Consider the following 72,089-nt stretch of genomic DNA (forward strand, 5'->3'; position numbering starts at 1 on the left):
ACCTCCTTTCATCATCAACACACTAACGGAGATCACCACAGAGTTGAATTAGGTTGAAGGAGAAACAAATACAGGAGCTGGGGTTAGGCTGGATGCCTTTCTCTTGTTGAAGAAGCGAGATAGGGTGAGGTAAAGTAAAGCCTCAGACCCCAAAACCAGAGACTGTGTGGGTGGAGGATCCTACTGGCCTCCCATTGTAATTGCCATTGTAGGATCTGTAGAAAAAGCATCGTCTGGTGAAGCACCTGAATCCACGCCCCTTTCCGCTCCGAAGAGGAAGGTTTGGATCTTGGAACAAAGCTGCAACAGCAAAGCTCTTTTGGTCCGAGGTATCCTCAAAAGCAGCAAGAAAGCATAATATTGTACATATCTAATAGATAGTACATAAGACAATAAGCTTCACGGCGAAATCATAGTGGATTGCTAAGCTTGAAAGGTTCAATAACGGGAAACTCTGGGTGAAACACTATACTGTTAACTACATGATAACCAATCTGAGAAACGGTAGCCAACTGGTGTGAGAACATATTTTTTCTGTTTCGTGCCATCAGCGTGTGGTACCCCAACTTAGCTCGCAGTTCCGGTGGGCCATCCATGATGGCATTCATCAGCACCGCACAATTTTTCTCAGGGCTGGTGTTTTTCTTGATAGGAGGAAAGTTAAAAACGTAGGTGCTACTCCCAACCAGATTTTCCATCTATAAATCATTTAAACATAAAGTAAACATGAAATTTAACAATGCTTGATGGTGTTACTACAAAAAATCTTACTAATAATAAAGTAAATAAGAGGAGATTAACATACCTTTACGACACTAATAAGCAATCCTTGATGGTGTTCCTTAAAACAAAAAGATAGTACCACATCTTCCCTTTTATAATATGGATAGTAGTAGTAGATTAATGCTCGTAGAGGAATCTCAGAGTCGTAGATTTAGAAGGGTACATGACAGTATTTGCAGGATTGCTGACAACACACTATTTGACAATGACCAATCGCTACAACTACAACTCCAAAATATGACAGCTAAAGCAGTGGAATCTGATCAGAAGGAAATGAAAATTGGACCATGACCATCATTTTTCAACTACCATATTATAAAACCGTACAATATTACAATCAGGTTTATCATCAGATTTACTAGTCCAACTACAAAACTAGTTCAACTAGTCCAATTACAAAACAAAACGTTAAAAATAACGAAATAAAGAACTAAGTGTACAATACCTTAAAAATAAAAGTAGTAACTCGTAAAATAAGTTGTTGTCATTAAGCGACATGAATAACCCCCATCCATTTATTAGTGGACACCTTAATAGACTTGGCTGAAACAATGTTAGACAATCCTATTACCGCAATCCCACCCGACAAACCTTGTGGTTCTGCAACCTTTGCAAATTTGGATGGTAATCCTTCATTATCCACTTACACATAGTTTTTTTTACTCTTGTTTCTCCGATAATTAGCAGGCCCGGTTCAACTGCGTTGATAAGTTGTTCATTCTTGTAGGAAAACATTCCAATGCCATTCCCTTACAATTCCAAATCAAAACATCGGTTGTCTGTTTTCTGAACTGTTCTGAAATCACATCCACATCAACCTCTAAGCGCCTCCCATCCCGAAGATCAGTGGTGATAGACTTGGACCTTGCCTTAATATGAATGTTGTGCAACTGCCTCAAATCAAACTTCATTGTTTTCAGATCATCCGATAAAGTAGACATTTCAAAATGGTATGAACCTTCGGATAGTATCATTGTCTCGTAGGTGAGCGGTAATTTTGGATAGCACATTGACATAATTGTATCAATTCTTGTTAATATGTCAATAGCCTTTGACTCTTTAATATACCAAGTGTATAAAATCTTCAAAGGGGTTGGAAATAATGCTAGATCGGGTAGATCCAGCAAATGGAATGGTTTAATAATCCCCGTGGTAGAAATCTGCAATACATTGGTGAATTGTGGGTCAATCTGAGATGGATATAATATGAAATCTACGCACTGTTTTTTTGTTAAGTAAGTGACTTTGAGGAGGTTTTTAGAAGAGCTTGGTTGACTAACAACAAATATTGATTTTGAATCATGGTTCGGGAAAAACTTGTCGTATTTAACTATTTTTTACTCGCTTAATTGCAATGTAAGAGTTGGTTTGAGTATAACATCTACATGCTCAACATTTTTTACTTTGTGGTTCTCCATTAATGAGCTCTGCATTATAATTACATCCATTACTATTTAGACATTCCAAAAACATGTGATGAATAAATATAACATGATGTGGTTTTGGTGGGAAATAAATTAGCATAAGTGGCGCCAAAAAATGTGATGTTTTGGATCATGCTGAAGGAAATAATGCCCTTGGTCCAAGTATGCATTCTATGTTAAGTCTAATAAATGCGGTTCAGTATTAATTAACAAGTTAATAATTCAGTGAGATCAAGTGAGCTGAATGCCTAGCTAGAGGCCGCTTCAGTTCAAGTGGAATTAATGATATTAATCCACAGCTTACTCTTGACTGAACCCGTAGGGTCACACAAATAGTACGTAAACGGATCAAGTATTTAATGGCATTAGATACTCCATCTATGGATATTCGGAATCGACGGATCTTGGTTTCAGTGGGAGCTGAGATCGTCACAGGCAAGAAATGAATGCTCCGGAAACGATGATATTGCCGGAAACGGAAATATGGATCGTATCGGAAATATAAATATTATCCAAGTCGTAGATGTTGCCGGAAACGGAAACATGGTACGTATCGGAAAATATTATCGGAAATGGAAATATTGCCAGAATCGGAAATATTGCCGGAAACGGAAATATTGTCAGAATCGGAAATATTATCGGAATCGGAAAATAATTCCGGAAACGGAAATATTAAATATTTGTTCGAAACGGAAATTAATTCCGGAATCAGAAATATTAAATATTTTTCGTATCGGAAATGAATTCCGGAATCGGGAATTTAATCGGAAGCGTATCGTACGAATTAGCATCGGACGAGGCCCGCTAGACGAAGGCCCAGCACGAAGCCAGGCCGTCGCCCAGCGAGCCAACGCACACCAGCGCACGCCAAGCCTCGACCAGGCCCAGCGCAAGGCCAGGCCCAGCCAAGGGGTGATTAATTGCATGAACATGGTTAAATATTACAAATTTGCAAGAATTAAAAGGGGTGATTAATTTTCGTAATTGTTAATTAATTGCAAATTGCGTTTATTTAATTATACGTACGCAGTTTTTCGGCAGTTTCTTCGTTACTCATCCAAATCGAGTGATTTTTGTGTCAATTCCGCATGTAAAAGGCATTCTAAAATTTTGACAAAAATAGTGTTTTTCTGCTAAACCCAGAATTCTCAAATTCGAAGCCTAACTATGACTTTTCGAAGGTTTTAGTTTTTCGAATGCAAAATTTCGTAAATTTAAGATGTTAAATTAAATATTTGCGATTCTTGTTGATAAATCTTGAATTTTTGATTGACCTACTGTATATGTTTAACAAGTTTGAATGCCTAGCCTTGTTAATTATGCAATCTAATTTGTAGTTATGATTAATTTGTTGAAAATTAGAATAATTTAGAATTAATTTGATTTTCATAATTAATTATAATTTAATTAGAAACCTATGATTAAAAACCACCATAAAAATTGTAAATTTATGTCAAATTTTAAATTTTTATGACCTAGGCTTGAATCCATAATAATCGGAAATCAATTGAATAATAAATTTTCGATTTTTCGCCCTAAAATTATGAAATTAATATTATTTATTAATTTGTCATTAATTTTAAATATAAATTTTAAATTTTTATGCGATTCGTTCATATAAATTGCACGCACAAAGCAATGGACGCTTCGTGTTACCCTTAACGGGTGTTGTATAGTGCGGGCATGCGACGACGAGCAAGGGAGCTCGTCGCCCGTGCGGCACGAATGCAATGAGCAGGGGCATGGTGCACGAGCACAAGGCAGCAGCCCTGCCTTGTGTCGTAGGCCACGAGCTATGGATGAATGGGCATGGGTGAAGGCAAGGCATGGCAGTCGCGTGTGGGCAGCAAGCGAGCTGCGCCACAACGCGCACTGCCTCGCGCAAGCGCGCGCAGCCTCTCGCGCAGCGAGCGCAAGCTCGCGTGCCACGAGCGCTGCGCCCAGCGTTGATCGCGCGCAATTGCTCGCGCACAGCGAGCGATGGCTCGCATGCATCAAGCGCTGGAGCGCGCGCAGCAAGCGCTGGCGAGCGCGCACAGCGAGCGATAGCTCGCGTGCGTCGAGCGCTGGCGCGCGCGCAGCGAGCACCACTTGTGCGATGGCTTGCGATGGGAAGATGCAGCAGCTATGCGACGAGCGCATGGGCTGCGCGCACATGGCCAGCGATGGCTGTGTGCGTGTGGCCCATGGGCGTGCGATACGTAGGGTGTTTGCGTTGCGATTAGATCGTTTTGAATGTTTAATTTGAAATTTTTCAGTTTGCGTAATTTTAATTAATTTTAAAATTAATAATTTAAATTATTTCTTGGATTTTAATTTTGAATATTGTAATTATAATAAATTTTATTTATTCTAATTATTTTACTAAAATTAAAATCATGAATTAATTTAAATACGACTGAAATTAAATTAAACTTTTTGGATTCAATTATAAATTCATATGAGCTTTAAATTTTAATTAAATTTGTATGTTTCCGGTTAGACTAGAAATACATTTTTATGTTTAAAATTAGTAAAGCATACGAATTTATTGGTTTAAGTGGGAGCCCTTTTAGTCATAAACTCTTGATTAGGTCTACAAATCCTTAAGGTTAAAACAACTTGATTAGAATTAATAAGGACTGAATAATTGGTAGATTATTGGTGCCCTTGATTAATTGCTGCAAATGTTTACGTGATGCATAATGTGTTTTACTAAACCAGCTATGTGGGCCATTCATGATAATGAATGGGTGAATGGTATATATTGTATATGTACTGTTTTGCAGGTTATGAAGTGACTAGTATGGCCCAAATAGGATAGAAAATATGGTCTGCGTACCATTAATTTGAATGTAATTGGTCTAAAGTACCAAAGTCGTTTTTCAATTCAAATATGGTCTGCGTACCATCAAATAGTTGTAATTAGTTTTAATTATAGCTTATCCTATTTGAAGAAAATGGTGCCTCCCACGGAGATTTTCAAGACGGACTTTGAAGTCAAAGCTTCAAGATGAAGTCGGGCCATACTAGATCACATTTATCTTATGCATGCTTTAAGTTATTTATTGCTTTAAATATGTCTTAATTATGCATAAGATTGTGGCTTGATTATGTTGCATGATTAAGGATTTTAGTTCACTTAAAATCTAACCAACATAGTAAGAGCCTTAAGTTCCAAACTTAAAAATTGAGTTATAAGGTGTCATGCCAAAATATACACTTGCTTGGATATCCTTTACATCAATCTAGTAATAGTTTTCGCTCAGCGAGGTGTTACTTATTGGTCCTAAAGGGGCAAGGTACACAAATAATTGTGAGTACATGTTAGTTTTGGTGAAACTCAACGATATAAGTAAGGAGTCCTTTTATGTCGTGGCAAAATCGATATGTTTACCTAATAAGTTCTTAGACGTATCTATCAACCAAGAATAGTTTCTAGACTATTAGCAAAAGGCTTTTGCTTACCTAAGATGTTTTAGGATTAAGTCGACAAACTGTGCTTAGTTCTTCAATGATTTTAGGATCTTGGAATCATTTTATTCACACCTGCCGGAACACATAATTCGAATAAAATGCTAATAACTTGTTGAAATTGCATGATTGCTTTAATTTTCAAGTTATTACTCATGATAAAGGTTTAGACTTTGCATGCTTCAATGTATGTTTTAATTATTGTTTATAATTAAATATCTTGCACTGCGGTAAATCCTTTTAGAAAGGTAACAGTAAATTTCCTCGATTGGTAGTGAATCCAAGAACGATTCACGGAAATGAGAGAAAATGAGCAATTTAAAATGTACGTTTCTATTAGCGACTTTTATGGTTGTTTTCGAGTATCAAAATCGAATGGAAAACCAATTGGTGCTTGTGAATTCAAAATACACTGTAGTTTTGAGATCATAAAGCATTGAGCTTAAACGCTCAGCTTTACCAATGGTTAACAACCTAAACATCTTTGTCCATTTAATTCTCGAATGAGTCTAGTCCCTAGACATTCGAATAGATCGATGCTTAGAGAACTTTAGAAGCTTCTGGTAAGATCATCTAGTTGAAACAGAATATTCAACATAAATTAAAATGGTAAAAACCTTGTTGGTGACTTTGGACATGTCTAACAAAGTATAAAAGTCAACAATAAAGAAATCAATTCTTAAAACTATAAGAAAAGGTACAAGAAATAGGAAAACGAGGAACAAATGAAAGGAATTTACGATTCCGTTTCTACCTATAAGTTTATGTTTAAAGAGAAGTGACCTAGCAATCAAACTTCCTTGGTATCATATACCGCTTGAGGTTCTTACTTCGGTAATAACTCAAACAATGGAAGCTAGGATACACTAATGACCTACAAGTGGGAAATGAAGCATGGCAATGCTACATTAGCTGTAGGGTCATCTAGTTTGTTTTAAGTCCTTTCAAAGGCTGGAACTTAATGGCTATTTTGTTCCATAATCAACATACCTAAATTTCTGTTTTCAAACACAGAAAGACTCACATTCAAGAAAAACAAAAACAATGTTTGTTTGTTTATTTGAATGAAATGGTCAATTACAGGTTCAGTCAATATGCTTGATTAAAACAAACAACTCTTTAAAGAACTTTACTAGGTACAAATCAACCCCTTGATTTGAGTTCCACTAATCTTTGGCATTGTTGCTTAGACCATATCAACAAATTAACATTCAAAAGCTCTATTTTGATGGACTTTTGAAAGTTCATTGATTTCTAGATCAATTTAAGACGACTAGTCTTACTTGTTGAAAGTAACAAAAGATATGAACTATTGTTAGAACGCCTAGACAATAGAGTTCAAAGCTAAAGAAAGATTTTATGACTTTATTATTTCACATGGATTTGAGTGAATATAGGTTTATTTACTCAAATGTGATATAAGTTGAAACTGTTTGGCTAGTTCAAAGATTCAGAAGTATAAAATCCACTTGGCAAGAAATCATAAAGATCTAGGTTAGATCATGTTGATGATTACTTGAGACCAAATATGATCATCAATGATTGTGTGTTGTAATTTCACAATCTAGGTCCATAAGATATGGCATATCTTAGTTGGAATAATCGAAGTCAATTAGTACTTGATTCGATTAAAGATGAATCATAAAGACTTTTCCTATAATTTCTAAAACAAAATGCTCAACTACCACCAAACTAAACTAAATTCGTCAAAGCTATAGAAAAGAAATTTCAGAATATCTTTTCGATAATATATATCTAGAGAGTTCCTAAACTCAGTGGGAGCTTAGTGTTTGTTATTCAACAAACTAAGGCCCAAGTATAGATATATGTTTCATTGTGATTTATTCAAATGAGACACAAGGGTATTGTTTCTACCACGAATTTTTGAGAACATAATGTTTGTTTGCTCGAAATGATGTCCTTTTGGAGATTCGTTTCCAAAATGACAAGTGGGAGAAAAATAGACCTCGAAAGTCTTCGAGGCGAACAACAAACATAAACGGACATTCCGGAGGCTTTTTCGAAGTGCTTCAGAAAAACCGAACTTATTCTTTAAGGACTTTAGAAGTGGCTTTAAAGAATAGATATCTCTTAGAAGACTTTACAAGTGCTTCAAAGAGAATAGAATATTCAAAGGACTCTCAAGTGCCTGTTGATATTCTATTGTTTGATGTTCTATACCCAAGTAGGCATAGAGTTCAAGTCACTGGAACTATGAGATTCTTCTATTAGATAGTAAAGAAACATAGAGTTCTGGTCAATGAAACTATGAGATTCTTCTATTAGATAGTGAAGAAACCTACAACTTGCAGTCAAACTATTATCATGTAGATTAATGAGTTTGTGACTTGTAAGAAAGCTATGACGAAACCTAGATTCCCTAAAATGGTTAGAGGCCATATATAGACTCAAATGTTTTAAATGGTTAGAGGCCATAAAACATACTCAATGTTTTGATGACAAAATTGAAATTTTGTTGATTTGCAAGAATAGGTTCACACCTATTGGTTGCAAGTTTGTTTTAAGGATAAAAACCATCAAACATGAAATTGTGTTCACACACAAAGCGAGATTAGTTGCTAAAGGTTACAAGCAAATTCATGGTGTGAATTGTGTTGAAACCTCATGCATAATCGTAATGCTCAAGTCTATATTCAAGCAATGATTGCATATTGGTACATATAGCAATTGGATGACAAAACGTATTCCTCAATCAAATGTTGGAATAAACTATGTACATGGTATGTCATAGGATTTGTGGATCCAAATAAATGCTTGAAAGAGAAAGCTAGCTTATAAAATCTAAGTACAGATTTAAGCAAGCAATTGGGGATTGGAATTATATTTTAATGAAGCTAATAAGTATTTTAGTTTCATAAAATATACATGATTCTTATAGATATATAAGAAGTTTAGTGGGAGTACGTAAAACTTAATTGGTCCTATGTGTATCACACACATATCTCTCTATTGTAAAATAACATTCAAATGCTAATGACTTAGATTTGAGATTATTCATCAATGATGGACCATGGCGAAACTTAGTACATACTGGGTATTAAGATCTATTTACAAAGATCTTATGATATTGTTTTGGATTAAGTAAATGGCATTTACTAAATCAAACACGAAAGTCTCCATTGGAGATATTCGACCCATGTGAATAAATCTAAGTAAAGGATGTTTGAACTATGTATAAGCATTTACTAAGTTAAACATCAAAGAGTCTAAATGAGATTCTTAACCTATATTATATGTCAAAGAATTTAGCTGAATTTAGTATCTACTGAAACTAGATAAGCTAAAGTTACATGAATAGAATTCAATTGGGAATTATTCTGCAAAAGAATTTATCATGTATGATATAATATGAGGATCGCCAAAAACGTATCGTATGACTTTAGGCATGACGAACATATACCAATCTCTATTGATCTAAGTAAAGATCAACTAGATTGAGATCAAGAAAAACTTATGGAACTTAAAAAGGTACATAGGAATAGTTCTTGATTCAAGGAAATAAAGATATGCTAAATATTGATGCTACACGCATAAACACTGGCAAAGGATCAAGCAAGATTCCCTTGGAGTTAACCATTGATAAGGACGAGCTATAGAGCATCGTGTTTTGAAATGGCAACATGGGTTGGAGACCATGAGTTGTTGCGTGGGAAATTAAAATATTAATTTCTATGTTCTAAGATACAGCTGGAAAGTCTTCCACATGTCTGTGAACTGCTTGGATAAGTAAATCCAAACAAAGCATCACTAGCAACCTAAACAGTTGAAGTAAAAGTACTTATTGCCTAAGAAGCAATAAAACAGAGTTGTTTATAATAATGAGTTCTTCATTGAACTTTGGTGGATCACATGTCTGCTAACTTGATGGCTCTTCATTGCAAAATGCGTAGAACCACTATCGAAGTAAGAAAGACTAGATCACATAATAAACAAACTCAAAAGATCTTATCATCCTATCTCGAATATCATTCGATGAAAAAGATATTAAGATTGGCAAAGCATGATAACTAAACCTATGCAACAAGTGAGAAAGCAACACTCACATTGTAGCACTGGAAATCAAGCATAGCTTTGAATTCCATGAAATGTTTTAAAGATGGGTTCGAGGCCCATGGTTATAAAACATTGGGGTTGAACATTTATCATATATGAAATGTGTTTTCATATTCCCATTTAATCTTGGTTTAGTATTAAATGATGAGTCCCTTCAATTTGACGATATATTCAAGATAGACTGTCAGGACCAGTCATGTGACTAAGAAATGTCTATCAAGTGAACTTGAATGTCAAAGGTTGAAAATGGTCCCTAGTCGGAGTTTTCTATAAAATTGGACGCATAGAAAATGTTAGACGACTAGAATGCAAGATGACTAGTAGTTCTGTTTCTTGAACTATGTGGACATGGCAATGTCATAATCATTTGCATAGATACTTACTTTGGGAAGACTAGTATCGGACAAGACCTATGAAACTTTACTATAAGAGATGAAAATCTGTCATAAGTAAATTTCATTAAAATTATTAGACACTAAATCCTCAATACCTGAGTGATTTGAGATTACTTGTTTGAGAACTGGTTGCTTTGACGTTGACCAGCCGTCGCACCGTAAAAGGAGGCTATAAAGGCAACGCTCAGGTAATCACCTATCAAACGAAGTCTAATCTCAAGATCGCAAGATTGGGATTGTCCTCCCATAAATCGGGATGAGATGCTTAAAAGTTGTACAAGGCCACTCGGAGAGCTAGAAACTGTGAAATGCATGGCCGTGCTCGGATGAATCATAGGCTATGATTATCTGTCTATTTGATCAGTTGAACTCTGAAACCGAGGAACACCTCTGGACATAATAAGGATGACAACTCTTACCTTATGTTCAAGAGCAAGCATCGAGCGACAAAGGAATTAGGAAATGCACACTTGTCCCTAAGGACAAGTGGGAGACTGAAGGAAATAATGCCCTTGGTCCAAGTATGCATTCTATGTTAAGTCTAATAAATGCGGTTCAGTATTAATTAATAAGTTAATAATTCAGTGAGATCAAGTGAGCTGAATGCCTAGCTAGAGGCCGCTTCAGTTCAAGTGGAATTAATGATATTAATCCACAGCTTACTCTTGACTGAACCCGTAGGGTCACACAAATAGTACGTAAACGGATCAAGTATTTAATGGCATTAGATACTCCATCTATGGATATTCGGAATCGACGGATCTTGGTTTCAGTGGGAGCTGAGATCGTCACAGGCAAGAAATGAATACTCCGTAAACGATGATATTGCCGGAAATGGAAATATGGATCGTATCGGAAATATAAATATTATCCAAGTCGTAGATGTTGCCGGAAACGGAAACATGGTACGTATCGGAAAATATTATCGGAAATGGAAATATTGCCAGAATCGGAAATATTGCCGGAAATGGAAATATTGTCAGAATCGGAAATATTATCGGAATCGGAAAATAATTCCGGAAACGGAAATATTAAATATTTGTTCGAAACGGAAATTAATTCCGGAATCGGAAATATTAAATATTGTTCGTATCGGAAATGAATTCCGGAATCGGGAATTTAATCGGAAGCGTATCGCACGAATTAGCATCGGACGAGGCCCGCTAGACGAAGGCCCAGCACGAAGCCAGGCCGTCGCCCAGCGAGCCAACGCACACCAGCGCACGCCAAGCCTCGACCAGGCCCAGCGCAAGGCCAGGCCCAGCCAAGGCCTTGGGCGCGCGCGCGGAGCACAGCAGTGGGCCGAGCGCTGTGCGCCTAGCGTGGGCCGCAAGGCTTGCGCGGGTGTACGATGCTCGTGCATTGCTTGTGCGGGAATCCTGAAGCAATCAGGATTCAAAGTGTGATTAAATCCTAAAACTATTAGATAATGATTATTTAATTAGAGTCCTAGTAGGGTTATAATTAAATAAATTAGTATCCTAATAGGATTCCAAAACCCTTTCCATAACTCTATAAATAAGTGCCTAGGGTCACATATTTTCAGAGATTATTCAAGTATTCAAAGTGAGTTTTTGAGAGAAAATTCAGACACATTCCTTGACTATAAGTGCCGAAAATCTTTATTACCTTAAGGGCGATTCTAGTTGGTCAATCTTAAGGCGGATCCGGACGTGCTGTGGACTATCTACGGAGGGACGACACTTGGAGTCCTAAAGACTTGTTCTTGTTCGGTTCGGGCGCAGCTAGGGAAGGCACGCAACAAAGAGTATGCATCTAAACTATGCTATATGATTATGTGTAAATAATATGTATTCCTGGCTAAATGGTTTTTCCGCATGATTTATGAATTGTCATATGTATCATAACCTAACACATGCTTGATGATGTGAAATTGTGATGAAACGCGTTACATTTGTGGGCCCAAAATATTATTCCCCTGAATTGACGACACTTACCACATAATCCAAACATATTATTCTTTGTCCTTTAAACTGGGTCATTGTACCTAAGAAATCTGTTAAAGCCTATCTATATACTGTCATATAATTTATGAGATATTCTTTCAAAGGAATCGAATGAAAATTTCTGAGATATTCTTTCCTAGATACAGCTTTATCTGAAGTTTTCCTTTCCAACACAAAGGAAAACTTCACTGACTTACATTTCTAAAGCAACGTCCGTAGTTGCACTGTTTCCGTTCAGTTACAAACGGATCGTGTCATTGGATTCGTTAACAAGTTTTAACCGTTCGATGTGTACTTATGAGAATATGTGAGTATACGCAGATCATGTGCAAATTATGTCCAGATCAAACTCATACATTTTGTCCAAATATTATGTCCACTCCAACTGAAAACCCTTAACCCTAAACCCTAAACCCTAAATATGTTGTTGGACTTCGTTTTCTATTTTATACAATGAATAATGATCATGCGGTGTATATATCCTGTCATCATAAAATATATATGTACTCATACTATAAATAGAATAGTATTACAAGTTGGTGGACATCACAGTACATTTAGAAACTCTTAGGTAAAAAACTACATATTGTTTTCCTTATTTTTGGCATAAATTTTAAATGTCTTCAAACTCTTCCTCCAACCATTATGCAAATGACTCAGACTCATCAGATGAGAGTTGTGTGATTCTTGGGAAATCACTAACCACGACCATTGGCGTTCTCGTCAAGGGTGGGCACGTGGATGACAAAGGAGCAAGGTACATAATGAACTTTGACGGGCCATTCAATAGTATTTACAAGGACTACGCTAGGAAAGTGGAAATAAGCATGAATGACCTGAGGTTATACCATAAGGGACAACTAACTACTCCGATCGATACCCCGATGAGGAGTGGTTTCCATGGCAATGAAATCTTATTAGCAATGCATAAGGTAATAAAATGTACATGAAATTATATACACTCCCTTTTGTTTAACTCAAAATTAATGTTTTGTTTCATTTACTTTAAATTACTGTTGCTGTTAATTTAAACAATCACTCCTATTGTTTCTGGTTTGGTAGAATGGTAGTGGACTACTAGTGGACGCAATTAGGTCATATAGTCCAGAGCATGTAATGTTCACTGTGTCAGATTGTCGCACCAATCCGATAACTGAGCAATATAGATTTAAAAAGGTGGACAGTACAGAAAAAAAATTCAAAAAGGTCGCGGCCGCCTTTCAAGTTGCAGAAAATAGGGTACGCCTTATTTTGGACAACAAGAATATTGACGACCGGCAAACGATTGAGGAGTCACCCATTTACGACGGGGCAACTGTTCAATTAGTTCAGGAAGGAATTTCCTATGATAGATCCAACCATTATCAGGATTAAATGGAGCTTGGAGAAGGTAAATTGGTCATGTTATCCATTATATCATTTGTTTGACAAATATATTATATGTTCATGGTTCTTTTATCCATTATATCATTTGTTATATACAAAAAAATTATAACAAATGTTATGTTTCATCTGCTTCAAATAGGCGAGAATCTTAGAAGACAAAACTGGACCTAGTAGACGTCTCTTTACATAGTGGATGGATGGAAAACACGACCCTATTTAAGGGTCAATTTATGTTACCGAAATGTAGTGTAACTATTCTTCCATGTAATCTAAGTACTTGTAGTTTGTTTGAATTACATGTTTGGTGTTATTTACGTTTAAGTGCCCGTGCGTAATTTGTAATAGTATAGTATATGTAACTTTCTAAGGAAATTTAAGTCTTAATTTAACCAATTTGATATGACAATTTAATTTACAAAAATCTTAATCTTAATGTAAGTTATTTAAGTATTAGTTAACAACAACTACAAAAACATAAAATTAAACTGATAAGAGGGTATACAAATAAATTATCACGCTCTTACAAATTTCGACGTGAATATTATTCCAATATTGAATTCCCTTAAAAAAATAGAAGCTAGACATGTGAAGAGTGACACGTTATACTTGAAATATAATACGGACATGTCACAAAAGTATACTATACTGTCAACTTGGAATCAAATATTGTCATCCATCATGGTCAGGAATACAAAACTTCATTGTGTGAGAGCTGATTTTGTTTTAAAAAGCTGCAAGTACTACCACTTGTAATATAAATAGACATCATAACTTGTAGGTACTCTTAAAGAAAAATACTATCTATGTTTTCATAACAAAAATCAAAACAGATAATCTAAAATGTCTACTGATTCATCCACTAATTCAATTCCTTCTTCTATTGCATCTTCGGATAACGAGTCTGTGGAAACCGTTGAGAGTTCAGTGATCCAAAGCTCACTAAAAACACGTATCCAATTTCTCGTGAAGGGTAGTAATGTCGACGATTTGGGAGAAAAATACACTATCGACATTGACGGTTCATTCAACCGTATTTATAAAGATTATGCAAGAAGGACATAAATGAGGCCAACTGACCTCAGGTTATTTTATCAGGCTGCACTTATAACACTCATTGAAACCCCATTTGGCCTTAGCTTTGTAGGAAATGACGTTGTCCTTGCACAAGATAAGGAAAGATTGTATTTACATGCACAATTTATTCATTTATTGATTATAAGTAAACTTTAAAAGTAAACTTTGACAGAAAAAGATTTAAATTGACACCATTTTACTTTTTTTCAACGTGAATTTGAACAGAATAGACGTGGAGAGCCGGTGAATCCAACTGGAGGAATGGGGGAATTCATCATTTTCACTATTGTGGAATGTACCACAATCCCTGCCACTTACCAATATCGTGTTAAAAAGGTTGACCCGACAAGAATTATATTCAATCGTGTTGCCAATATCCGTGAAGTTGCAAATAATAGAGTCTGACTTATCTCAGACGCTAATAACGTTGATGATCGTAAGACTTTTTAAGAGGCTCAATTTTATGATGGGGCGGTCCTACGCTTTGTTCTCGCGGGCATTTATTATGATCGACACCGACATTATGATGATTAAAGGGTAAAAAATTATTAATTCAGGCTACGTTACTATGCGCACTGGTGATCAACGGTTTGTACGGTTATAAAGTCGAGTTTTTGTCGTATTATTATTGATGTTTAAGGGGTTATTTAACCTCGGAATATATGTAATATTGCATTTTAAGGGATTGTCATAATTTTTGTTTTATAATATTCTTCTTCATAATTATCAGCTAAACTTGTTTTATTATGGTTCTTTTAAATCCAGTGTAGTTGAACAATAATAAAATGTTAGAGAAATTGTAGTCTTACCATAATACTGTCAAACCTTCCCTAGCTACTTGTCATAGAATATACTAATACTGTCATAAAGATAGATAACCCTTACAGAATATGGCGCGAGTATTCCACAAATGTTACTTGTTCCCATTAACATAATAATTTTTGTCCACCCAAGGTATTCGCATTTGCATTGGCGTTTGCATATGGATTGGCGTTTGAGTTTGGTTTGGCGTTTGGAATTGCATCCGGTTTTCTATTGGAATTGAATTTTCCATTACACCGGGTGATGTTACATCCATTAGTGATGCGATCGTTGGTGCAGTAGCATATTCCACCGGATTCTTTCTTCTATATTGAAAACAATCTCTAACAACCCACTCAGGGCATTTTGGAAAACAGTTGCGTGTGAAATAACAAACTCTATCCTGCTGTTGTCCAAAACCAATACCACCAAAAGATCCCTGGTACGTAGTATTTTCCTCGTAAGTTCCCATGTTGTAATTGGTTGGCGGTGGCACGTAACTCGGTGGTATAACCTTGTACAAATAACGTAAGATAAGATATATAAACACAATGATTTCAAGAGAAAAACATAACTTTGCTACTACAAATACCTCAATTGTAGGAATAATTTTGCTTTGTTTTTTTGGTGCCCTCTTTCGTTTGGGTTTAGTCTTATCAATTAGTGTTTGAACAACTTCATTCAACATCTACAACAAAACAAATATAAGGTATGAGATAAAAGCAACCAACACCATGCCATAAAATAAGGAACTAAATCAAAGCTATCAGAATAAACACTAACCTCGTTATCAATTAGAACTTGTTGTTGACCTACTACCGTGTCTTTGGTATTCTTCGATTTTTTTTTAATATTTTCAATATTGGACTTCAATCTTTTAGATGTTTTCTACCGTCGAGGTAAGGGATCCATAACAAAACTATTATCATTACCACTAAAGGGTTGCAGGCCAATACTACTTGGTGCACTACCAACACCAACACCAATACTACTTGGTGCACTACCAATACTCAATGGTGCATTTCCAACACTACTTGGTGTGTTAGATACTAATGGTGCACAACTTTGTTGTTCACCAAGTGTAGTGAAAATTTGAGTTTCATCATCCATGACAAGATTATCCAAACCAATAACTTCTTCTCCATCCTTGTTCATTGATGTGGTGCATTCTCCATTGTTCACTGACTGAGGAGTATGTTCCTGATTTTCTCCTTCATCTTCTTGGCCATTCTCCTTATTCTGAGCATTCACTTTGATAATCTCATCAAGCTAGATGTCCAACTGATCTAAAGTTGCAGCTGCAATTTTCACATATTAGGGGAGGGTGGCCGCCTTCAAGAAAATGGACTCGAACTTGACCAAAAGGGTGTCATACCGCAATACTTCTTCAGTTTTGCTTGGGTCATGATAAGCCACTTTGACACGGGTATACGGCCTATGAATATCCTTGCGCCAACGCCTAAGTATCATCCATCTGGTACCTCGGTGATTTTCTCTCTGTCAAAAACATTAATCATATGCCTACAAATAATTCCATGGGCTTCAAACAACTTGCAATAACAACAAGCTTGTTTGGTCTCGGTATTCAAGTGCACTGCGTATGTTCTCCTCTTATCGGTTATAATCTCCTTCCTAATTTCCTTTATGTAAATCCAAACCCTGTCTTCCAAATGGTGTTCCATTTCAATTTCTGACAACTCAATTCTTCTAAGCCATTGGATATATAATAATCTCATGCATTGAACTTGGACCTCCAAAAACTTCGCATCTGTGTACAACTTTTGAAATACTCTTTCTGCTGGAAAACCAGTTACCAGATCCTTAATGTTAATGGATGTGTTTGCATCAGCTTCTTTCTCGGTATTAACTCTATGTTCCATAGCATCAATGTAGCTCTCTGCAAACTGATGCAAACGGGTGTCCCTTTTCACATACTTATCAAAAAAGCTGTTGATACTCTCAGAATGTTGTGCGGTCTTCATTCCAGCCCAAAACAAGTGTTTCATGTACGCTGGGACCCACATGTGTCTCTGGTCGTACAAGCCTGGACTTATACAAAATATTTAACCTCCTAAAAGATTTTAATGAACTCCAAAAATATATAAAGCAAAACCAATATGGATAAAGTGTGATAAACCAATGACAGTATTTATACAGAAGTGACAATATTTATAAATCCCTTGACAGTATTTAAAATGAAGTCACGGGAAATGAATAACAAAATTGATGGAAGTATTTAGACTACAGTGAACACTGCTTATGATAATATAACTGTAAACACCATCTAACTAAATAATTAGTACAACAATGACGTAAAAACGCGAATGTCATGAGTCAATTCCTAGATTTTACCTATCAAAGAGTCATAAGTGTTTAGCACAGAATAACCAACTTACTATCTTTACCATTTAAAACATGAAATAAATTGATCCTTTAAATGAGATAAAAGGATGACATAAGTACCACTTAACTAATCGTCTGCACCAAGTCCATATAACTCTATAGAAGAAGTCCAATTCACCTCAAACTTTTCTTCTGTTAAACAATCATAAATCACGTTATGTAACACACCTTTGAACTCCGAATATTTTGCATAGTTACCCAACTTTTTGCCAAATTTCTGAAGTATGTGCCACAAGCACCATCGATGCTTAGTGGTTAGAATATACATAGCTATTTCAGGAGCCCTCCTCATTGCTGCATATTGATCAGTCAAAAAACTTATAGGAGCTTTGCCTCCCATACAAAGGAGCCATGTTTTGAACAACCAAACAAATGTTTCAGTGTCTTCATGAGACACTACTGCACAACCAAGCAAAATAGTATGCCCATGATGATTGACTCCCACAAAATTAGAAAATGGAAGCTCATAATTGTTTGTAACGTATGAAGAGTCAAAACATACTACATCCCCAAATTCTTGGTAGGCTACTCTACTCCTTGTGTCACGGTCCGAATGTTTTGACACCGGATCTGTGCGGCGCCCTCTGGCCTATTGGCGGCAAGGAGGCAAGCCTTGTGCGGAATGAGTGTCTTGTGACTCGTAGGGGCACGAGTATGCCTCTAATTCTGAAGGGCACTCTTGCCTATTAGCGACAAGAGCGAGGGTCGAACGGGGGGCTTGTGTGCGCACAGCAGACACAAGCGGGACCGTCGATGAGAGTGTACCTGTTTTGAGGGAGACCTTGTTGGGTCTTAGAAAGCTTAAAGCATGCGATAGAACAATATCTATAATGGCTAGCAACAACACATGAATTAAGCAAAGGCAACTCTGATGAGAGGTATTGGTTCATGCCCCTCATAGAGGTTTATTTTGAATTAGCTAAAACTTGCCAGTGAACACTGGAATTACAGTAACATAATAATTTTCCCTAAAGCCTAGAAAACTATTAGAAAGATCCTAGAAAGAAATAGAAAGGAGAATGTAAAGGAAGGTTGGATTCTAACATCCTCCCCCACTTAAGCTGTCGACGCCCTCGTCGACTTACAAGAGTTACAAAAGATGAAAGAAAAAGCTCCTATTCTAAACTCTGTAGTCTTCTCTGTGTCGTTGGTTGATGGCGGTTGCTGGAGTCTTCTTGAATCTTGTTGTGTCTTGATAGGATGGTGAATCTTGTGAATCCAAGTCTTCCTTGTTTTTGGTTTCTAGCTCGGAGTGGCTTGGCTTGAGCTTGTATCTTGTTTCTTGTTTTTGATGCGAGGGGGTATCTGGGATGTCGCCTTTCTGAGTGGCTCCATCACTCGCATTGCCGAAAGGAATCTGCCCTTCTCTTTTATATTTGTGGGGGTACCTGTACTTCGAACTAGACAAGTTTGTCCACCTGCTACAAGCAAAGAATTCAAGTGAGGCATTAAAATTGCTTTGCTGGAGCGGAGGAACTCCAATCCAAGTACCAGGTTGAAGTCGTCCATGTTGACGGCAGTGAAGTTCATTTTTCCTTCCCAGTCTCCCAACTTTGCTTCCACCTGTTCTGCCACACCGAGAATCGACTTGGCTTTGGAGTTGACGAATTTCATGCTACCGCCTCCTTTCTTGAGCACTAACCCCAATCTTCGGGCTTCTGCTTCGGTCACAAAGTTGTGAGAGGCGCCGGTGTCTACCATGGCTCGAGCATTCCTCCCATTTACCACGAGGTCCACATACATCATGTTTGTGGATTCCTCTCTTGTTTTCGGGGCCTCTTTCCCCATTGCATACATCATGTAGACGGAACTCATTCTGCGGGGTTCGTCGTCCTCATTGCATGCTTCTTCGTCTGTCTCTTTTAGGGTTTCCTCCACGGACATGGCCGACAACTTCCTCTGTAGGTTATCGATCTCCCCTTTGTGTTTGCACTCCCACCATTTGTGTGGACTCGACATAGCAAACAGTTAAGTCTACTAATGTTTCGTAAGGTCCTGCCGATCTTGGATTCCTTTGTTGATACGGAAGGTGATGACCAGGATTTTTGTGAATCTCCTCCCCAATTTCCTTTCTTGAATCCTCCGACTGAGCTGGATGACACCCTTGAGTCACTTCTCGCACTCTTGGGTGAGCTTGGGGTCGGTCCCTCCAAGCTTGTAGGCATCCCTCTTGTTCCTTCTTCCGAGCGATGTCCCCTCCCTACGGAGTAGTCCCTTAATCGCTCTGCAACAGTCATAGCGGCCAAAAGAATGTCGACTTTCCCCCTCAATACTTCACGCTGCGCCGATTCTTGTATCCCATGAACAAAGTTAAATAACTGATCCTTCTCATTCATGTATCGGATGTCCAACATGCAGGTCGAGTATTCCTTCACATAGTCGTGTATGGAGCCCTTGTGGCGGATCTCCTGTAGCTTCATCCTTGCAACAAACTCGGTGTTCTCGGGGTAGAATTGATCCTTGAGTTCCTTCTTGAACTCTTCCCAGGTGTCTATCTTTATTTTCTCCTCTTCGATATTGGCGTGCTTGGTGCGCCACCACAGCTTCGCATCATCCGACCAATGCATGGTCGCGGTATCCACCTTTAGATTGTCACTCAGTTGACAAATTCTGAAATACTACTCCATGTCGAAGAGAAAGTTATCAACTTCCTTTGAGTCTCTAGCCCCACTGTAGTCTCGAGGTTTTGGAGGTTTGATCTTCATCGCACCACCCCCACCCGAGTCAGTCCTTGCAGCGCGCATAAGTGTCGCGCATTTGTCTTGGGCATCTTCAGCTTGCTTCTGGACAAAGTTGAGTTGTTCCTGAAGCGCTTCTTTCTCTTGCATGAGCTCATCGACCGCACCGTCGAGTCTTTCTATCTCTTTGGCTTGGCCAATCACAATTTCCTCGAGTGGGGTCTAGCTCTGACTTGCCCTCTAGCCAGGCTAGTCTTTCTTCGATCGTTTCCATCTCTTTCTTCCTTGGGTCTTTCGGGGCCTAGGTCGAGCCTTGGCTCTGATACCAACTGTCACGGTCCAAATATTTTGACACCAGATCCGTGCGGCGCCCTCTGGCCTATTGGCGGCAAGGAGGCAAGCCTTGTGCGGAATGAGTGTCTTGTGACTCGTAGGGGGACGAGTAAGCGTCTGATTCTGAAGAGCACTCTTGCCTATTGGCGATAAGAGCGAGGGTCGAGGGTTGAACGGGGCGCTTGTGTGCGCACAGCAGGCACAAGCGGGACCGTCGACGAGAGTGTACCTGTTTTGAGGGAGACTTTGTTGGGTCTTAGAAAGCTTAAAGCATGCGACAACACAATATCTATAAAGGCTAGCAACAACAAATGAATTAAGCAAAGGCAAATTCTGATGAGAGGTATTGGTTCATACCCCTCATAGAGGTTTATTTTGAATTAGCTAAAACTTGCCAGTGAATGCTGGAATTACAGTAACATAATAATTCTCCCTAAAGCCTAGAAAAATATTATAAAGATCCTAGAAAGAAATAGAAAGGAGAAATACAAGTAAAGGAAGGTTAGATACTAACACCTTGCATCAACCCACATAACACCAGTCAAGCGGTTCTTAGAATTTAATCTATAACGATGGAAAAAATTCTGGTTTCCGGCAGTCATCTTATCGAAATAATCAAACATGGGTTTCGCATCTCCACCTCTCATCTTGAGTTTCTTTTCCTTCGCCACTATGTTCCTCAAGTCCTTCACAGTTATAGGCATATTTTCTACACCATTTCTCTCTTTAGCTAAGCTCCTGTGAATGTTACTGATCTTGGAACCACCACCAACACCATTGAATAACCTCCTCCTCACAACAGAAGTAATACTATCTCTCTTATACATTGAGATATAACGAGACTTAAGGGGCGTTGGCTTGTGATTCAAGTGTTCTACAACTTCTTTCCTTACTTCCCAAGTTCCAGAAGTGTCTGCCACCGCATACATATGAACAGGGCATCCACACTTTTTTGACTTACTATTCCTCTGGTCAAGGACACCAGGGGCGGTAATCATCTCCCTCGTAGCTTTCACCCCCTTCGCCGGGAATCGTAAATCTGGTTTGCCTCCACAATCACGCTTCCAAACATAGCTCCTCAAGGTCCTCTTCTCACCAGCTTTGCGACTGTTATTACCATAAGCATGAACAACCCCAAAACCACATTGCTTTTCGTATTTCCTAAAATGTTCATCAGCTCTATCCCATGATGAAAACGTCATACCAACTACAGGGGTAGCCACAACTACCTCCTCCACTACACCTTTGCCCTCACAATTCACAATTTTCTCCGATGGTGTACGACATCAAATTTCATCTCCTAAGTTTCCCACTTCATCATAGTTTCCCAATTCTGCATCCCCACACGGTACTAGAATGTCATCGTCATTAGCATCCAACCAGTCAGATACAACCTACCGAATTATACATTCCGAAAATATTTCAACATCATCATCAATGACAATATTTAAAAACCAGTGACAGTATTTGTCCCACAATGACATGTATTCTAAATCCAATATCTTAACATAACACAGCTGTCAAATAAACACCAACATAATTCTAAAGGAACATATCCGGAATACGAAATGAAATACCTAAGGTACCAAATAATCAATGGGCAGAATTTAATACAACAATGACAAAAAATAAATAACATATGACAGTATATCAAAGTACCATGAAGGGCTATACATATGTAGTCAGATTGAATTGAATTACTTTTACACATGAATGTGTTGAAATTCAGAGATGTACAAGAAATGTACATGAAATTGTTGACATTGAGAATGTACAAGAATTCTTACCTCATCTCCGTTCTCATCTTCTTCACCATCTGAGCTTGAGCATAAATTAGAAATTTCCTCCATTTTTGGTAATAAACCCTAACCTTTCAATTTCAGACTAAAAAATACGGGAACTTTAAATAGTAGTTCTTTGATGAAATTTCTAACGAGATTGCTTTATTGTTGATGCTCATAAAAGGAGGAGCTTCTTCCCGTCATTTTCTTCCTCTACCTCTTTCTCCCTCTTCTTTGTTGCGCTTGTTTACGATTCAAGGAGGACCTTCTTTTTTGCCTTCCAATGACCAGAGCTCAGGGGAAGTAAAATTTACCCCAATTCATTAAAAGTGGGCCAGCTTTTTTAATTTATTCATTTCCTTTTATTTTTAGGCTGGGTATGGGCACAAAACATCGCTGGTAACCAGCGATGTAGCCTCCCTCCAAATCTAGACCTGTCAACCTTATTCCAAAGGAACTTTTTGCAACTTTTCTCTATTATAGAAAGAATTGCAGAGGGAAGAATTCATGTTTGCATGGCATAAACAGGACAAGAACTAAGAACATATTTAATTAGGGTACATATTCCAGCCATATTTAATAGCTAGCATGTCATCCTCTAATTCTATCCGTTGTTTTCTAAATAAAATCTGTAAAGTTAGTTATTTTAAGTCTGTTAGGGCTAATATGAACTCCCAAGTATTTCCCAAAATAAGTAGAAGCCTTTAAATTAAAAGTAGCACTCAGGTCTTCCCTAATAAGATGACTCATTTTGCTTGGGAAAATCAAGGTGGATTCGTTAAGGTTTAGTCTGAAACCAGACATATTACCAAAATCATCCAAAGTATCCATAATTACCTTAAGGTTTTCAGTACCTGCATACCCAAATAGGAAACATCATCAGCATACAAAAATATGCGAGAGTTTTATTGATTTGGTAATCCTTAGAGGTATCCAGCTTTGATTTGAACCCTATTTTCTATCATTAAGGATAAACTCTCTAGACAAAGAACAAAAATATACGAAGACAACTGATCTCCCTGCCTTATCCTCTAGAAAGGTTAAAGTCCTTGGTAATCTCACCATTCCAAAACACAGAAATAATAGGAGTAGAAATACAATTCATAATTGAATTAATCAAAGGAAGTGGAAAAGAATAACCCAGTAAAGCATCCATGATAAAGCTCCACTCTAAACTGTCATAAGCTTTACGTGAAGTTTAAGAACCATAATATTTTTTCGTTTTTTGGCTTTGTGAAACATGTGAGCAACCTCCTTCACAATTATAATATTTTCCTCTATGCCTCTATTAGGGACAAAACTCGATTCAAGGGGGCTAATGAAATTCTCAAGGACAAGTCTCATTTTGTCCACTATGACCTTAGTAATCAATTTATAAATAGTATTACAAAGTCATATTCGTCTAAAATTTGAGATGAAAATAGGATTGACCGTTTTCGGGATGAGGGATAAATACGATCTATTTATGTCCTGTGGGATACTAGAATTGAAAAAACACGATATAACAAAGTCAACTACGAAGTATAATATTCTTAAGAGGGTCCCAAATCCCAATGACGTTTGAAGAATATTGGTTGAATGCCATCTGGGCCCGGACATTTCATGGCATCCATGCTAAAAAGACAATTTTTAACATCAATATCATTGGGTAAACATGATAGCAACAATGCTATTACTCATTCCGTATTTTAAAAAGAGATACACTTTCCTTAAACGACCGTATTTTAAAAAGAGACACCCTTTTCTTTTTTGACATGTCTTAGTCATCACTTCCAATTATATTAATATTTCTCTCTTGTTTATGGTCCCCACGCTTACTCATATCATATTTTTATTATAATAAATAATTCACCCACTACCCCCACTTTCATCTTATTCTAATAAATTCAACTCACTCTCCTAAAATTACATGGCGGTCAAAGCATATCTCTTTTTAAAAATTTAATTTTCTTTTACAATTAATAGGGGTAGTAGTGAAAAGCTTCTCAAAATGATTAGAAGCAAGAATCTTCGGATCATTTTGATCGGTAATCCAATCATGAGAATTAATACACTGTAAAGCAACAAATTTTCAAATTTTTTGATCTTAGCAATTAAGTGAAAGTACCTAATGTTGTAATCACTATACTTACACCAATTAAAAGATCTTTTTCTAGTTCCTATAACCATAACACATCTAATAATTCATTACGGAGTACTTTTATGTATACCCAATTTTTAATAGAGTGAATAAAAACATTTAGGACAATCTATCAAGAGGCGGAGTGAATATGAGGTTGTTTTTTCGCATATCAGATATGTGTGGCAATACACATATTACCTAAAAGACAAATAGCTAAAACACAAAAAAAGAAAGTACCATTCATGTTAAAAAAAGTACCGTTCTGTAAAAAAAAGTACCATTTTTATTTTAAAAAATACCATTTGTGTTGTGAATAAACAGGAGAGATAAGAGAGAGAATAGGGTTGTGTGTCTTATTCCATATAGTACCGGGTATATAAAGGATACAATAGTTAGGGTTTTACTGAACCCTAGAATATTCTGGAATTATTGACGGGGGCATAATGGGCATCCATATTATATTTCATAACACTCCCCCTTGGATGTCCATTATGCAAAAATAAAATTTCTCTCTTAAAATAAAATATTTCCTAATGCGCGAACGATGCTGCCTCATTAAAAACCTTACCAGGAAAACCCAGTGGGAAAAACCATGGTTAAGGGAAAAAGAGTGCAGCGCGCATCTACTCCCCCTCATGATTACATAACTTGAGATCTTTCAGACGACGCAATCCAATCTGGTAAACTAATTTCTTTAAAGTAGCAGTTGAAAGCGCCTTGGTAAATAGGTCTGCCAAATTTTCACTTGAACGAATCTGCAAAACTTGTACATCACCATTCTTCTGCAGGTCATGGGTGAAGAAGAATTTTGGTAAAATGTGCTTTGTTCTATCACCTTTGATGTATCCATCCTTGAGCTGTGCAATGCATGCTGCATTATCTTCATACATAACTGTTGGAGCTTCTTTCCCTGTGGATATGCCACAATCTTCTCGTATATGTTGAATTACAGACCTTAACCATACACATTCACGACTAGCTTCGTGAATAGCTAAAATTTCTGCATGGTTAGAAGAAGTAGCTGCAATAGTTTGCTTCATGGAACGCCAAGAAATGGCAGTACCACCACATGTGAAAACATATCTTGTTTGTGATCGAGCATTATGGGGATCAGACAAATAACCTGCATCTGCAAAACCAATTAAGTCTTCTTTGGTCTGGTTAGAAAAGAATAATCCCATATCTTTCGTTCCTTGGAGGTAACGAAGTACATGTTTTATCCCATTCCAATGCCTTCGAGTTGGACATGAGCTAAACCTTGCTAACAAATTTACTGTAAATGATATGTCGGGTCTCGTATGACTAGCAAGGTACATTAATGCCCCTATTGCACTTAAGTATGGTACTTCAGGACCAAGGATTTCTTCATCGTTTTCTCGAGGGCGAAATGGGTCTTTATCCACATCTAGTGATCTTACAACCATTGGGCTACTCAGCGGATGTGCTTGATCCAAGGAGAATCTTTTCAGTACTTTTTCTGTGTATGTTGTTTGATGCACAAGGATTCCATTCTTTAGGTGCTCAATTTGTAGCCCTAAGCAAAATTTTGTCTTTCCAAGATCTTTCATCTTAAATTCTTTCTTCAAATATTCCACTGTATGTGATATCTCTTCAGGAGTCCCAACAATGTTTAAATCATCAACATACACTGCAATTATTACGAATCATGCTCCAAATCTCTTTATAAAAATGCATGGACTGATGGGGTCATTCTTATAGCCTTCCTTTAACAAGTACTCACTTAGGCGATTATACCACATACGCCCTGATTGTTTCAATCCATAAAGAGATCTATTTAATTTTATGCAGTAATGTTCTCGAGAACTAGAATTTGCTGCTTCTGGCAGTTTATATCCTTCTGGGACTTTCATATAAATTTCATTGTCCAGTGGCCCATATAAGTAGGTTGTGACTACATCCATTAAACGTAAATCAAGTCCTTCTCTAATTGCCAGACTGATAAGGAATCTGAAAGTAGTTGCGTCCATTACAGGAGAGTATGTTTCTTCATAATCGGTTCCAGGTCTTTGTGAGAATCCTTGTGCAACTAAACGTGCTTTGTATCGCACAATTTATCCATCTTCATTCTTCTTTCGCATAAAGACCCATTTATGTCCCACTGGTTTTAAACCTTTAGGTGTACGGACTACTGGTCCAAATACTTCTCTCTTTGCAAGAGATTTTAATTTTGCCTCAATTGCTTCCTTCCATTTTGGCCAATTATCACTTTGTGTACACTCTTCAATAGACTTTGGTTCTTGATCCTCATTTTCATCCATAACATCAACTGCTACATTGCATGCAAAAATTTCATCGACGTCGATTTTATTTTGGTTCCATTTTATTCCAGACATGACATAATTAGTTGAGATCTCTTCATTATCAGGTACCTGAATTTCTTCATTCGTCATGTCTAAAGTCTCTTCTGGAGATCCTTCAAAATTCTTTGCCTCCTCGGTTTGGTCATTTTCAATCGCCGCTCCTTTTCTTTTCCGAGGATTCTTATCTTTGGAACCAATAGGTCTACCACGCTTCATGCGTGCTATAGACTCACTAGCAGTTTGATATTGTCCTGCTGGGACATCAATTTTAACTGGAGCATTTACAGCTGGTATATGTGACTTAGTCACTCTATTTGGGTCTGTAAATGCGCCTGGCAATTGATTTGCTAAGCTTTGTAAATGAATTACCTTTTGTACTTCTAATTCACATTGTTTATTACGAGGATCAAGATGAGACAATGATAATTCATTCCAACTGATTTCCTTCTCCAGCTGCTTATTTTCTCCCCCTAATGTTGGGAAGACTGACTCATTAAAATGACAGTCTGCAAATCGAGCCTTAAATAGATCCCCTGTAGATGGCTCTAGATATTTAATTATTGAGGGGGATTCAAATCCAACATATACTCCTAACCTCCTTTGAGGGCCCATCTTAGAACGCTGTGGTGGAGCAATTGGAACATATACAGCACATCTAAAGATTTTCAGATGGGAAATATTTGGTTCCTGACCAAAAACCAATTGTGATGGGGAGAACTTTTGATTACTCGTTGTCCTGATGCGAATTAATGTTGCTGCATGTAATATAGCATGTCCCCAAGCAGAGATTGGGAGTTTGGACTTCATAAGTAATGGTCTAGCAATCAACTGGAGACGCTTGATTAATGATTCAGCCAGACCATTTTGTGTATGAACATGTGCTACATGATGTTCAACACTTAGCCCAATGGACATGCAATAATCATCAAAGGCTTGAGAAGTGAATTCACCAGCATTATCAAGACGGATTGCCTTCATAGGGAAGTCTGGAAAATGTGCTCGTAATCTAATCAACTGAGCAAGTAGTCTCGCAAACGCCAGGTTGCGAGTTGATAACAAGGATACATGTGACCATCTACTCGATGCGTCAATTAAAACCATAAAATATCTAAATGTTCCACACGGTGGGTGAATTGGCCCACAAATATCTCCTTGTATACGTTCCAGAAAATTGATAGATCAAAATTTATTTTGGCTGGTGAAGGTCGTATTATCAACTTGCATTGTGAGCAAGCAGCACATGAGAAATCATTAGGAAGAATCTTCTGGTTCTTCAATGAATATCCACATGAACTTTCAATTATTTTTCGCATCATTATTGAACCGGGGTGGCCCAACCGGTCATGCCAAACAGTGAAATTATCTATAAACTTCTGGTTTACTGTAGCATATGTTTCAATTGTATTGATTTTAGTGTAGTACAAACCAGTGGAGAATGCAGGTAATTTCTCCAAAATATGCTTAGTGCCTTGGGTAATACTCATGATGTGAAGGTATTCAACATTTCCTTTACTTATTGTCTCAACGTGATATCCATTATGTCGAATATCTTTAAAGCTCAATAAATTTCTTTGAGACTTGGGAGAATATAATGCATCAATAATTTCAAATTTCGTTCCCGTAGGCAATAATATATTTTCTCTTCCGGAGCCTTCAATTATATTTGTACTACCTGATATTGTACTCACACTAGTTTCTTTCATTGTCAAATAAGAGAAATATCTCTTGCTTTTCAGTATGGTATGAGTAGTTGCACTGTCTGCTAGGCATAAATCTTCACCATTCATTGCTAACTGAACTTGAGGAGTATTCATGTTCTTCAAATAAATGAAATATCAATAAGAATAATTTAATAACCGAAAACAATGTCATATAAAATCATAATTCAAACAAACAAAATCCAAAATAAAATAACTTGAATCCAAGAAAACAAAGTTTTATTCCCGAATGACCATAAACGACTATAAGTATTAATTATTCCCTTCAGGGGTGGTGAGGAAATCAGCAACTTCCAGGTGAGTTGTATCGCCACAATCAAAGTCACCTTCGCCATCTTCGTACACAAGATTTGTTTCTACTTTCTTTCCCTTTTGCTTTAATGATTGTTGATAGAGTTCAACCAGGTGTTTTGGTGTACGACATGTACGAGACCAATGACCTTTTCCTCCACATCGATAACATACATTAGTCACATTCTCGCTTTTATCTTTCTCTTGTTTGTTACCATCTTTATTGTCCCACTTCTGGTGGGGATACGAGTTCTTGAAAGAACCGCCTCAGCCTCGACCTCGACCTCGACCATATCCATATCCACGTCCACGTCCACGTCCTTGACCACGTCCTCGACCACTATTGTTGGCATGATATTTTTCTTTCCCATTATGGGATGTCACATTCGCTTCAGGGAATGGAGTAGAGCCAGTTGGACGTGATTCATGATTTTTCAGTAATAGCTCGTTATTTTGCTCAGCCACAAGGAGACATGATATAAGTTCAGAATATTTCTTAAATCCCTTTTCACGATATTGTGTCTGCAGGACAATGTTGTTTGCGTGAAAGGTAGAGTATGTTTTCTCTAACATTTCTGCATCAGTGATTTTCTCTCCACATAACTTCAATTGTGAAGTAATTCTGAACATAGCTGAGTTATATTCACTTACAGACTTAAAGGTTTGTAGTCTTAAATGTAACCAGTCATAACGAGCTTTAGGTAATATCACAGTTTTCTGGTGGTCATATCTTTCCTTTAGATTACTCCAAAGGACTTGTGGATCTTTTATAGTCAAGTACTCAATCTTAAGGCCCTCGTGGAGGTGATGGCGAAGAAATATCATAGCCTTAGCTTTGTTTTGACTTGTTTCTTTATTTCCTTCTTTGATTGTATCACCAAGGTATTTTGCATCTAGGTGAATTTCAGCGTCTAACACCCAAGATAAATAGTTCTTTCCAGTAATATCAAGGGCCGCAAATTCGAGTTTTGTAAGGTTCGACATAGTTCACACTACAATTGAATATTGAAAATTAGGACTTAGATACTAAACATATATTCCCATATCAAGTTGTAATTTACTACCGTAATTCAAAAGATCGAATTTATACACATAAATTATTTAAGGTAGTGATGGCAAGAGAAATATAATTTGAAGCGTAATAAACTGTAATATTAAAACGGATCGATCACGTACAATAATCAGCAGATACGCAAATAAAGCATGTGATTGTGATTAATGCATACGAAGTAATTGACATCTAAAGCGTGATATATATACAACAAAAATAAATAAATTAAAGTGAGATCGTCATTGTCTAATGCGTGTTAGTGCGGGACAAAACCATCATAAGGAATTAATAAAGAAAATAATTAATAGTGGGAATAAGTAATCTATTACTGTGTCCATAGCAAGCAATCACTTTGATGGCATACCGTCAAATATTATTCTACACGATCCATGCCAATTATCACAAAGCCCAATTAATTCCAATCGATTATTCCAATCAAAACAGCAAGAGTAATAGCTAGAGCTGTCAAAACAGGTCATCGGGTCGGGTTTGGGTTGGGTCATCTCGGGTTTCGGGTCATGATCAGGTCGGGTCGTGTCGGGTCAATATTTCATTCGGGTTGAGTTCGGGTTCGGTCGGGTCGATTTCAGGTCGGGTCATATCGGGTTTTTTCCTATCCCGGGTTCAGGTCGGGTTCGAGTCGGGTCACATTTCGGTCAGGTTTGATTTCGGGTTCGGGTCTTATCGGGTCGGGTTTAAGTCGGTTTGTAGCAGATAATTTCGAGTTCGGGTCTTATCGAGTCGGGTTTAAGTCGGTTTGCAATACAGTTATTTTCGGGTTCGGGTCTTAGTTTGGATCGGATAATAATCCGATCAAATAGAATTCAGATCGGGTCACTCTCAGGGACGGGTCAAACTCGGGTCTGATAATTAACCTATACATTTTAAGGATTTTATATTCTAAAAAATTTTGTTTAACTTATTTTAGAGTTAAATTTTTCAATATTTAGCAATAAATAATTAAAATAGATATATCAATGAAGTTAATATTTGGTCGTGTCATTGATAACTCGGGTAAATCGAGTAGCGGGTTCTCACAGGTCGGGTCAATAGCAGGTTTCATCGAGTAACAATCGATTTCGGGTTGACATCGGGTCGGGTATCAAATCGGGTTCGGGTCATTGTTCGGTCGGGTCAGTTCGGTTATCGGTCATTTTCGGGTCGGGTGTCGGGTTCGGGTTCAGGTGTTACAACATCGGGTTAAAATCGGTTATCGGTTTTTTCGGGTCGGGTACAGGTCGGGTTTCGGGTTACCTGTTTTACCGTAATTTCGGGTCATGGTCGGTTACGGGTTCGGTCGGTTCAGGTCGGGTTTTCGGGTCGGGTCAGTTTTTGACAGCTCTAGTAATAGCATTGATTAAAGATTTATAGCCGCAAAGTAACAGTATTAAAAGGAGCAAAAGTAATATACAGTCAGATTCATTGCCGAAACTACTCCAATATACAGTCGCAAGTATTAACAAAAATTCAATCATATCACATACAATACTACGCTAATATAATTGCATATAGCCACAAACGTATAATATCAATCTCAAATATTCAATAATAAGATTAGCGAGTATAATAATATTTACCTCAGCGATGGATACCTTCCTTTGTTTCTCGTCTGCTCAGTCGGTTAGGGTTTGGTGCTGATAACGTGTTGTGAATAAACAGGAGAGATAAGAGAGAATAGGGTTGTGTGTCTTATTCCATATAGTACCAGGTATATAAAGGATACAATAGTTAGGGTTTTACTGAACCATAGAATATTCCGGAATTATTGACGGGGGCATAATGGGCATCCATATTATATTTCATAACAATTTATATTTTTTTGTCCTGTTTTCTTATTTTGTCTTTTGTTCTGATATTTATTTGTCCATACATATCTGATATACGCTTGTACTTTTTCTAGTGAATATCGCACAAGGACTTGAAGATGCCTCTCATAAATTTTTTTAGAAAAGAAAGAATTCCCCCTGTGGCCCTGTATATGATGTGATGTATCATGTCATGTGTGCTATGGAAATGACAATTCCCAACTTACCCTTTCCATAATTAAATACTCCTCCGTTAAACCAAAACAATAAAGCAAGACAGAAATACAAAAAAGGCGACTTGTTGGAATTCAAATGACGATACACATGGATGAAGGAGCGTAATTAGCGTCAGGCGTGATTTCCTTTTCTCTCTCCTCTATTGATTTTCGTGCTACTTCACTCCACACTCTTCACTCCTCACTCACTAATTACTACTTTCTTCGTCTTCTTCTTCGCTGCGATTTGTTTCTAGATCTCTGCAAATCCTCAAATAAGTATTCTGTTCGTCGATTGAACTCCCGCAATCGCCAGAAAATGGCGAGGAGGTTAGCGGTGTGGTTATGGATGTTGTCGGCGTTGATTACCGTGAGAGAGAGTAGTATGATGTATACATCAAGATTAGTGCACCGATTTTCCGACGAGCTTAGAGGTTTTTCCGGTGAGAAAATGTGGCCGGAGAAGATGAGCAGAGAGTATTATCAAAGGTTGTTGATCGGCGATTTTCAAAGGCAGAAGATGAAAATCGGTCATCAACGTCAGTTGCTTTTCCCTTCTCAGGGTAGTCAAGCTCTTTCTTTTGGCAATGATCTTGGTTGGTATGTTAATTTCTTTTTACTGTAAATGTTAATTTCTGCTTTAATTTAATACGAACTACAAGTAAATTTCATGATTTATTTGATGAGATGATGATTTTTTGCTTTTATTTCGTCTGATTATATACTCACTTAGTCAGTAGGTGGAAATTTCTGTTTATTAGCGGTAATTTTTACGTAAAGAATTGGTTTGAAATTTCTAAATTATTCTTCATATAATTTACTTTGGCCGAGGAAAATCATCTTATTATGATACATTGATAAGTAGGCACAGAAATAGAGCACCAAGCATCTAAAGTAGGAATAGGTTGTGAATAAGTTTGGGACCTTAAGCGAGTATAAGGAAATTCAGATTCTCCGAATTGTACATGGCGAGACATGTACACCCGATTGGAAATGGGATCAAGACATTGATTAGAACTTTGGTTTTAGAATACCCAATTAAAATGCAAGGCTTTGATTTAGGGTCTAGCTTGTGTTTAGTGTACGGTTTGAGCCATGGACAACATAGACAACCAAAGTTTCTGAATTTGGAGTAATTAGGCACATCTCAAAATAAACAATGATAAGGTGATTTGTTTGATAGAGTAGAAGTTGGAAGCCTATTGATTAAGTACGAAGCTATGACCGAAGGCATGAGACCAAAATGTTAGTGGTAAATGAGCATGAGATAAGAGGGATAGCCTAGTTTCTACAATGTGGAGATGACATCATTCTGCAAAACCATTGTTTTCCGGTGTATGAGGAGGAGAAGTGATATGAGATACTCCATCCATAGTTAAGAAAGAGGCTAGTGCGTCGTATTCCCCCATAATCCGAGTGTAGGATTTTAACGGACTTCGCAAAGAATTTTTGACCTAAGGCCTTGAACCTAACAAATACTAATTTTGTGTCTAACTTGTTTTGAGAGGGTAAAACCAAATGTACTTGGTAAAATGATCAACAAACACAACATAGTACAATGAGAATAAACGTTAAAGTCCATATATCGGTGTAAACTATTCCAAGAGGAGCATGAGAAACTAAGGTGGGTTTATTGAAGGAAGCTTGTGGCTTTTGGTACATTGAAATGCATTACAATTGAAGGAAAATGATTTGGACACATCAAGCTTAAAATTCGATGCTAGACTCTTAAAAGTAGGCAATGAAGGGTGATCAAGTCTATGATGCCAAGTTATTGCCGGAGATTTTCCGGTAGATAGAGCTAAGATAGATGAAGGGGATGACAATTCATAACCCCTTGTTTAGTTGGACCTTCGATAAGATGTGCCCCGTGAGACTACCCTTGATGGCTTGATTATGAAAGAATTAGATAAGAACTCAACGACAAGATTATTATCAGAACATAATTCGAAAACAGGGATACACAGAACATTCAGTAAATGAATGGATTTAGAAGAGGTAGGGAGAGTAAGCGAACCAATGTGAGTGATTGGGACACAACTACTATTGTCGATTAATATCTCTTATGTTCTAGCATAGGGATGCAGGGAGACTAGGTTTGACACGTCATGAGTGACACGATGAGTGGAGTCGGTATCAAGGAGCCAAAATGTGAGACGTGTGGCGCAACTAGCTGTGGCAATGAGATTCTTGGGTGCTGCCATTGTATCATCAGAAGGTGAGTGGATGGTGGTATGAGCTGACATCATAGTTTGTCTTGTTTGCGTAAGAAGGCTTACAACCAGGGGATGCGAAGATACGAGAACGGTGTTGTTTGAAGCCATGAGAATTTTGTTGATAGAAAAAACAAAAGAAAAAAGAGGAGGTTTGGACTCGATACCATATAAGGTTTAGGAATGATTAGTATTATAGAAGACTATTACAAGCTGTATATAAAAATGACTTAAGGAACCAATTACGTAATGCACAACTAAGGGAATCAATTACAATTTTCAAATCAATCAAGAGAATATACTTTACAAATATAAAAGATAACATTTGCTTATCAAGACTATAACTAAGTCAAAGATGTGGAGAGATTGCCGTGAGTATAACCAAGTAATGATATGCATATCAAGAAAAATATCATGATATGATATTCTTCTCCACATATCTCCGCAAATCGGAAAGTCCCATCTAGGTCTTCCACTTTAAATGAAACATCTTGTACTAGCATTCTACTTCATCCGTGAACAAGTTCAAAAGGGTGCTCTTCGTGTTATTCATGTCTAAACCGGTGACCAGCTAGCGGACTTCCTCACAAAACCACTCACTAGACCACAATTGGATGTATTACTCACCAAGATCGGACTTTCCGATCTGCCGTCCGTCTTGCGGGGGCATGTTGAGAATAATATTATATCATGATATTATTCTTGATATGCATATCATGGCTTGGTTATACTCACGAAAATCTCTCCACCTCCCTGACTTAAAAAAAAGGAGGTTTGGAGTCGACTTATCTAAAACAACATTGGTTTGTGATGGGATATTCTAATAAGGAGTATAGACAAAGTAAATAGCTAAATAATACTACCTCCCGCTGAAAGTACCCGTCACATTGCCTTAACCTGACATGGCTACACGGCTATATCAATGAGGATATGACATGATTTTACTTCAAGACTTTAATAACAATGAGTCATTAACAGATTTTTCACAAAGTACTATCACAATCTATTTCAAGTTATGTGATAGTTTTATTCTGATTTTTTTTAATAAAGTGTGTAACAATCTTAGTTTGATAAATGTTTGTGGATGGCGACTGATGGCGTGTTTGATAAATGTGAATTTCTGTCTTTCTGCAATATTTTGTACTTCATCCAAGAATATCATTATCCTACCCTCGCAATGAAGGATATACCATAATCTTAATAAAACTATATGATTGTAGCTTAGATATTACCACACTTTCTGCATTCCTCAATTTAAAGTTTTAAATGGGATTTGTTGACGATGTTTTTATTTGTTTTGACGTCTTTAAATAGTCTATATGGCACTTATTTGCAGACCGAGGGAGCATGATGAATGGGCATATCTGCATAAATTTGCAGCAATCAAGTTAATGTGGATTACTGCTTCTGGTGTTTGTTATTGTAATTATGAGGTGTAAAATTGCAGGTTACACTATACTTGGATTGATGTAGGAACACCAAATGTGTCTTTTTTGGTTGCGTTGGATGCTGGAAGTGATCTACTGTGGGTTCCGTGTGATTGTGTCCAATGCGCTTCCCTCTCTGCCACTCATTATAGCAGTTTGGTATGTGTTTTTCCTTATGCCTGCATTTTATTTTTCTTGTTTATTTTCTTTATTTTCTTCACTATACCTATATTATTTAGCATATGAGGTCAGCCCTTTCTTTTGTTTCATTTAGCTAGGATCTGTGTTATTATAATGAAATTGCTACCATATACGAGTATCTTTTAAGCAACGGAAACTGATAGAAATTCTACAGATTAATAGTCATGTTCTTTTCACCTTCAAGAAATATAAGTTTAGATAAGGTCAACTTTCACATAAGGACCGATACGTTCAGATTAGGGCTACCGAGTTCATTTTGTAACTAATGTAAGTTGAGATAAGTTCATTAGTCTTGGTTAGGGTGATAAGTTAGGATGAGTTCAAATAGGTTGAAATACAGGGCAATTCAGCATCAGGTGGCACCACTCCACTTTGTCCCATCTTCATGTTATGAAGTTTTAAACTGCTCTTTGTATTGCATCTGGATTTCATAGCATTGGTGTTCTTAAAGTTTTATCCTTACACTGAAGATTAGTGTAAGGAATAAGTAAATAGAGCTGAAGGATGGTGTTCGGGAGAGAAATAGGAAGAACTCGACACAATTATGTGAAAAGGCTGATGATGACTTTGATGAGCATGCAGTATGATTTGTACCCCTTTTATTTACTCGCAAAAGTATTGTTTTACGACCTTCACTATTGTGATTTGAGTTGTAGAGTGATGCTTTGTGAGCATTATACCTGCTAATACTTCGAACAGTGTTAGCACTTATTACCAGTGATTGATTGGCAGGTGCTCCTTGGTCTATGGGGGCATTTATTATGCAGGATAAGAATCTAAATGAGTTCAGCCCATCTAGCTCAAGTACCAGTAAGCTTCTGACCTGCAGTCATCGACTATGCACACAGCAAGCAAACTGTAAAGCTCCCAATCAGTCATGCCCTTACAATGTCCAATACTATTCAGAGGATACATCAAGTTCGGGTCAGCTTGTTGAAGATGTGTTACATCTATCATCGAGCAGTAACAGCCCATCAAATATAAAAGCTTCAGTTGTATTTGGGTATGCTATGTTGACTGGTTTTAGGCCTATTATTTTACACGTGTTGTCATATACAAGTAGATCATGTTCAATATAACTATTTTTTTTAATAAAACCTGTTTAAATAGCTTGTTGAACATATGAGTTATGTCCAGGAAATCTGAACGTAACCTGTTTGATCTTGTACAGGTGTGGTAAGAAGCAAAGTGGTGCTTATCTGGATGAGGGGGTTGCTCCTGATGGTCTGATGGGTCTAGGCCTTGGTGACATTTCTGTGCCTAGTATTCTAGCAAAATCTGGATTGATTAGGAACACCTTCTCATTATGTTTCAATGATAATGGCTCTGGGAGAATATTTTTTGGTGACCAAGGACTCACTACCCACCAGTGGACTCCATTTGTGCCACTAGATGGAAAATTGTATGTTTCTTATACTTCTTATATTGTCCACTCATTATATAGGGCTGGAATCTCGTCGGACTAATTCTCATTCATTCGTTGGGGTTGGCTCTCTCTGTCCCACTTCTAACATAAACATTCAGTTCAACTTATGTTGTTGGCGTGGATTCTGTCTGTGTTGGGAAGAGCACTTGTCTCAAACAAACAAGTTTTCATGCTGTTGTCGACAGCGGATTTTCTTTCACTTTTATACCAGATGATGTGTATAAAAAAGTTACCAAGGAGGTACTTATTGTTAGTCACTTGGTTTTAAATCTAGTTTAGTTTGTGACGATCCAGTGCTGAAGCAATGCCTTCTTTGATAGTTTGACAGGGATATTAAAGCTTCTAGAGTTAGTTATGATGGATATCCATGGGAATATTGTTACGAGTCAAGGTAAATTGTTGTTTTATCTTCGTCATACGTTTCTTTGATGTTACTTCTTTGCACTTTGACATGTTTAAGCTATTCTTGTTTGAAACAGTGGAGAGGAGCAACTAAATTTTCCTTCAGTGGAGCTGATGCTGCCATCTAACCAGAGTTTTGTGGTCCAATATCCAACTTTTCCTGTCACTGGGGATCAGGTTAGTATCACATTAAAGCTAGCTTATACTATATTTGTTTCATTTTTGATCTCTCTTCATATTTACAGTTTCACGTGACAAACAACTAGTCCCAAGTTCTTCAATATCAAAGCCTTTTAGTTAGTTTCTTTTAAAACATGGCTTGTATCATTATCTCAGCAGCCTGCCTTAGTCTTGCATTTGTTTCGCTGCAGTAGTAATTATCCGTCTATGTTACCCGGACTCAAGTACCAATGTCGGACATGGGTGTGTCCAAGTATCCGACTCTGCTCTTTTGTGGAATAGTTCATGATTCTGGTCCAAAATAAAGTGTCCGGTGTCCACACCCATGTCCGATGGTCAAGGATCTGACACGGGTACTGAGGTAAACTGAAGAGTCCATGTAACTTAGTTATCAGTTACCTTTAGCAATTTTGGAGCCGTATTATGTTTGCTCTGTTTTATGGTGTATCTGTTAGTAAAGCAGCTGTCAATAAGCATATCAGTACCCAGAGCATTCTTCCTGTAGTAGAGTGGACTAGAGTCCATTTAAGCATCTCTTTTATACGTGAAATTGTGAACTCTTGCAATGGGTTCTAGTGTTGATGGGAATCATTGGTGTAATTTGGATTTGTAATTTTGTTAAATATTAAATCAGTGGAAACCATGGATCTTTCAGGTTAGGAAAAATTGACATAAATAATCCCACCTTTCACTCATCTTCTCAAAATAATCCCTACTTAGGATTATTTTAGAATAATCCAAACTTTGGGGGTTACCTTCTCAAAATAATCCCAACTATCAATTTGCCTATGTACAATAGACCCAAAATGGATTAGTAATGACAAGAAAAAAAGACTTCGGATTATTTTGAGAAGGTAACCCGTAAAGTTTGGATTATTAAAAAATAATCCAAAGTTAGGATTATTTTTAGAAGATGTGTGAAAGTTGGCATTATTTATGTCAATTTTTCCTTCAGGTTATTGCATCATTATTGTAGCTTTGAATTGAAGTATCTAGTATTCCTACTTTCCTGAACCTGATGATCTAGCTAATGCTAATGCTGCAGGGAATTGTGGGATATTGTCTAGCCATAGAGCGTGCTGAAGGAGATATGGCAATTATTGGCCGTAAGTGGGAGTGGGTGGGTGGGGGGGTATGTTTATCTTCCATAAAACGTGCATTTCACCGATGTGTTTCTTATGTGGAAATGATAAATTATTGTGCAGAGAACTTCATGACGGGTTATCGCATGGTGTTTGATAGGGAGAATATGAAACTTGGCTGGTCTCATTCCGATTGTAAGTATTCAAACTTTGATGTTTTAATACTTCAATTTGTATTCTGCTTTGATTCAAACTTTGATGTTTTAATACTTCAATTTGTATTCTGCTTTGGCGAGGCTTGTGTGGAGGTTTTCATTTGGTTTCTGCACCATGGAATGTATCATTACATGTTAACTTGCTTTTGTGTTGCATGAATAAAAATATGTGACGGGTTGGAATAGGCTTAAAACTGCAAAATTACTTTGAAATTCAGCATAGCTAGCTAGTTATCTTTGCTATTATTAGTTAAAGTCAGCAACTGTGTAAGAATCTAAAACATTTAATTATGCCTATATGGCAATACTGTAGGTCAAGATTTAAGCAACCAGAAAAGAACGCCATCATCAGCAGGGGGTAAACCACCTAATGCATTGCCTACTAATGAACAACAGAGAATTCCTGGTGCACAGGCTGTGCCTCCTGCTATTGCTGGAAGGACTCCTCCAATAGCCTCTTCAGCCTCAGCAATGCATGCACCATTTTCATTTTGGATGCGGCTAACTGTACTGCTTTCCATGCTCGCGTCCTTTCATCTACTATGGTATTTAGAACCAGTAATTTCCCAAGACCTGGTGTAAAATACCGTCCTTGCATTTTATATCAGTCCAGATATCCCATGGCTTCACATTTTTCCCCGAGAAGTCATTGGATACGTGACATACCCTTATTCTCCTGCCTCCCACCTAGGTCTTCTGTAATTCTCGATTAAAGCTGTGTACATAAGTTAGAGTTTTATATCCTTTAGATGGAGTTCTTCTGTTGTTATTGATAGGATTTCAGATTTCATATAGGGTGTATAGTGACCCTTTTCTGTGGGTTGTGTGTTCCTTGTGGAATGTACTTATGGTACTTTAATTTTGTTGTTGCAAGGTGATGTTGTCGTACATGCTAGACACTGAGAATTTACACATTAACTAATTAAACCAGCTTATGTCTTAAGGAGTAGGTTCTAAGCTAATAATATAACGGCTTGTTTAGTAGGCGGCCAATGACTAATACTATGGAGTATCTGTAATCTGTTATTCACAAAAACAAAACATCACACGTCGATGGTAAATGGTAATACACTAATACAACTCTATCTATTCCCAAATATTAACATTTAACTATTCCTGTACTGCAAATGAAGTCTTGGCCTAATAGTTAAGATCGAGAGCCTGTATGGCAGTATACAATAGTTTTCATATTCGAATTTGCAGTCCCTAATTTGTAATTTGTATTGCCTTAAAAAACAGACCGTAATTGCCAGCTAGTAGTTGTATGGTTGGTGTTTGCCAACCTTTAGTTTAGATACTCCCTCCGTCCTGGAATACTCGATCCGGTTTGACCGGCACAGAGTTTAAGGGACTTGAATTGACTTATTTAATTTAATAGGTAGTAGTTGATAGTGGGGTATTATTTTAATGTAGTTAGTGAGAAATGTGTAAAGGGGTTGAATAGGGGTTGAATTTTTAATTATTTTTTGTAGGGGGTAGGTGGGTTAATAGGGGTGGAGTGAGAAATAATATAATATTGTTAGAATATTTCCATTTTTAGAAACAGGTCAAATATTAAGGGACGGCCCGATAAGGAAAACAGGTCAAGTATTCCGGGACGGAGGGAGTACATGGTATGGTTATTAAACTAAAAACACTGTTAAGGGTGGCCTGCCTCTAGCATAAATTTACATAAATAATCACAGCCCCTAGTCCCTACCTTAATTGTTAAGAAAATGGACCCACTAAGTGTGCACGGGCCCCACCTGTTATATCAACCAATAAGCGGACAACCCACAGATGAAGGTATCCAGAAAAAGGAAAAGGGCCAGCTTCTGAGTTCTGATGTTAGCCACGTGTCATCCTCATATTTCAACGATGTTCCACATCCTACACAATTTTAAAACGTGACTACGTGACACCTTCTCAGATTCATACCTACATTAGCTTTGTGATCCATTCATCTGTATAGTCCGGCCATCAGCATCACCCCCCTATTTTAACATTTTTCGTGGAAGAATTTGAAACGATTTTTTCGCAATAATGCTACTCCGTACAAGATGCGCATAATTCTGGCCTATTCGTCTTAAAATTTCCATTAAAGGGCATAAAGGCTATATATCTTGATTAAGTTAAGAAGCCTAAATTAAGAGCTAAGTTAATTCTACGGAGTAATTTCTTTCCAAGAAGAAAAGCTACTTTTAGTGAACTTACTACTTAAGGAAGGCATGCGGGGTATGGTTGATGGATACCCAAGTGGGTGCCTGGGTGGTTAGTCGGGTATGGCTTGAAGTCTTGTACTTCAACACTAGTGAAGTTAGTACCTATTAAGGGTAGGAGGCAGAGGGCGTGTAACGTGTATGTAATTAAAAAGTTGGTATAAAATCTTGCCTTTTTTTTTGTAAAGGTGAGAAAAAGAACCTTATTGAACAAACACCTATATCAGATTAGTCAATTCAGCTAAACGCAAATTTACGCTTGAACCACTTACAAACATTTTGTGACATCTAAGTCACAAAGTGAGTTTTCCACCAAATCTATCGACTTGTGTCGGTTATAACCCCCTCTAATACATTTGTAACAAATAGAGTATGAAATACAAAGAATTAGTTCAATAGGGATTAATCGTCACTCTGTTTCCGGTTGCCTATACAGCTATACTACAATATCGTGACTGTTTAATCATAAATATCTGGCAATCTGCTCTTCAACTGTTCAAGTACGTGTTTGAACTTTTGAATCGCCACAGACCACAGCCGTGTCTAAAAAAAAAGGTGTACGAAGAAAGCTAGTGAAGAAACAACAGATAAAAGAGAAAGTTTCTACACTTCGTAGCAAAAAAGGAGATAGAATTGAGATCACAACTTCTTTATTTCAGAAAGCAGCCTAGTATATTTTATTTAATTTAGCATTATTGTTATGAAACTAGGGATTCCTACGTAACAAAGAAAGGAATCTAGTTTGTTGGAGAGAAGTTTCCTTCAAAAGTCTGAAACCATGTCATTTCAGCTATAAAACTTCACCTGCCTCCTTCCCCTTATATATATACTACGTATGATTATATGATCATTCTTCAACCACCTACAACACAATATATAATACATCATCATATACTACGAAGTATAAATCTTGGGTGAAAATATCTACCTTAAAGCACAAGATTACCACATAGTATTTTACTTTCTGTAAGCATACGTTGCAAATCCTTGGTTGCGTAAGAAATTCTCCTAGGTGAAGTTAGCAAGATCGATATAACTTTGTTCAGAGGGGTTTTCCGAATTTGTATTGTAAAGAATTAAAAGAGATATGGGAGTTGGAGGAGGTACATTGGAGTTTATTTCAGAAATGATGGGTAGTGGTAGGCGGCATATGCACAAGAAGAAGAACAGGAAGCAGTTTCAAACTGTTGAGCTCAAAGTCAGAATGGACTGTGATGGATGTGAGCTTAAAGTCAGGAAAGCTTTATCTTCACTCTCTGGTAAATTTCTTATTTCTTCTTCCCTTTTGTTATATTTCTTGTTTCATCTTTTGAGATTAAGGTTCTGGTATTCTAATGGTGGTGAAATATTGTTGGTTTTGCAGGGGTGAAGAAAGTGGAGATAAACAGGAAGCAGCAGAAGGTGACAGTATCAGGATATGTAGAAGCAAATAAGGTGTTGAAGAAGGCGAAATCAACAGGGAAGAAGGCAGAAATATGGCCATATGTGCCTTACAATTTGGTATCTCAGCCTTATGCTTTGGCTTCTTATGATAAGAAAGCTCCTCCTGGTCATGTCAGGAAGGTGGATTTTGTTGAAACCCCGAAAACTGGGACAGTCTCCCGATATGATCAGGACCCTCTTATCTCCATGTTCAGTGATGATAATCCAAATGCTTGCTCTATCATGTAGATCACTTCTGTTTTTTCTTCCAATTTTGATGGTTTCATCTTGGTTTTGTAAGACTTTTAGCTATGCTATGTAAATTTTCTCAGACTAATTTCGAATGATAAATATACTCCTATAATTTTCCCTGCAACGTACCAGTAATCATGATGCCTAGATTGAAATACCTTGTCAAAAGGACCTCTGAAAAGGCAATTAGTTCAAAAATCTATAATCAGAACAACAAACGTGTCTGAAATTAAGCTTGAAAGAAAATGTACATCATTTCCTGCATCGTATTCATCAAGTATCTCTGAAAAGAAGTAAGAGAATGTGCAAAACAGTTCACAGTATAACAATTCATGTGTACTTTCTATAAACATGTACTTACTGTATCTTTTATACACTTTACACAGCAGCAGAGAAAATGAAATTAATCCTGACATCTTATTATTAGTACTATTCAGTATAATCTGAAGTAACATAGAGAGGTGGATTAACAAGGAAATTCCAAACTCTCAGCAGGCCCTAATGAATGTTTTGCTGCAGTGGGATTCGAGAGGACTCACTGCTCTATTTTGAAAGAAGCAAAAAGTAAAACCTTCTTTACAGCTTATCTGCATCGCATGACTAGTTAAAGTCATGCATGATGATTCTTGAACTATGTTTTGCAGTCATCTGCTAGGAGTGCCTATCTGGTGTCTCCCATGCTGTTCAAGTACCTGTTAGTCTGTTACTACAATAAGAATTCTGTTGGGTGGATTTAGCAGAACACATATTCAGTTCAAATAATTTCTGGTTTCTCTAAAGGATGAATACTCAAACTGATGACATTCAAGAATACATTTCTGTAAAGGGTGATGATAAAGGTCGCAAGTTGCGACAACATTTAGTTGTCGCAATCTTACGTGTCGGAGTTTAACTGGTACATATATGCGCCACGTAGGCTATGAGTCATCATAATATTTTTACTATCAATGCAAAATTTTTACTATGAAAATATGTAAATAAGGTAATTGATATAAAAAAAGAAACAAATTAGAATATTAAGATTTTCCTACTTTTATTTTAAACAGGTATAATAGGATATATACGTTAAATATTTTAGATTCCAATTTAAATCATGACACATAAGCATGCCATGTTATCATTGTGACACGGCTTAAAGGTCGCATGTTGCGACCTTTATCATTTTCGTTCTGTAAATTGACTATATAGTCTTACACTCTTACTCTTAGCTGTGCACATAATCATTTCCAGGTCTATGCTGGAAGAAACATATTTACACTTTAAGGCGCTGCTTATTTCCCCTGAGCATAAGGTCATATGGTAATTTGGTACAATCTCATATGAATGGCTAAACATGACTTAATCTCATAGAAATTATAATTGAAGAGTGAGGACTCACTTGGACAATGTTCTCACAAGGTCCATTATATGAGCACCGAGTATGATTGTGTTCATCTCGCCCTATTCCCGGAGTAAACACCCATGAAAGTAACGTCATATAGCAGAGTTGCGTTGGCTGGTACGTTGCAATCACCTAGTAATTAGCTCAACAAGTTAGAAGCACTTTCATAGCAGAAGCTAATTAACAAGTTGAAGTCTTTTTCCTCCTATTCTATTTCTTGGTTTGATTAACACATAGTTTTCCCTCATTCTACCTGAAAAACAACCAGCTGGTTCTGGTCCATATCCTAGATGGGGAGGAATACGAAGCTTACGTTTCCCACCTGCATGTAAATACCAAAATTTAAATGCAGGGAAATACAATATTGGAAGATTTACAAAGCATTTGGTACAAAAAAAATCAAATCTTTCAAGCTGCCATACCAACTTGCATAGGGGGTACCCCATCACCACCAAAAATCCCTTGATCCAATCCTTTTATGACCTGAATGTCAGAAATGAAAAGTACAAATTCTCAGCACAAAAACTAACACCGTTAATCAGAAGTATGTACTTACTAAACAGTAAGCGCGAAACTGGTTTAACAACTGTGATTATGTAATGTTTTCTTAAGAATGAAAAGAGGAGAACATCATATCATACTTTGCCTACACCAATGCGCATAGTGAGAGGTCTACCGCGTTTATAGCTGCTATCAAAAACAGTCTCATCACTAAACCTAGCAGTGTAGTGCACCTGAAATCCATAAACCCAGTAAACTGAAGTTATAGTTAGGAAGAAAAGTTGGAAATAAGCAGAAGTAGTCTGAAAGAAGGAAGATGAGGTTGTAGTACATTGATAAGGGTGTTATAAGGGGCAGGAACACCAGAACCAACAACGAGATCACAGTAACCTAAACCAGAACGAACTAAATTGAGTTCACAAGAAGGCTCAGCAGTAGTGGCATAGTATTCTACTCTTAGAGCATCTGCTTCTGTTGGAAACCCAAAGAACATGGAAGAAGCTGCCATGACACCAATAATTCCCATTTCTAGTACTTTTCGCCTCCCGGAAATGCTTCTTGTTGTTGATGTTTCCTTATCAATTCTGTTAGGAATTGGGTTTAATTTGGAAGAAGTTGGTTTAAAAGTACGAAGCTGAAGTTGAGGGAGTTTCTTGGTGGTGCTTGAATTGGCATTGGCAATGGATGTCAGTGCTGCAGTTGTTGCGGTTGCACATACTGCCATTGTTTTTTTTTTTGCTCTGTTCTTCTTCTGGTTGGAGTGGACTGCCTCACTCACACACACTCTTCTTATCACAAAGACATGGTAGTAGACAAATACATGGTTTTATTTGGATAGGTTATATGGTTTTCTTATACAAGTACGGACTATACTTTTGTTATTTTGGTCATCTTTTTTATTTTATACAAGAGTGATAAAGGTCGTAACATGCGACCTTTAAGCCGTGTTACAATGATGACATGACATTTTTATGTGACATGATTTAAATTGGAAACTAAAATATTTAACTTATATAACCTATTATACATGTTACAAAAAAAAGGTAGGAAAATTTTAATATTCTAATTTGTTTTCTTCTTCATATCGACTATACTTTTGTTATTTTGGTCATCTTTTTTATTTTATACAAGAGTGATAAAGGTTGCAACATGCGACTTTTAAGCCGTGTTACAATGATACATGACATTTTTATGTGTCATTATTTAAATTGGAAACTAAAATATTTAACTTATATAACTTATTATACATGTTACAAAAAATGTAGTAACATCTTAATATTCTAATTTGTTTTCTTCTTCATATCGACTACCTTATTTACACACTAGTCTTATATGCACGCGATGCATGCGAAATTATATAAAAACTTAAAATTTTATTATTACTACTAATCACAACAAATATTAGGCAAGAAAATATTCGCAAAGTTCATATTTAAAAACATTAAGGTCATGCTATAGGTCAATTTTGCAATCTAAGTTCATATTTAACTAATCACAACGATTGCATCAATAAAAAATATGTAAGAATTTACATAATAATACAAAGTAATAAACATTTTATATTAGTTTTATCTCCATTACATATAGACTTAATTTTGAAGGCAAACAACACTGTAAAAGGAAAGGAAAGAAAAAAAATAAAACAATATAGATAAGCAATCACCAATTTTCCTTGGTGTCAAAAATTAAATACAGATCCAACTTGGGTCAAATCCAACAAAATGAAACAAAAACATATACTTCGTATTAATTAAATTATGTACCCGTGTTATAAATTTTACACGGGTGGCCTTGCCATAGATAAAGAAATTTATATACTCCCTATAACCGTATTTCAACACCGATTTCTCTTCAAACTATATGAAATCAATAGATGCAACACGAACTCCTGCAACAATTAAAATAGAACACTTATAAATTAAACACTCCTTCAACAAAAAACCACTAACTCACATCTATTAACCAAAAAAACTACATATTAAAATGCAATACCCAAAGAATAGTATTTTAACCCTCTCTGAAGGTTATTCAATCAACTCAGCAGTTATCAATCCCAAACACAACTTATAAGAATTTCAAGATATAAAGGGGAAAATAATGCCAAAGATTTAAAAGAATGAGCTGATATCTTACCAGCTGATCTCCGAAGTCATTATGAATGTGAAGAGACACTGCTAACTGACCGTCATACAATACATCAACAATGTTCTCTCCAGCCAGCTATCTCCTTGGAATCTGGTTCGATCTTTGTCAACTCCATTATCAGGAATGTCATTTGGGAAGCTTCTTCTAGAGGACAGATTTGTTTGATCACCTGGGAATCACATTAAAAGGAAGCATGAGGCATTTGAAACTTTTCCAATTGATTGCAAAGAGCAAAGGAAAGAAAGTTTTAATTTTCTAGAGAGGATTCCCAGTCTCAAGCATAGCCTCTCTTTACACTACTAGAATTAATGCTTTCAACGACCACTAACTAACGACGGGAGCAAAAACATTCTCGTTAAAAGAGCTAAAATGTAATTCACGTTAAAAAAGTGGCGCGGGACATCTAAAAAATTTAAAAAGAAAAATTGAATTTGCATTTTCACATTATCGTCGTCGTTATTGTTCATTTTTAATAAGTTTATAATATTCCACCAAACTCACACCAAAACCTAAGTTTATTTTTCTCTGATTCAAGATATGGTGGCAAGTGGAAATCAAAGCCCAAATCTTGCCCACCTTTCTATCGACTAAACCGCCTTTCATTCATATCGATCTTCAACGAGAAACAACTTCAACCTCTGGGCATTGTTTTGGTGGTGTAATTGGCAAAGGAGACGATGTTGGTGGTAGAATCGAAATGGGTAAATGCTTAATTGGTGGTGGATCATGTACTAGATGGCGTTTTGGGGGGTGGAATTGGAACGTGTTGCGATTTAATTGGAAGGCTTGGTGGTAGATCTTCTTAATCAGCTCGTTGATATTCTGGAGAGCAAGTAGGTGATTCCGCAATGGTACGCGAGATTATTTCTTGTATTCTTTTTACATTTAAATTTTTTTAATCGTCCTTGATTGTTTTGATGGATTATGTTAGGCTAAATATGTGTATTTCTATTTTTTTCATGTTTTAATTGTTAAATTTCAAATTGGAGGTTTGGGTATTTTAGCAAAATTTCGAGGCTTGAAGGTAGGATTCTCTCAATCGAGTAGTTAATCGTTCTGGTATATTGATCTTGCCCTTTGTTTTACTGAATTGACTTGTGTATTGATCCCAATTTGAGATTTTTTTATTCTTCATTGGCTTGAGAGTTCAGAAACAGAAAATCAGGACCGAATTAGGCAAATCATAGCTTAAAAGGTCAGGTCATTGGTTTTCATTAGCATGAATTATTGCGTTATGATTATGGCTCCGTTTGATAGGGTGTGAGGGGGTCGAAAAAGCGCGAGGCTAATGCGTGACCTTGTCCCTCGTGGGTGTGACGATTATTTTTATTCAATCAAGTGTAATTGGATTTCCTGTGAGTATACACCCAATTGACTAGTAATATAGGAGTCGCCATTCAGTTTTTAACGACAATGAGAAAAACTGACAAAACCCGGTTATCGTGACATAAAGGGAGTGCAATTATGTTTGACCACGACGGCCGTAGGTTCCCTTGTGATCCCTGGTGTGGGGATCTCTCAATATACACCCGCAAGGTAGAGATTGAGGGTTCGGGGGACTGTAACTACCGAGAGGAGTAATTCGCTCGTCGATAACTCCAGAGGCAGGATATCCTTACTAGCTCAGCATAAATAATTGAAGGGACATGCGTTAACTATTAAACTAATCTGAATTGATTTTAGCGATATGCAACATATAATACTAATTCGATCGTGATTATCTGATTTAAATAGCATTAAGGGACCTAGCATGATAATCCAATTTCCCAAAAATATTATGTTTGTTAGGCGTGATAGAACAATCATATTAGGTTAGTTTAACAGTTCATAAAAAGGGCGAGGAAAGCAGTTAAATCATCGAAAAGGGACACATTACGACGCACCCTTGAGAGGTGCGTCGCGGTTCTCAGAAAACTAACCATTTTGACTTTGCTATTTCTCCTTTTTATTTAACGAATCTCGATTATGGGACAGGATACGTTCTGTTCGATTTATGGATCGATTGCGACAGAACGCGTGAACAGTTTCGCAGCGAGAGGCTTAGGCTAAGGGGTTTAGAGTCAATACTCAGAATATATCATGTGTTGTTGTGTGTTCTTTCACGTCGAAACTAGGGGCCTATTTATAGGGAAGAGTTCGTGGAAAGATAGAATTGCGGAGTTCTAATCCGTAAAGAATTAGGAAAAGAAACGTACCCAGGTATTTTCAGCGCCCAGGCCTGGGCGCCGAAGATTTCGGCGCCCAGAGCCAGGCGTTGAAAATAGGGTCTGGGCAGCTTTGTTTAGTCAGATTCGGATTCCTAAAATCTGTAGAGTTTGAGATTAATTCGAGTCTTTTAGCGCGTATCAATTTTGTGACGGAATGCGTCTGGGTCCGTTACGAACTCTAGGCTCGTTAGGATTTTAATTAATACGTAACTCTTATTTCTGAATCCTATTAAGAATAGGATTCTCGCGGTTTTCTATCTCATTTAGGATTTATGTTGGAATGCAACACCTAATTCTGACAGGTTTCTATCTTTTATGATTTGCCACTTTTAGACGCTACTTTTTACGGCAGTTACTATTTTTAGCAGGTTTCCATAAATAGCAGGTTTCGGGTGAAATGAAATGGGGAATCGAGATTCGTTTATTTTATAGGAGATGCGTTTTCAAGTGGAGTTTTTATGCTTTCATCATCGAACCTTTCCCTTGCGGGAATGGGGACAAAAGTAGGTGTCTACAGTTAGCCCCCACTTTGACTGAGTCTTGGAGTAAGACGATGGTCAAAGTATTAGACGGAGTGCGTCACACAAGCCATGGTGTATGTGACCTGTATTGCGAGGGTCTCACGAGCCCCCGAGTGATAACATTTGACTTAAGGGTCATCACTTGAAGTGTCGACATATCCCTCACGTGTCATTGGGATTTGTCAACTGATAGTATAGAAACTTCCTCACTTTGTCATTGGAAGGATCTAAAGATGCGTAGAAACTCTCTCACTTTGTCATTGGGAGTAACTACAGATGTTTTCGAAATTAAAGCTGTAAAGTGTTATTGGGCCTGGCCAAGCCCAATCACGAGGTAAAACGTTTTTAAAGATTCTCATTTTCAGGGCTAGCTAAACGAGAAAACCCCCTTGTTTTTATAGGACGTAAAACGAAGGAAAATCCAATCCTTTAATTTTTGGGAAAAGGGAAAACCAATAAAAGTTATCGCTGCAGCGACTAAGGACCTGCGCTGTTAGTGACGCAGACCCCGCCCGCTGAAGGTGGGAGAGCCTGTCCGCTGAGGGTGGACCCCCCGTCCGATAGAAGTGGACGAATCTGTTTGATGTTTTTGAAAATAAGGACCTACGCGGTTTGTGACGTAGACCCCGCCGGCTGAAGATGGCGAACCTGTCCGCTGAGGGTGGACCCCCCGTCCGATAGAACTGGACGAATCTGTTTTGAAATTTTTGTTTTTTTTTTCTTTGAAAATAAGGACCTACGTGGTTTGCGCCGTAGACCCCGCCGGCTGAAGATGGCGAGCCTATTTTAAATTTTGAAGACTTTATTCTTCGAAAACCTGAGGACCTGCGCGGCTAGTGACGCAGACCCCGCCCGCTGAGGGTGGGCGAGCCCATTTTGAATTTCTTATTTTGCCTATGTAGAAGGGCTTTTGTGATTACAACCTGTTGGTGGGTCGTAATATTTCCTGATTAGATGTGTCCTATAAGTGGGTCCACATTGTGTATATTTTTGTTTAACGATATTTTATTTTATTATTTTTTATTTATTATTTTTTTCAAAATACCGTTTTTTTTCTTTTTTTGGGATAGAAATAAGATAACGGATATCTTTACACAAAATAGGGGAGTACGCGTGCCCGACAGCGAATATTCACTGTCTGGGAAGCATTTTCAGCGCCCAGGCCTGGGCGCGAGAATTTCTAACGCCCAGAGCTGGGCGTTGAAAATGCGAAAGGGGGACTGGTCTTTAAATTCGCGGACCGTCTCCTTCCTTTCCCATTTCCACCATTTTCGCTCAAACTCTTCACTTTTCTCTACTGATCTTTGCTCGTTTCTTTCACTTTTCTTCACAAGTTCTACTCCAAATCACTTCCTAATCTTCCCAATGTAAGTAATTTTCAATAATTTCGAGCTTTTTTTTGTCAATTTCAGTATTTTGTCAAGTATTTTTGTGCATGAAATTGATTTGGGGGTTTTTGATTTTGTGCCCCTTTCCTTCAATTGGATAGTTGGAAATGCTCCACATAACATGTTAATTAGTTTGTGCATGTTAATTTTTTGCAAGTATGTTGATTTTTGTTGAATTTGGGCATTTTCATGCTAGCCCCCAAGTATACCTACGACCCTAGTATTTCTTCATAATGTAGGTATTCTTGGTATGTTGCTTGCGTTCCTCATAATTCATGGGTGACAAATCATGGGGGAATTTTGGTTTTGCTGGAGTTAAATTTTACTTAGGGAATTTTGCTAAGTATGAACTTAGTATCATGTTTTTAGGGAACAAAAATTGTATGACTCCATTTCATGAGTGAAATGCACTCTTTTTAGGGATCGGTATGAGTACCGATTTTGTCAAAGGTATAATGCCTTGTTGTATTGTTGATCAGCATGTCTGACGAGTCGTTACCCCCTCCTGGTGGCCACGAGGTGCGTGGCATGACGCGTCAGTCGACTGGCCCGGGTCCCCTATGGGTGGGCCTTGAGCTTTACGATGGTCGTGATCTGCACTACGACCTAGAGCACCATGTGACTTCCCGCCTTCACGCGAGGAGAGAGACTACGGTTCGCGGCTATGGCGCCGCGACGAGTGAGACCGTTTTTAGCTATCTGAGTTCGGACGCCCAGGCCTTGGTGAGGGCGAGCTCACTGTTTCCGGTGGTTGAGACCTTCTGGGAGATACTGCGGCTCAACATCTCCCTGTCCTTTCTGCGGTCGTTCATGAGGTGGTGGTGGGATACCACCAATACCTTCCATTTTTCTTGGGGCGAGATGACGATCACTCCTGAGGACTACACAGCTTTGACGGGTTTCACCTTTACAGGGAACCCCGTTCGTCTGAGGTCGGACGGCCCATCGCCGACTATTGCTGAGGGTACCAGGCTCATGTGCTCGTGGATGGGTAGTAGGTTACCTTCGTACCAGCCCCGTGGGATACCTTTCGCTGACCTGATGTGGGCTTTGGAGCACGGGGTAGAGGAGTCGCCTTCGAGACAGGCTCGGCTGCTCTACCTCCATTTTATTACTTCCACTTTTCTATCGGGTCCGACTGACACCTTTGACCCGAGGTGGATAGGCATGGTGGAGGACGTGTCTACACTGGGTGACTATCGCTGGGGCGATTTGGGCTATGCGACGCTTGTCGGCCAGATGAGTTTGTCGGTGCGCGTCTCGGACCCGAGTATACGTCACTTTGTGATTACATTAGCGGGAGTGCCGCGTTTGATCGAGGTATGTGCCTAGACTTTCTTTTTTTCTTGCTTTTACCCGGCCTCTTTTTTTTTTAACGTTATATTATCCTTTTCTTTTTGCAGCTGTGGGCCTTTGAGCACTTACCCTGGCTGGCTCCCCGAAAGGGGCAGAGGCCTTTGGAGTTCCTTGCCGGTCGCCGTTGGGGTTGGAAGAAGAAGCTGACAGTGCGTCCACCGCCCGATACTGTGTGGGATCTTATCCGGGACGGGAACCCTGAGCATGTACAGAATCTTATCCTCTATCTCGTATTTCGTCATTTTTTTCATGTGCGAGATCTGACTGCGTTTTGTACAAAAACAGGTGGTTTGGACCCCATGGCTCTCTTTTAGGGGTACCCATGCTTCGGTCAGGGAGAGTTATGCCCTGAGCCAGATGCGGGTCTTGTTCATTGGCCGCCGGGACCCTGTCTGGTACCTGGGAGAGCGGGTACGTATGCAGACGGTCGGGGTTTTTTCGGTGCCCAGGCCTCCGCCTACGACCATGCTGTCTACTCGCTCGATAGGTGAGTCGTGGAGGGTCCACTCGAGGACTGGTGTGCCGGCGACAGAGTTGGTGATAGAGGGAGCTAGCTATTACCAGTTTATCCAGGATTCTCTTCGTCTCCCGGAGCCTGGCGCAGTAAGTTGCCTCTTCCCTTTGTATTGATTTTAGTGTTTTCATGTTCGTGCCCATGTGTTTATGCCTACTGTGTTTTGTGCAGGAGGGTCCTGACCCTTTGTTGGGGTGATGGGTGCTTCCCGATGCTCGGATCTCGTATTCCGGAGAGAGTGGATCCGAGATTGTGGAGACTTTCCCAGAAGACCGGGTTTTCCATGCTCCGCTCCCCGAGGGAGTAGAGGCGGTATGCACCTTTTATTTGTGTACTCTTCTTTATATTTTTTCTTTCTTTTTTACTGACATTCTTGTTTTAGGTTCCGGCCCGTACGGCCAATGCGATGGTGGGGGTGATCAACCGGTTGAAGTCCGCGTTGGTTCGAGCTCGGTCTGCACTTTCTTGCAGGAGCCCCCACTCCACTCGGGTAATGTGCCCTCTCTTTTTTTTCTTTTGATCTGTACCCTTGGTTTGGCCTTCGGTTACTCACTCTCTTTTTGTCCCTTTTTGCAGACGGCTACCGGGCGTGCTGGGGCCGACGACGCGGATCCCTCGGGCGGGGAACATGGTCATCGCGAGAGAGAGAGAGCACGACACTCGCCCCTACGGCATCGCCGTTCTGACGCGGGGGTGAGTTCTTCCGGGGAGAGGTCCGAGCCGGAGCGTAGGCGGCGTTCCGTGTCGGTGGCCCGAGAGCCTAGCCCCGATTTGCAGTCGCAACCTCATTTTTGGGGTGACTCTGGCTGGGGTCCCTCATACCACGGGGAGTGGAGTGGATGGACCGGCGAGGCTTGGAGACATGGAGCCGATGACGAGTCTTAGTCTTACCTCCATATTCATTCTTGTGTTCCGCATGTATATATATTTTTTGCGATTTTTGGTGCAAGAATGTTTTGAGCCTTCTGTGGGCTTTGTTTTAACATATTATAGCAATATTAGCTTCCTAAACCAACGACGAATTTCGAAAGGGAAAAGACTTTCGTAAAAATAATGAGTTCATATAAGAGTGCACATATATATTTAGACTAACCGACTACTTGGGGTATTACAGATGCATGTTCACTATTTTTGTTTTTTGCCGACTCGTGTCATACTCCTTTGTTGGGCTTGTTCCTGAAAACTCTTGTGGCTTTTTCATTTTATTTGGTCTTGCCCGTGCATGGGTTAGGGTAGAGTGCCCTTTGCAATATCTTTTCTTCTTGATGCGTTGCATGACTTTATTATTATTTTATTAATTTTTTATTGGACCGAATCCTTGAGAAGGATTGCCTACGTATCTTGGTCAGAATCAGGTCGCGCGTAGTTCTAGTAAACATGCATATGTAATACAAATAAGAATGAATATGGAGGTAAGCCGAAGACTCGTCAGTTGACAAATCGTGCGTGAATATTGACTCCGATTTCCCAAAGCTCGTGTCATTGTATGTGCATGAATTTGCGATAAAATCGTCATTTCGAGCATATTTAGAGTGTTTTTCTCAAGCCCATGAATTATGAGGGGGTCGAAAAAGCGCGAGGCTAATGCGTGACCTTGTCCCTCGTGGGTGTGACGATTATTTTTATTCAATCAAGTGTAATTGGATTTCCTGTGAGTATACACCCAATTGACTAGTAATATAGGAGTCGCCATTCAGTTTTTAACGACAATGAGAAAAACTGACAAAACCCGGTTATCGTGACATAAAGGGAGTGCAATTATGTTTGACCACGACGGCCGTAGGTTCCCTTGTGATCCCTGGTGTGGGGATCTCTCAATATACACCCGCAAGGTAGAGATTGAGGGTTCGGGGGACTGTAACTACCGAGAGGAGTAATTCGCTCGTCGATAACTCCAGAGGCTGGATATCCTTACTAGCTCAGCATAAATAATTGAAGGGACATGCGTTAACTATTAAACTAATCTGAATTGATTTTAGCGATATGCAACATATAATACTAATTCGATCGTGATTATCTGATTTAAATAGCATTAAGGGACCTAGCATGATAATCCGATTTCCCAAAAATATTATGTTTGTTAGGCGTGATAGAACAATCATATTAGGTTAGTTTAACAGTTCATAAAAAGGGCGAGGAAAGCAGTTAAATCATCGAAAAGGGACACATTACGACGCACCCTTGAGAGGTGCGTCGCGGTTCTCAGAAAACTAACCACTTTGACTTTGCTATTTCTCCTTTTTATTTAACGAATCTCGATTATGGGACAGGATACGTTCTGTTCGATTTATGGATCGATTGCGACAGAACGCGTGAACAGTTTCGCAGCGAGAGGCTTAGGCTAAGGGGTTTAGAGTCAATACTCAGAATATATCATGTGTTGTTGTGTGTTCTTTCACGTCGAAACTAGGGGCCTATTTATAGGGAAGAGTTCGTGGAAAGATAGAATTGCGGAGTTCTAATCCGTAAAGAATTAGGAAAAGAAACGTACCCAGGTATTTTCAGCGCCCAAGCCTGGGCGCCGAAGATTTCGGCGCCGAGAGCCAGGCGTTGAAAATAGGGTCTGGGCAGCTTTGTTTAGTCAGATTCGGATTCCTAAAATCTGTAGAGTTTGAGATTAATTCGAGTCTTTTAGCGCGTATCAATTTTGTGACGGAAATGCGTCTGGGCCCGTTACGAACTCTAGGCTCGTTAGGATTTTAATTAATACGTAACTCTTATTTCCGAATCCTATTAGGAATAGGATTCTCGCGGTTTTCTATCTCATTTAGGATTTATGTTGGAATGCAACACCTAATTCTGACAGGTTTCTATCTTTTATGATTTGCCACTTTTAGACGCTACTTTTTACGGCAGTTACTATTTTTATCAGGTTTCCATAAATAGCAGGTTTCGGGTGAAATGAAATGGGGAATCAAGATTCGTTTATTTTATAGGAGATGCGTTGTCAAGTGGAGTTTTTATGCTTTCATCGTCGAACCTTTCCCTTGCGGGAATGGGGACAAAAGTAGGTGTCTACAGTTAGCCCCCACTTTGACTGAGTCTTGGAGTAAGACGATGGTCAAAGTATTAGACGGAGTGCGTCACACAAGCCATGGTGTATGTGACCTGTTTTGCGAGGGTCTCACGAGCCCCCGAGTGATAACATTTGACTTAAGGGTCATCACTTGAAGTGTCGACATATCCCTCACGTGTCATTGGGATTTGTCAACTGATAGTATAGAAACTTCCTCACTTTGTCATTGGAAGGATCTAAAGATGCGTAGAAAATCCCTCACTTTGCCATTGGGAGTAACTACAGATGTTTTCGAAATTAAAGCTGTAAAGTGTAATTGGGCCTGGCCAAGCCCAATCACGAGGTAAAACGTTTTTAAAGATTCTCATTTTCAGGGCTAGCTAAACGAGAAAACCCCCTTGTTTTTATAGGACGTAAAACGAAGGAAAATCCAATCCTTTAATTTTTGGAAAAAGGGAAAACCAATAAAATTTATCGCTGCAGCGACTAAGGACCTGCGCTGTTAGTGACGCAGACCCCGCCCGCTGAAGGTGGGCGAACCTGTCCGCTGAGGGTGGACCCCCCGTCCGATAGAAGTGGACGAATCTGTTTGATGTTTTTGAAAATAAGGACCTACGCGGTTTATGACGTAGACCCCGCCGACTGAAGATGGCGAACCTGTCCGCTGAGGGTGGACCCCCCGTCCGATAGAAGTGGACTAATCTGTTTACCGGGCGTGCTGGGGCCGACGACGCGGGTCCTTCGGGCGGAGAACACGGTCGTCGCGCGAGAGAGAGAGCACGGCACTTGCCCCTACGGCATCGCCGTTCTGACGCGGGGGTGAGTTCTTCCGGGGAGAGGTCCGAGCCGGAGCGTAGGCGGCGTTCCGTGTCGGTGGCTCGAGAGCCTAGCCCCGATTTGCAGTCGCAATCTCATTTTTTGGGTGACTCTGGCTGGGGTCCCTCATACCACGGGGAGTGGAGTGGATGGACCGGCGAGGCTTGGAGACATGGAGCCGATGACGAGTCTTAGGCTTACCTCCATATTCATTCTTGTGTTCCGCATGTATATATATTTTTTGCGATTTTTGGTGCATGAATGTTTTGAGACTTCCGTGGGCTTTGTTTTAACATATTATAGCAATATTAGCTTCCTAAACCAACGACGAATTTCGAAAGGGAAAAGAACATATTCTTGGATTATTAATGCGAGGAACGCCCTAACCCATGCGATGATTCTACTAACACGTCATATCATGTTAACTGTGAGATAGAAAACCGCGAGAATCCTATTCCTAATAGGATTCGGAAATAAGAGTTACGTATTAAATAAAATCCTAACGAGCCTATAGTTCGTAACGGGCCCAGACACATTCCGTCACAAAATTGATACGCGCTAAAAGACTCGAATTTATCTCAAACTCTACAGATTTTAGGAATCCGAATCTGACTAAACAAAGCTGCCCAGACCCTATTTTCAACGCCTAGCTCTCGGCGCCGAAATCTTCGGCGCCCAGGCCTGGGCGCTGAAAATACCTGGGTACGTTTCTTTTCCTAATTCTTTACGGATTAGAACTCCACAATTCTATCTTTCCACGAACTCTTCCCTATAAATAGGCCCCTAGTTTCGACGTGAAAGAACACACAACAACACATGATATATTCTGAGTATTGACTCTAAACCCCTTAGCCTAAGCCTCTCGCTGCGAAACTGTTCACGCGTTCTGTCGCAATCGATCAATAAATCGAACAGAACGTATCCTGTCCCATAATCGAGATTCGTTAAATAAAAAGGAGAAATAGCAAAGTCAAAGTGGTTAGTTTTCTGAGAACCGCGACGCACCTCTCAAATGTGCGTCGTAATGTGTCCCTTTTCGATGATTTAACTGCTTTCCTCGCCCTTTTTATGAACTGTTAAACTAACCTAATATGATTGTTCTATCACGCCTAACAAACATAATATTTTTGGGAAATCGGATTATCATGCTAGGTCCCTTAATGCTATTTAAATCAGATAATCACGATCGAATTAGTATTATATGTTGCATATCGCTAAAATCAATTCAGATTAGTTTAATAGTTAACGCATGTCCCTTCAATTATTTATGCTGAGCTAGTAAGGATATCCTGCCTCTGGAGTTATCGACGAGCAAATTACTCCTCTCGGTAGTTACAGTCCCCCGAACCCTCAATCTCTACCTTGCGGGTGTATATTGAGAGATCCCCACACCAGGGATCACAAGGGAACCTACGGCCGTCGTGGTCAAACATAATTGCACTCACTTTATGTCACGATAACCGGGTTTTGTCAGTTTTTCTCATTGTCGTTAAAAACTGAATGACGACTCCTATATTACTAGTCAATTGGGTGTATACTCACAGGAAATCCAATTACACTTGATTGAATAAAAATAATCGTCACACCCACGAGGGACAAGGTCACGCATTAGCCTCGCGCTTTTTCGACCCCCTCACAGTCCCACCGAGCGAGCGAAAAAGGAGATAAATTCAAACCTCACAGTGGGGATCGCCCTTAGTCGCTGCAGCGATAACTTTTATTGGTTTTCCCTTTTTTCAAAAATTAAAGGATCGGTTTGTTGGATTTTCCTTCGTTTTACGTCCTATAAAAACAAGGGGGTTTTCTCGTTTAGCTAGCCCTGAAAATGAGAATCTTTAAAAACGTTTTACCTCGTGATTGGGCTTGGCCAGGCCTAATTACACTTTACAGCTTTAATTTCGAAACATCTGTAGTTACTCCCAATGACAAAGTGAGGGAGTTTCTACGCATCTTTAGATCCTTCCAATGACAAAGTGAGGAAGTTTCTATACTATCAGTTGACAAATCCCAATGACACGTGAGGGATATGTCGACACTTCAAGTGATGACCCTTAAGTCAAATGTTATCACTCGGGGGCTCGTGAGACCCTCGCAAAACAGGTCACATACACCATGACTTGTGTGACGCACTCCGTCTAATACTTTGACCATCGTCTTACTCCAAGACTCAGTCAAAGTGGGGGCTAACTGTAGACACCTACTTTTGTCCCCGTTCCCGCAAGGGAAAGGTTCGATGATGAAAGCATAAAAACTCCACTTAACAACGCATCTCCTATAAAATAAACGAATCTCGATTCCCCATTTCATTTTACCCGAAACCTGCTATTTATGGAAACCTGCTAAAAATAGTAACTGCCGTAAAAGGTAGCTTCTAAAAGTGGCAAATCATAAAAGATAGAAACCTGTCAGAATTAGGTGTTGCACTCCAACATAAATCCTAAATGAGATAGAAAACCGCGAGAATCCTATTCCTAATAGGATTCGGAAATAAGAGTTACGTATTAATCAAAATCCTAACGAACTTAGAGTTCGTAACGGGCCCAGACGCATTCCGTCACAAAATTGATACGCGCTAAAAGACTCGAATTAATCTCAAACTCTACGGATTTTAGGAATCCGAATCTGACTAAACAAAACTGCCCAGATCCTATTTTCAACGCCTGGCTCTGGGCGCCGAAATCTTCGGCGCCCAGGCCTGGGCGCTGAAAGTACCTGGGTACGTCTCTTTTCCTAATTCTTTGCGGATTAGAACTCCGCAATTCTATCTTTCCACGAACTCTTCCGTATAAATAGGCCCCTAGTTTCGACGTGAAACAACACACAACAACACCTGATATATTCTGAGTATTGACTCTAAACCCCTTAGCCTAAGCCTCTCGCTGCGAAACTGTTCACGCGTTCTGTCGCAATCGATCCATAAATCGAACAGAACGTATCCTGTCCCATAATCAAGATTCGTTAAATAAAAAGGAGAAATAGCAAAGTCAAAGTGGTTAGTTTTCTGAGAACCGCGACGCACCTCTCAAGGGTGCGTTGTAATGTGTCCCTTTTCGATGATTTAACTGCTTTCCTCGCCCTTTTTATGAACTGTTAAACTAACCTAATATGATTGTTCTATCACGCCTAACAAACATAATCTTTTTGGGAAATCGGATTATCATGCTAGGTCCCTTAATGCTATTTAAATCAGATAATCACGATCGAATTAGTATTATATGTTGCATATCGCTAAAACCAATTCAGATTAGTTTAATAGTTAACGCATGTCCCTTCAATTATTTATGCTGAGCTAGTAAGGATATCCTGCCTCTGGAGTTATCGACGAGCGAATTACTCCTCTCGGTAGTTACAGTCCCCCGAACCCTCAATCTCTACCTTGCGTCTGTTGAAGACACTACCTCGACCGGGGCATGTGTTGGATCTACGATAGAAGCGGTACCAAGCCAGGCGCAAATACTACCCAAAGAAGCCTATCACAAACTACGTGGCATATTTAATTTTCAAATCCATGTTTGTAATGTAGTTATGCGTAGCGAAATATGTGATTGTGTGTGACAAACTATCCTAGAAAACCAATGACCTTAAAAATTGCCCAAACATTCATAGACTAATTTGCCAAAGAGTTATACCGAAACACGTGTTCCGCAAACCCGAATGATCGCCACAAAATAAGCGACGCTCGGGATGGCCTGTAACAAATCCCACAAACGCTCTTACGCGTAAAGGACGTTATTGGGCAAGCACGCAAATCGAAGTCGCATAAACAGAAAATAGAAAACGAGAACCAGCCAGGGACGCATTTTCAACGCCCCTGGCTGGGCGCCAAAATTTCTCACGCCCACTGCTGGGCGCTGAAGTTGCTGCTTGGCTTTCTGGTCAGGCGCAGCAGCTTCGGTGCCCAAGCAAAAAGAAAGTACGTAGCACAAAAAATGTTCATCAAAAGAATTGCTACGAGGGCGTAAGAAAAGCACTCGATTTCAAAAGGCGACTCGCGAAAAATTAATAACTCTTTGTGTCGTCGTTAGGCCTCCTACGACGGCAATGCTCGGCACCAAAACTGAACATGCTAACAACTATGAATGTCACACGGGCAAGTGTTTCGAAAATCCAAAGAATGACCAAAAAAAAAAAAAAACCCCCCAAAAAGTGTACCGACAGAAGAAAGAGCGAAAAAGTAAAAAACCAATTTAGAGAGTCGAAGTCAAGACTAAGTAATGCTTGAAACTCTGGGAACCTAAACTTTAGCTTATCTTATGCCTAGGACCGGTCCTGCCACTTGGTGCCGATCAGGGAATCAAAGGCTAGTGCGTCTCGAAGATACATCACCAACATCAGGTTTAGTAACTCCAAGCTCCGTCCGTCGTCCCCCATTTCAAGGATCTCCGCTTCCCCAACCTCGATTCGCACCTCCAAACATGTCCATCGAAGATTTGCGAGACCAGATGGTCCAAATGACTCAACTCATGGGCCAACTGAATATGGAAAACGAAGCCTTAGCGGCTGCGCAAGCCAAAAATGACCTCGAAAACGAGAAGAGGATCGAAAAAATGGTCCTACAGCAAACCATGGGGAGCAAATAGTTCTCCCTCGAGCCTGAACCTTTTTCTGGAAAATTACCAGAAAAATTCAGTTCATCTGACTTACCAAAGTTCAAGGCCACGGACAACCCCCGTGATCATCTACTGAGCTTTGTGAATACCATGAACTTGAAAGGCGTGGACAAGTCCATGTACCTACCTGCCTTTCCTTTATCCTTGGAACCTGTGCCGCTCAAATGGTACTATCACCAGGACCCTAAGCTCTTCCCCACCTATAAAGACTTTGTCAATGTCTTCATCAAGCAATACTCGTCGAACATGGATTTCCAAGTCACCATGCGCGAGCTGAAAGTTCTCTTCCAAAAGAAAAATGAGGGTTTCACAACCTACTTTGCTAGATGGAGGGACCAGGCGGCCCAGCTAATCAATAGGCCTCCCGAAACAGAAATGGTCCAAAAATTCATTGACAACTTGGACCCGGCTTACAGACAACACCTTAGGTACCTGGGACTCGACACTTTCAAAAGGGTTTATGATGTGGGAATAAAAATCGAGGACGACCTCGCCAAAACCATACAGAGCAAACCTGCATATAAGACCAACACCTATAAGCCCAAGAAGTCCATGCTGTAGAAGAGGCTCCCGCCCGAAGATACCCTGTAAGATGGGTCCGAGACCGAAAGTTTGCCCCACTCGGGTCAACTTTGGTACAAGCCTTTGAAAGACTAACCAATCAAGGAAAGTTGAGACCTATAGGCCCCACCCGTGACCCTCCTGTCAAAAACAAATATTGGGTCGAAGGTACTTACTGCAAATTCCATCAAGGAAATGGGCATGACACTGAAAACTGCTGGCATCTAAAACATACGATCCAGGACATGATAGAGGATGAAGTAATACCTCTCCCTAACGTTGGCAAACCCAACAACAACAAGAGCCCACTCGGCTCTTGTCACATCTCTCTCGACCAACCAGAGAATTTCGACCCCACGGTGTATATTACACCTCAAGGTGCACCACTCGCTGTGGTACCTATGGATCGAATCGAGGGGGAAGTGTGCGGTGTGTGGAACGATGATGCTGAAGATATTTACCTATCTCAAGTCTCGGGCCAGGACCTCTTCACTGAAACTCGGCCCGGGTATGCTCTCATTGACACCACCTCTCAGGAGCTCGAGGTCGACAACCTCACCCGATCCGGAAGGATATACCAACCGGATATTCACCCACCTCCTATGGACGACATCCCGGTTAGGCAAACTCCTGAGAACGGGCGGCACGCCACCGTCGCGGAAGTCATTGAAAATCCTCTCCTGAAACAACTGAAAAGAACCAAGGCTGAGATTACCATCTGGGATCTTATGTGTACTTCAAAGGAACATCGCGAAAAGCTCATTCGCTCACTTGACCTCATCTCAGTACCCACAGATATCACACCCGACTCATTGGTTAGCCATGTCACGAGAGATGCCGGAGAAAAGGCCATAGTTTTCACTGATAAAGACTTACCCAAAGAGGGGGGTGCTCACAATAAAGCCCTTTACTTAGTGGTTGGGTGCAAAGGACAAAACATCCCCCTAGCCCTCGTAGATAATGGTTCGGCGGTTAATGTCTGCCCATTGCGAACCGCCCATTGCTTGGGGCTAGGAAGCGATGACTTCCAAACCTCCTCACAAGGGGTACGAGCTTATGATAACTCCCGAAGGCCTGTGTTGGGAAAAATCAACCTTACCATACAAACTGGGCCTGTGGCACGCACCACGGAGTTTCAAATAATCGACATCAAGCCCACTTTCAACCTCCTCTTGGGGCGACCTTGGCTCCATGACTTAGGAGGTGTGGCTTCAACCTTGCACCAAATGGTTAAACTTAACCATAACGGGGTAATACTAGAAATCCGCGCCCCTCCTCTCGACGTCAGTTGTACTATGGTTGGAACGGCCGAAACTGCAGATGACCTTTATGGGTTTCAAATGGAAGAAGCAATCCAGTTCATCGAAGATTATGATCCAGCATTCCTAGACCCGCATGCATCCCGAGTCATCCCTAGAATGCTGTTGGCTCAAGGTTATTTCCCAGGAACCCCATTGGGCATAAGGAAGAAGGAATGTACATTCCATCCTTTTCCCGACAAATCTACTCCCTTTGGCTTAGGTTATGAACCAACGGAGGAAGATATCGCTGACCGCCTATCTAGGCTACGCCTTAACAAAGCCAAAAAAACCACCCTCCTTCCCCCATATCAAAGGACCTTAACGGGATGTTTGTTCGGGAAGGAGAAGAACACCCATGCTGTGATTTCCCTGAACCCTTCGTTCAGGATGGCTTGCTAAAACCCGGATTTGAAATTTTCCATGACTGCCACACCTTGGATGAGGCACCCCACCTCACCAAGACTAAAACAGCTGAAATATTGGACAACCAGGCTCTATGGATATTGTTTAACGAATCGAGGCCTATGGAGAACGAGACTGTGATGACTACCCTAGCTTTACAAGATGAAGGTTTCGATCCAACCCGGTTAATCTCTCCTGCATCAACACTAGAAGAGGTCGGGAACGGATGGGTGAAGACATATCAGTGGGTCAACGCAAAAGGAATAGGATTCAAGATGAGTACCGGTGAAGGACCGAAGTTTTATGAGACTAAACCCCAGGCTTGAGCCATATAGAGCACCATTAGTAGTTCTTTAGATTGATAGAAAAAAATAATAGAGACTTTAGATGGTCCTAAGGCCCTTTAGAATATGGGTTTTCAGTTTTATTTCAGTGTGTTTTCCTTACTTTCCAAATCAATAAAGGCGTAATATTTCTCCTAAAATTTTTATTCTAACACTAAATAAACACCAAATGTACTTGCAAAATAAAAAAAAATAATAAAGAAGCGGCCTACTATAGGCCCAACAAACAAAGCCCACTCGGTTTTGAAATAATGCCATGTGAACCAATTCCCGAAACCCACAAAATAAACCACACTATCCCATCCTCAAAACCTAAAAAGCCAACCAATAGCATCATGAGAGCCAATCCATGCAACCCAAAATCAAAAAGAAATCAAAAATTTAAAACAAATGCAAATGTTACCAAAAAATAAATTCATAAAACATAGAATCCATCGACAGCTGTTTCACATAGATTCCATCATACCCTCCACAAAGATCTTCATAAGTTCCGCACCCTAACTCCATTTTCAAAACTGTTTTGAGTCACTAATAGAAAAAAATTAATCTGGACAAAAATGCGTTTCACGCTAACAGTCAAAAAAGCCTCCAAAATAGCTTCAAAATTAACTTTAACTACGAAGCAAAATATCAAGGCACAAAAAAAAAACCGAAATAGAAATAAACGCAAGAACATGTGAAGCAAAAATGTCAAAATTGACCGCCCAAGTTATTTTCAGCGCCCAGGGCTGGGCGCCGAAATTTCTGACGCCCCAGCCTGGGCATTGAAACTCTCTGCCTGCCAAAAGTTTTCCTTTTTTCGAAAAGTGCTCGTCATTTTATCCGCACACAACGGAAAAATAACGAACACTTGGGGGGTACAGTACGTATCCAAATAGGTTCACCAACAAATTGGTCGAATTTTACGCAACCTATGGAAAACGGCAGATGAAAATAATGGCAAATACTTCACTCATTTGACCGATTAAGTAATATGTTTCCACTTCAGGACATATCTACCGAAATCCGGCATACTAGAACTTATTCTAAAGCTAAGAACTACGCGCGACCTGATTCTGACAAGATACGTAGGCCATCCTTACCAAGGATTCGGTCCAAATAATAATAATAAAAATTATATTCTTTGTGTAAAAAAGTGTTAGACATATAAACAAAATTGAATGGAAACTAAAAATACGCCTTTATTAAAATATAATAAGAAGGAAAACAAAGTGCTAGGAATAAAAACAAACACAACTGAAATAAATAGAGGGCACTTACACCCTAGCAAAGAACTACACTACTCTAGTTCTTCCGGATCATCAAATAAAGTCTTGAAGAGAGCAATGTTCGCAGGATCCACCCCCATAGTCTTCTGCGCTGCCCCAATATCAATCTCCATAAGAACTGGCTCCTGGACACTAACTTCCAAAGATGCCAAAGCTTTAGAAACATTCTCAGTTATAGCCCGCTCAGCCTCAAGCGCACAAACAGTGGTGGGAGAAGGATTACTATCATCAACTGGACTAGCCACTGTTTCTACAGGCGGCTGAGCCTTCCTAACCCATTCATTATTCCGGCGACGATCTCCGCGAGAGCTTGCATTTCTTTTAACAACAGCAGGCCCCTTCTTGTTAGATATCTTTTTAGGCCTGACACTGTAACGGGGAAGAACTTCCTTTTGCTTTCGATCAGGACGAGCTTTCACAGTCTTAAAACTATAGGTACGAGGTCTGGCGGAATCAGGACCCTCATACTTAACAAGAATACGAGGTATCAAAAGCTCAGTCGGCTCCCCATTATGAGCCTCGGTCCTCACATCCTTGTCATCGGAACTCATCCACAACTTACAGTTTTCAGAAAGACCCACAAACCCATTTGTAGCTACAGCCCAACGCGGGAGACCATCATAATACTTAGCCCACGCTAAGACCCGTGTTTGAGCAAAGGTCGCTACCTTAGGTGGTACCGTATCAGAAAAGGGGATAGTCTGCCTTAAACCATATTGACGCATGACTCGGTAAGGGAAATATAAATGGGACAAGATAGCCCCAACAAAGAAACATAAACCGATACATCAGACCCCCCTGTCATATTAGTCAAACCCCACCATGGTACCACCCACTTAATAGAACAAATGCCATAAGTAAAAAAGGAGGTCCATTCGGCCTCGTCCTGGCCTTGGTGCAAGTATTTTCGGTTACCCAAAGCTATAGGGCGATAATGTTTAGGATCGGCAGGAGCTTCTAAAAGTCTAAGCCGTTCCGCAAGCCAAATCTGCAAAAACAGGTACGATCGAATCAAAAGAATGAAAAGAAAGAAAAAGGTTCCTGGGGCGCAGTTTCAACGCCCAGGACCAGGCGCCGAATATTCCAGCGCCCAGCCCTGGGCGCTGAAACTCAGCCCCAGGCCAAAAGGAAATATATAAAAGTGGCGTATGTGTACGCAAAGGAAAAAATAGATTACCTGCAGTAATAGGGGGCTTCCCTTAAAAATTTCGGATTTGGCATCCTTCTTCAGCTCATCCGCACTCAGCAAAGTCTCAGCAACAACCAACGGCATAATAGAATAGCAACTTTCCATCTGGCTAATCGAGGGGATCAGCCTTATGTCACCGAACTCACCATTATTATTCGACAGCAAATAATGATTCAACAAGCAAAATACAAGGGCTCGAATGTTCAATTTTTGTTCGGTCATATTCTTACTAGGCCTAAAATGATGTTTTACGAGTTTTGCCAAGTTAACCTTATCGTCTACAACAAGTTCAGCAAACATGTTATCATCTAGCCCTAGGAAAGCCCTTATGGTTGTTTTACCCTCTTCAATAGTGCCAGGGGTAACAGGAGTAGCATTAGTAGGATAACCAAGGATCGCAGCAAACTCATCAGGCAAAGGACATATTTCATTGCCCCGAAAGGAAAAAACATGATGATCGGAGTCCCAAAAGTTTAGGGCAGCATGTAGAAAATTATAATCAATATTAATTTGTTGTAAGCCTAAAAGTGCCTCTAAGTGGTATTCTTTTAACAAAGCTTTTTCTGTGGGAGTAAGGGCTCGTAGCCAACGCCTAACAGTCCGTTGGAGTGAGAAAGTAGGGATCGACATGGCAAAAGCAGTAAATAATTAGCACAGCAAAAAAGAGAGAAAGAATTTGAGAGTGGTGGAAAATAAGGACGTACCTAGCCCCTATATATAGCTGAACGCACCCAATAAACATCCTGATCCCATTCGGAAACGTGTTTAGAAATCCGAAAATCAAATATTACCAGGAAAGAACTTTCAGCGCCCACCTCTGGGCGCCGAAATTTTTAACGCCTGAGCTGGGGCGCTGAAAATGCAGCCCAAGGCCCAGATTTCACAAAAACACAGAATAGGAAAGGACTTAAGACCGTGTTGCTAAAACACGAGGCCCTATTACAAGTAAGATCAAGCCCAAAGCACCTTTAGCTCCCAAATAAGCAAAAAAATAATAATAACATTGAAACTTGGTCGAAACTTAGACTCATCTCAGAAAACGCTCATGTACACTTTTCAAAAAAAGCAAGTTAAATATCATGGTCATTCTTCGAAACACCAAAAATATGTGTCGTCAAGTCATTGGTTTTCCAAATAGGAAATGTCTGTCTGTCAAAGGGATAATCCGGGCCAAGCCAAAACCGGATGTCGCCTAAAAGCTAAAGTCGCACTCCACGTCTTCACTACAATAGCACACTACTATAGGAGGTCGCTCGCACATACGAGCGTGACCCCAAACATGATTACAAGACGCGAAAAACAACCGACGAGCCCCAACACTTGGGGGCTCGCGAAAAGTGGACTCCAACAAAGAGCGCGCAATCAAAATCACATTCCCAGACTGCGCCACGCACCATATCATGTTTGGATATCTCAAAAAATGTATTGTTAAATATACACAGTGTGGACTCACTTATAGGACACATCTAATCCGGAAATATTACGACCCACCAACAAGTTGTAATCACCAAAAGCTCTTCTACATAGGCAAAATAAGAAATTCAAAATGGGCTCGCCAACCCTCAGCGGGCGGGGTCTGCGTCACTAGCCGCGCAGGTCCTCAGTTTTTCGAAGAATAAAGTCTTCAAATTTAAAATAGGCTCGCCATCTTCAGCCGGCGGGGTCTACGGCGCAGACCACGTAGGTCCTTATTTAAAAAAAAAAACAACAAAAATTTCAAACAGATTCGTCCACTTCTATCAGACGGGGGGTCCACCCTCAGCGGACAGGTTCGCCACCTTCAGCGGGCGGGGTCTACGTCACAAACCGCGTAGGTCCTTATTTTCACTACTAGAAAATACATGTTTAACGACAAATCGATTACGTCATTATCAAAAATTTGTCGTTAAATGCCTAATTGCGCTGCCATATAACGACCAGAGTTAATGACCCTCGTAATTGTTAAATTAAAAAAAATTAATAAAAAGTAAATTAAAATCTGTTTGTCGTTGTTCCCACTTTCTAAGCGCTGGTTTTAATTTTTGAAGTCCGCTCAAATTTCATTTATTTCTTCTCTCACTAAAATCAGATTCAAAGACTCGGTTGCGGCTAACTAGGTTACCACAATTCTCAATTTTCCCCAAAACTTCATCACATATGGATTCGAGTATGAGAGTATCTCCATCTTTCTCCGCTTCTTCGTCAGTTTTTGCAAGCACATGAAGCCTTGATTTCTCATATTTGCTTCTAAGACTCAAACAGCATTCAGGAGGCAACGTTCCATTGGTATTTTCCCTCTTTATTTCTGAATTACGATTTCTGCTCCTCTACAAGAGGATTTAGGTTTTGGTTTTGCTGTCTGGTTCAACTAATTAAATTTGTGTTCTTATTTTCACCCAAAATAATCATAATCTAGGGTTTATATATGGCAATGAATTATTTCGTACTATTACAAATTGTTACTTATTGTTTACGGGTTTTCTAATGTTTAATTCAATTCCAATTCCAATATAACCAATTCCTTATTTTGGTAAAAAAAAATTCTAAGATATCCCCATTTGTGCTAGTTAGAACGAGATTATGTCAATTTATCCGAAACAGAAGGTTGATTAACGAATTTCTTGGTTCCCGTATGTTAACCTTTGTGGCTTGGTACCATTAATTGGGTGAAATGCAATAATTTTTTTTGGTTTATTCGTTCAATCTTACTCTCAGGTTGAAAATTATAGTATAAGATTGAGTTGTTTGGCTTTTTTGTTGGATGAAAATTATAGTATAAAGATTGAGCAGTTTGGCTTTTTTATTGGTTTAATTGCTCACTGCTTCCTAGGTTTGATTGAGATTGTTTATTAATTTGTGATATTTTTTGTTGAAAGATTAGCCTGTTTACTAGCCTGTATCATATTGATGGTCGACCTTGTTTTTTTTTTTTTTTTGACAGCATCGACCTTGTAAAACTCATGTGTTTTCTTATTTATCTCTAAACAATTTTACACAATGCGGCTATAAGGAACTTAATAATCGGATATGTCGCCAATTTCTTGCAGATGAATCGAGTAATGTCATTTGCTGGTTTTGATCACCAGGGTTCTTCTAGAAGGTTTGTATATCTGTGGTTATAAGTAAATATATATAGGTGTACGTTGTGTAGAAGCATGTCGTAATGAAGTTCTACCCTACTTGCTGTATTTTCATATGACTTGATTCAAGGATGAGAATATGTATAAAACTACAAAGAGTATATCTTTTATTTCCCACTTAATCCACCTATTTTGATAGATTATATTTTTTTTATCTTTGATCTCTCTTACTTCTATATTTTCAAGTTTGTTTCCCTCCTGAATAGAGTCAATAGACACAGAACTTGCAGCTAGTCTTGCTCGATCGGTTAATATGAGTCTTGCTCTTGCACTGGTAATGCTAGAACATTGGAGATGAGTTCAGTACCAGCTGGAGGCGTTGAATTGGTTTAAAAGTTTCAAACTTTCATCGCCTGGCAGTGTATATGATTGGAACAAGTAAACTAGGTATTTAGAATGCTTGGCTGACTCTTTTTGAACATGAGGTGCTTTCTTATTTTGATATCATACATGTACATGATACGCCATCTAGGACTGGGAGTGTTCATTAGCTTGACCTGTGTGTTCTGGTTCAGATTAGTTTGCAGGCTTTTGTAGGTTGATGAAGACGTGAAGTAGCATCAGCTAGGCTTTAATGCTTTGTTACTATTTTGTGCTCAGTAAAGTAGTAACATCACACCCTAAGAAGCATCAGACTGGAGTAAGTAAAGTCCCTAGCCGCGTTTTTCTCTAACTTTCCCTTCCTTGGAATTGTGAGTAGTTCAAATATTTGATACTCCATACTTCACTGCAGATTGACACTAAATTTATGGAAGTGCTGACATTCAGGTAAATAGTTCCCACCTTTTCACATGATCCTTTTCAAGAGTTGTGGCTTCTTCTACTTATAAATATTGCCTATTATTGAGTTACTAATTTCCTAGCACGCTGAAAGAAGTAGATAATGGAGGATAAAGTTTGAGAAATTATTCATTCTTCTTGTATTGTAAGAACTTGTAATCTAGTTTTCCCTGTCTCTACACATTTCATACACTGTAACTTTTGCTGACATTCAACTCCCTTTACATACACAGAGAACACCACATGACATTTTTTCAGAAGTCAGATCTGTTTTTCATCTGTCTGCAACAACCTCTGTCCTTTAACATCCAAGTTCAAGAAACAGAACTGGAAGCAGCTTAGGTAATTTCATTAACATTCAATTCACTATTAGATTATGGGTATTTAACGACAATATATTAACGACAAACTTTCTCTCTTCGGTTATATCTTAGTTCTGATAAAGAGCACAAGAACATTGCAAGCAAAGACAACATGTTAATGGTCACTTTTGTTTTTCTGGTTTTAGATGATATGGCTGCTTATTCCTCATCATACTAATATTGAACCTTGTTTGTTGGTGCGAAATGTAAGTGGTTGCGGTGCTGAAAGATTGTGAGGGGGCTGGGGTACTAGAGCCTCGCATATATATGTTTGTGCATGCAAGTATGTTATCTGGCACCGTTTTATACTGTTGAACATTTTCAAGGTTTTGTAGCTATAGCTGAGCTGCTTAGTTATCATGTGAATCTGGCTAATTGAGATTGTTTTTCATTGTGAAACTTGTGTTTTCTAAAGTTTGTAGAGGATTTTCTTACTCTTTTATAAGAGACTGTTCAAAAGATATTCTTATTCAATTATGATATTTAATTATGTATTATGTTTCTCGACTGTAGTCCAATGTTGTATGGTTTATATTTTCATTTCACTTAAACTTATTCTACTTGTTGGACACTGTAGGTATTCTAGGTCTCCATCACCTATGAAAAAAATATCTACGTCTCACTCTAGGTCCATATCTATGTCTCCTCCTAGATACCGGTCCCATTCTCGTCCCAGGTCAAGGTTTGCGAGCCGTGGAAGGTTGGCTTGAAGCTTAAAAGGCACATTTGTTGTTCGCTTTCTGCTTGACTGCTAACTCTTTATTCTATAGCAGGATTGAGATCCTCTAGAGTCACTCATAGAGAACTTGAGGATTTCTTTTCCAAGTAGGGAAAGGTGAGTACTGGATGTATCCTGATCAAATATGCTGTTGTCAAGACATGAATGGACTTAATGTTACTATTCCAACTTCACAAGCTGGATCAGAAATGCAAAAATAGGTCGAAGCTGCTACACATCAATTCTAGATATTTGGTGCAAATTTTCTTAATTTTTTTTAAGAACAAGGAATCATTGAGATTTAATTCTTAGTATGGACCAAGTTATATATTTGACCTTATTAGTTTGGTTGTTTTGTTCACATTGAATTTGTTTATTATAAATCTTTTGTGATTTATTACGTTAAATAATATAAATTCAGTGTAATATTCTATATATACTTTTTATGGTTTTGAATGAATTGCAGGTTATATATATTTTTTATATTTACGACAAAC

General features: G+C 38.9%; 4 protein-coding genes and 1 long non-coding RNA gene across 15 annotated transcripts; 3 read left to right on the forward strand and 2 right to left on the reverse strand.

Moving 5' to 3' along the window:
- Window positions 1-28,965: 28,965 nt before the first annotated feature.
- Window positions 28,966-29,988, reverse strand: LOC110786150 (uncharacterized). Its single transcript, XM_021990688.2, has 2 exons — window positions 29,289-29,988; window positions 28,966-29,159 (listed from the first exon to the last, which is right to left on the reverse strand). Exons 1-2 carry the CDS (start codon window positions 29,986-29,988, stop codon window positions 28,966-28,968), a joined length of 894 nt encoding a protein of 297 aa, XP_021846380.2.
- A 2,142-nt stretch (window positions 29,989-32,130) lies between these two features.
- LOC110786147 (aspartic proteinase-like protein 1) lies at window positions 32,131-40,116 on the forward strand. The gene is made up of 10 exons (XM_021990684.2): window positions 32,131-32,675; window positions 35,736-35,874; window positions 36,684-36,919; window positions 37,088-37,318; window positions 37,441-37,582; window positions 37,663-37,733; window positions 37,822-37,921; window positions 38,970-39,030; window positions 39,130-39,201; window positions 39,535-40,116. Exons 1-10 carry the CDS (start codon window positions 32,395-32,397, stop codon window positions 39,801-39,803), a joined length of 1,602 nt encoding a protein of 533 aa, XP_021846376.1. The 5' UTR covers window positions 32,131-32,394; the 3' UTR covers window positions 39,804-40,116.
- Window positions 40,117-41,885: 1,769 nt separating this feature from the next.
- On the forward strand, window positions 41,886-43,217 carry LOC110786136 (heavy metal-associated isoprenylated plant protein 23). The gene is made up of 2 exons (XM_021990666.2): window positions 41,886-42,678; window positions 42,783-43,217. The coding sequence occupies exons 1-2, from the start codon at window positions 42,507-42,509 to the stop codon at window positions 43,088-43,090; spliced, it is 480 nt and encodes a 159-aa protein (XP_021846358.1). The 5' UTR covers window positions 41,886-42,506; the 3' UTR covers window positions 43,091-43,217.
- A 190-nt stretch (window positions 43,218-43,407) lies between these two features.
- LOC110786148 (photosynthetic NDH subunit of lumenal location 4, chloroplastic) lies at window positions 43,408-45,788 on the reverse strand. 4 transcript variants are annotated; one of them, XR_002532797.2, is made up of 6 exons: window positions 45,307-45,788; window positions 45,116-45,208; window positions 44,897-44,957; window positions 44,728-44,796; window positions 44,472-44,606; window positions 43,408-43,773 (listed from the first exon to the last, which is right to left on the reverse strand). XR_002532797.2 is itself a non-coding variant. In XM_021990685.2 (5 exons), exons 1-5 carry the CDS (start codon window positions 45,697-45,699, stop codon window positions 44,524-44,526), a joined length of 699 nt encoding a protein of 232 aa, XP_021846377.1. In that variant the 5' UTR covers window positions 45,700-45,788; the 3' UTR covers window positions 44,153-44,523. The 4 variants fall into 4 exon arrangements, 1 of the variants encoding a protein (XP_021846377.1); XR_002532795.2 differs by having other exon boundaries at window positions 43,408-43,785; XR_002532794.2 differs by having other exon boundaries at window positions 43,408-43,793.
- Window positions 45,789-68,603: 22,815 nt separating this feature from the next.
- On the forward strand, window positions 68,604-71,987 carry LOC130470519 (uncharacterized). 8 transcript variants are annotated; one of them, XR_008931051.1, is made up of 6 exons: window positions 68,605-68,878; window positions 69,640-70,372; window positions 70,466-70,500; window positions 70,746-70,854; window positions 71,086-71,157; window positions 71,452-71,987. It is a non-coding gene; the product is annotated as an uncharacterized lncRNA (long non-coding RNA). The 8 variants fall into 8 exon arrangements; XR_008931047.1 differs by having other exon boundaries at window positions 68,604-68,878; window positions 70,746-71,157; XR_008931048.1 differs by lacking the exon at window positions 71,452-71,987 and having other exon boundaries at window positions 71,021-71,445.
- The last annotated feature ends 102 nt before the right edge of the window (window positions 71,988-72,089 follow it).

Source organism: Spinacia oleracea, chromosome 3, assembly GCF_020520425.1.
Source record: "Spinacia oleracea cultivar Varoflay chromosome 3, BTI_SOV_V1, whole genome shotgun sequence".
NCBI lineage: Eukaryota > Viridiplantae > Streptophyta > Magnoliopsida > Caryophyllales > Amaranthaceae > Spinacia > Spinacia oleracea.

Excerpts from the sequence above, each read along its gene's own strand:
- LOC110786147 (XM_021990684.2), top strand. The coding sequence starts at position 32,395 with ATGGCGAGGAGGTTAGCGGTGTGGTTATGGATGTTGTCGGCGTTGATT. Across the intron at positions 32,676-35,735 it reads TTTGGCAATGATCTTGGTTG|GTTACACTATACTTGGATTG; the intron begins GTATGTTAATTT and ends GTAAAATTGCAG. Across the intron at positions 35,875-36,683 it reads CCACTCATTATAGCAGTTTG|GATAAGAATCTAAATGAGTT; the intron begins GTATGTGTTTTT and ends TTTATTATGCAG.
- LOC110786136 (XM_021990666.2), top strand. The coding sequence starts at position 42,507 with ATGGGAGTTGGAGGAGGTACATTGGAGTTTATTTCAGAAATGATGGGT. Across the intron at positions 42,679-42,782 it reads AGCTTTATCTTCACTCTCTG|GGGTGAAGAAAGTGGAGATA; the intron begins GTAAATTTCTTA and ends TTGGTTTTGCAG.
- LOC110786148 (XM_021990685.2), bottom strand. The coding sequence starts at position 45,699 with ATGGCAGTATGTGCAACCGCAACAACTGCAGCACTGACATCCATTGCC. Across the intron at positions 44,797-44,896 it reads GGTACCCCCTATGCAAGTTG|GTGGGAAACGTAAGCTTCGT; the intron begins GTATGGCAGCTT and ends ATTTACATGCAG. Across the intron at positions 44,607-44,727 it reads ACCAGCTGGTTGTTTTTCAG|GTGATTGCAACGTACCAGCC; the intron begins GTAGAATGAGGG and ends GCTAATTACTAG.
- LOC110786150 (XM_021990688.2), bottom strand. The coding sequence starts at position 29,988 with ATGTCGAACCTTACAAAACTCGAATTTGCGGCCCTTGATATTACTGGA. Across the intron at positions 29,160-29,288 it reads TGGATATGGATATGGTCGAG|GAAAAGGTCATTGGTCTCGT; the intron begins GTCGAGGTCGAG and ends ATCGATGTGGAG.